Raw genomic sequence first — 72,089 nt, forward strand, 5'->3', positions numbered from 1 at the left:
TAATCTACCACCCTGTTGACCTGATGGCGAATTAAGAATATCAACGCATACTAACTTTAAAGTATCCATCCATTGACGGTATCTAAAATTAATTATAGGGTGTTTTCAAGCGGAGAAGAATTGTGCCCACGAAAGTGTGCGCCTATGAAAAGGTATGCCCTAGAGTTTTGTTTGAACACTAAGAGCCCTTCAAGTATATGATGAAGTTGTAGGAGACTTAATTGTCTCTAAGACCTCGTCAAAAGTAAGTTACTTCCAAGATATAGTACGCTTAATTTGCATAAGTACAATTCAATTAGATCTCATATCAGGTTAGTTGGGAGTTGTTGGGATTTTACAGCAATGGAATGTAAATATCAAAGTAGCATAATGCATGAAAGATTGCTTGTACTCTATAACCAACAAACTAAACAAATCCTCACAAGCAGTATGGTTGACCATTTCTCAACAGGAGTAAATTAAATTGATTTGACCTCCCATGACTAGTCAATAGTGAAATTAACCTTCACCGAATTTTCTTTTACTTGCCTTAAATTTGGTAGAAAATCTAGGGATCCAAGATTATATTTATAGAAATAGACCATTCCAGATGGTTTTTCTTTCTACTTAATGTCCACGTCCTTCTTTCTAACCTCAACACTTTTTTTTATTAAGAACGAAAAAGGATCTAGTTTAATTAGTAGATGATTCTACATCCTGGTAAGTCTTACAGCTTTACACGATTATAGAAGGGAAGAGCATACAAAAAGGCCTTGTATGGAGGTCGTGTCTAGTTGAAATGTTAGTAAAATGTTTGTAATAAGAATTTTAATAAATATCTTTTGGTCGTTTAAGCAGTTGTTACTAGTGGATCGAGAAGAACTATCGAAATAGAAGCTCTGAGTCAAGGTAAAGGTGAGTCTCTAAATCTAACTCCTGCATGTTATGAGATTGTGTGTATATGTGTTTTTTAGAGGTATCTACAAATATGTAAATGAGGTGAACAATGGGTAGCATGATATGATATTAAGTGATATAAGATGTTGCTGACGTGTGTATAGTCATTGCCTAATACTTTCCTGTTGTATGGTTCCAATGCTTGACAACTCTAAGTTATGTAAAAAGGTGAGAAAAAGATCCATTTATTTTTCCTCCGATAGGGTAGGTACACTACTAACCGAACAGGCAGATCACTGTGAAAATAGAAATTGTGTAGCCTTCAGTAGGGCAGCTATAATGCTAACCAAACTAGCAGATCACAAAATAAATCTTTGGAAATTCCATGGCCATGACATTATATGATAATACACCGAGAGGGCATGAAGGTATAAGACCATGTGAGAGAAGCCCATGGCATCCACATCAATGGTCCGCTGGGACAATAAACACGAATTCTCTAGGCGAATTCTCTGGAAAATTCATAGAGTGAATTCTGTAATGACCAAGTGGTGAGATGTTAGTCTGCCTTGCATGATATTTGGGTAAGCCTGTGAGGCATCTTCTGATGAAATTCTCGACAAAGTAACCATCTGATAAATACACCTTAGTGATCTGTTATGACAGGAAACTTGAGGCATTTGAAATATTAGTGGTGTAAGTGTCTGTCCAACCTGAAATTTCTTAGGTTCTATATTAATTTTATCTAGAATTCTATTGCATGTATTATAATGTTATGTTCTTCTAAACGAGTATGATCGTTTGGACGATTTGAAAATACAATGTAACTGGTGTTCTAACAATCGATGAGTCCTGTAAGGCAATTTGCCAAGAGTAGTATCCACTAAATATCGTTCTGATAAACGTATCTAACTACAAACAACAAATAAATTGTGTAATAGGATTCCAAATATAGTGTAAAGTCTGATATCCATCAATCAGATAAAAGGAGTATAAGACAATTCAGTGCAGAGATTGACGTATGACTATCTTCCAACCAAGAATCAAAATTGTATCTGCCAATGTCTGAAAGGGAACTCAAACCCTTGAGTCAAAAGAATCTACATCCCTGTAAAAAGGTAAAAATGAGTGATACTCACTAAATCCCTTGGAAACTTATATACGTGTTTCGGTTTACTGAGTTGAACCTATATGTCAAGAGGGACCAAGCCAGGAATGCGCCTTCACGGTAAACTGAGGGAAATATTATGCATATAGAGGGACATTATGGAAATATGTTTTTCAAATGATAAATAGTAACACTTGCTACAAATATGTTTGTCTATTTAAGCAATTTGTTGTAAGGTTTTATTTTACCTTTGAAAGTTTGTGACAAACGATTGATGTGTTACTCAAGCCTATTATCTTATAAAAGAACTTAAATAAATAAGAGGCATATTCAATATATCTTTTAGCAAATTGAAAATTTTAGCTAAATAAATAAGTATTGTGATGTCTTATACTTGGATCCGGTAAATCAGGTCGGGTATAAGGCGGCACATGTCAAAAAATGGTATCTTTACCTGATTGGTCACCATTTCCGCATCAGAACCAATCACTAGAGCTTGAAGTTCCTCTTTGAGCAGCAGATCATCACACCATTTCAGCATAAATAAGTAGCCAAAATGATAGGCTACGATTTTTAGGTGGTATATAGGAAAGGTAGTGCTAATATAGTGGTCGATGCACTCTCCACCATAGTCTAGATGGTTAACTATTACAAATAGTTAGAAGTTTAGTTATTTCTAATCTACTAGATAGAGTGTATCATTTCTAGCAAGATGGTCCTAAGCTCAGGAAGCTCTTTTTTGAGCTTCAACACTAGCCTTCTTTTCACTTCAAGTACAACTGGGATAGCAGGTTTTTTAGGAGAAAAGGTAAGTTGGTGGTGAAAGCCAATAAAGAACTTCAGAAGGAACTTTTCTCCTATATCCATGAAATTCCTATAGGTGGCAACTCGGGCATTCATACTACCAAACACAGGTTGAATAGCTTGGTGTACTGGAAGGGCATGAGTTAAGAGTGTGTAGCCTGCCAAAGCTGTAAATTTAAGAATGCAGCATAATCAGGCAACCCTTGACCTATTCGATCTAGTACCCTGGTTGTAGTATTTTTGTCTAAGTACACTTGTAATTTTTTGAAAAGAATGATTAATAAAATTATTTATGAATTACACTAATACTTTTCATATTTTCCACACATGATTTTTACACGCAAAACAAAATGGAAGCAAATGTTGTTCATTGGTTGTCTAATGTTTAACTAATACTAAGCGATATTACGTGGTCGAATCATAGCATGAAAAGATAGCTTGTATTAGTAGATGAACCTAAATATGCCGTTAGTCTAATTAAAAATGAGAAAACCGATTAAAAGACTAATATGTCGTCTATCAGGCCCAATTGGAGGGATGTCTTGTCTTTGGCATCGGAGCTGATGACTCCCAGAAGACAAAGACATAAATGTAACTAACTGGACTAGCAGTACATTGGACAGGACCCAAGTAGAATAGATCCTAAATTCGTTTGTAGATTTGTTCACTTGTGACGTTTATAGTGTGGCTAGAGGTGCTCATAGGTCGGGCCGGGCCGGGCTTGATGAAACCCAACCAAAAATTTAGGCTTATTTGCTAGGCTCGGGTCCAGCCTGACCTGGCACGAAAAATAGGCCTAAAATTTTACCCAAACTCAGCCCAGATAAAAATAGTAAAACTCAATCCCAGCCTAGCCTGCCCATATTAATCTTTTCTATATGGTTTTTAAATATATAATACATCAAAAATACTAAAAATATTAAAATAAATATTTCCCAACAAATTAAAAATAAATTTAAAAAATATGTATACTTAAATAACACTAAGATAGATGTAACTTAACAAACAAATGTCACTAAAATAATAACAAGATTAACAATAAAACAAGTATTATACAATATCCAAGCAATAACAATAAAATAATAGTAACAAAATAATGAAATGGTAGCAAATAGGAAAAAAACAAGAAAATAGCATTAAAACAACAACAAAAATAGCATATTTTTTGTCCTTTTGTAAATTTGGGCCAGGCTCGGGCCAAAAATATCTTACCCAAGGCCCAGCTCATTTTTTAAACGAGCTTTTTTTATCCAAGCCCATTTTTTGGGCCTATATTTTTGCTCAAATCCTCTCACTTTTCAAACAGGCCTTTGGGACGAGCCGGGTGGTCCGGCCCATGAGCAGGTCTAAGTGTGGCATACCTAAATCCTAAGTGGATTGCGGACTATGTATGTGTGACTCGCACACTTTGATATAAGTAAAAGCCTGAGTTCAAAAAAATAAGGAATCAAAAGTTGGTGCAGTAGGTGTACGAGTTCTATAGTACATCATTCACAGCAATGAAATTCATAGCCCAAAACTTGGGTAAATGATATCCTCTCATTGTCATTACATAGTTGATGAAAAGTAAAAGGGCCACGGGTCATCCGTCTTTGTGATAGATGACTTGATCACTAATTGATAGTGATTAATTTTTCATAAAGGAAGATGTAATGGTTATCATGAGATAAAATGGGATCATATTGGGAGAATGGATATTACCCCAAATAGATCAAAGATATCCTATGATGGTAACACACTAATGACAAGGTCATTGGACGAGCTCTAAGTAGTTACTTTCATAATGGTATGTCCTTGAGGAAAGCTCAGCCACGATACTATAATGGAATGACTTCGTGACTAAATGAGCTTATAATTAATAGACGAAAAGCCAAAAATTAATTATAAATCATTTGAGCCTTAACTTCATATGTCCAATCGGTCCCTCTACTAGCCTGTTGAAACCAAAAATGAATTGCGTGTTTGAATAAAAATGAATGAAATTAATAGAAAAAAAGGAAATGGAAACATTCAAGAACGATTATAGTTTTATCCGAAATGGAGAAATGGAATCATTTGAAAATGAATGTAGGCTTTCAAAATTGAAAATGAAAATTTGCAATCTTATATAGGATTACTTAAAAAATGATGGAAAAATGAGTTTATATTTTTGGACTGTTTTGAAGCCTAAAAATGAAAATAAATCATTCAATCATAGTGAACATGTTGAGTTGTAACATATTGAACGACTTTTCTTGAAATTTTCTTGCGAGTAAAATTGTTAAAATTTTACCAGAGTAAAATCGAGATGAAAAATTATTTAATATGTAAATATTAAAATTTATTTTGGGAAACAGAAAAATTGAATCGGGTTGGATCACATTACAGAGTACTAGGTCAAAAAGGCCCAAGAGGTACTCGTATTTAGACCCAATGTGAGAGAGGCCAAAACCCATCATATAACATAAAGGAGGCAGTAACCCTAGTAAAAATACAATGGAGAGTCGTTCACCCCTCCTTCTTTAAGTAGTATATTATTTTTCTATTTAAAATGAACATCTCCAACTCAACAAGGTTCTACCTTCTCTTCTTATAAATAGATGGCACCTGTAGTGCTATTAATAGAACTTTTGAGAGATTGTTGTTTTGCCGAAAAATAGAGAGGATTTATTCTCAACTTTTAAATATATTTTTCTAAAATAAAAATTCTACCGATTTCTACTATAGAATTTTTGTTTTCACCCAAAAAAAAAGAAATTTTTTTCCAGTTCTATGTTTCAATTCAATTGGTTCGAGCCCACATTTGAATCAGTTCGTAGTACGAGAATAATGAAGAAGATCGTTTAATTAAAAGCTGAAAAACATTTAAGGATCCGCTTATCCGAAAACACGAGAACGAGTTCAATTAAGATTTGTTGCTATAAATATTACAAATCAAGTCAGTTTTTAAAATTTCAATTTTTCGCTGTGCAAAAAAACCATTTTTAAACCAGATTTTTTTCTACATAGTCATCCCTAACAGAGCTTGGTCTCACATCAACATGGATTTTATTGAAAAATTGTCTTCCTCTAGAGGAGGCAAGGACACGAACCTATCCGTTATGGAAGGACACACAAGTATGGCCACTTTATGGCCTTAAGCCATCCTTTTTTTGCTTTAACTGTGGCCCAAGCTTACCTTGACAATGTATACAAGCTTCACGGGTTGTTAGAACCTATTGTTTCTAATTGAGCTAAGATTTTCATTAGCCCTTTTTGGCAGGAACTCTTTAGGATGCTAGGCACTCACCTCCATCTCTCCACAACTTGTCACCCTGACAGTGATGGTCAAACCGAGTTTCTCAATAGGTGTTTGGAGAGCTATCTTCGATGTATAATAGGAGAAAAGCCTAAGGACTGGTGTGGTCGGCTTCCTTTGGCCGAATGGTGGTACAGTTTTACCTTTCACTCGGTCGTTCAAACAACCCCATATGAAGCCATTTATGGTCAAGCCCCCCTCAACACTTACCTTACTTAGCAGGATCCTCAACTATTGACCGTGTGAATCATAGCTTGCAACAACAAGAAGCAACTAGATACCTTCTTTAGTTTCATCTCAAACGGGCTCAAGATCGCATGAAGCATTTTGCTAGCTGTAATTGATATGGCTAAACCTTCCAAGTAGGAGATCTAGTCTACTTGAAGCTTCAACCATACAAGCAACAAACGTTGAGAAGGATGACTAACCAAAAGCTCTCCCTAAAATTCTTTGGACCCTTCCCTGTCATAGCCAAGATGGACAAGTGGCCTATACACTGTAGCTACCACCTAGCTCTTGTATCCATCCGACTTTCCACATGTCCTGACTTAAACGCCACATCGGAATCAGCTGGTGCAATCCACCTTACCCCCTATCAGCTTGGATGGCACCCTACTCAAGGAGCCAACTTGTATCTTAAATCATCGCATGGTGAAACAAGGCAACCAAGCAGTCACTGAAGTGTTGGTTGAACGGGCGAACACATTCCCTAAAGATGTCACCTGGGAAAGCTTTCCTAACTTACAAAAGCGATATCCTACCTTCGATTCTTAAGGAAGAAAATCCCTTTGACCAAGGGTGTACTCGATACAGGGCTAACTTTTTACCGTTAATTCGATTATTGAAATGTCTCGTGTTAAGCCTAAAAATTGAGTTTTAAGAGCGTTTTGGGTTGTATTAGATGCTCCATTTTGATTAAATGTAAGGGGTTCACCATTTTAAATGAAAGTGCATTTACTACCTTGCTAGTTGTGTGGCTAATAACTTAACAAAATTTCAAATTGGTTGTAATGGTTTTTAGCTTTAAAAGAGCAAAGGTAGTGTAGCAATAGATTATGCTAAAATTTGTTGAATGAATTCATTGCTTTTTTTTTTCTTTCGATTCCTCTTTCTATTTTCTTTCTTTTGATACATTCACGATGGAGTGAAATTTATTAAATTCCATTTACTGAAGCTGTCAATTTTCAAATTCGAAAAATCAATCAACTTGTGACGACTTTTTGGATGGGATTCAAGCATTTGTGGGTTGAGATATCTTCATAGCATTCGAAAATCTATCCATTAGATTCGAAACGCACTTTGAATCACTTAATTATGAGTTCGCAAGCTCAAGTTATGACCGTTTTAGTGAAGATTGCGCGAGTAAAATTTATGAATAGGATTATTATGAAAATTACGAGTTTTAAGCTTTTAGTTTGAGTTTAAATCATATTAGTTCGATTTTTAGGCTTAATTTTTATTATATATTAACTCAATATTAATTTTTATTATATATTAACTCAATATTGTATTTATTAGATTTTATTATTTATTTATTTATTCCAAAAGTATTTTAAGTGAGGAGTTTTATGTTTCTTGGTTAAACAAGAAAGTCTAGTTTAAACTACTTGTCTAAATTAATTAGAGTTTCAGAATAGTTAAAAAGTTAAGAATTTTATTTGGATGTACATAACTAGCATATATAAAGGCCTCAATATTACTCGTGAAAGATATACATTGTTTTCATTAATAAAATTTTGAACTCTAGAAATCAATTTCTTGTGTAATTTTTTTTTATTTTTAGAAATAATCTTTTTCATTTTTCTTTAAGAAATCATGAATTTTTTTCATCCTTAAATTTGTCAATAATTATTTTTTAAACAATTAATTAAAATTGTTATTTAAGAGATTTTTATTTCAAAAATTTCACTTGGACCTTTATCCAATTATCCATCGTATCTATTCGAGTTCTTTTTCAATCTATCTTCCACTTTTAATTTTTTTCTTTATTTAATTATTATTATTTTTTCTTTTTTCTAATAGTTCATTGTTTTCAAGTCAAGCCCGAATATTTGTCGAACAACTTGAATACAATCATCTTCATCCGCCCCTCCTTTATCACTCTTTCTCACGAATTCTTGAGACCCAAAGTATCAGTGTGTCGCACAATACTCAGTCAAACTTGCAGCATATTCATTCATAAGTTGGTATTGCATCTGTATTATTTCTTCGAACAGTGGCCAAAGTTTCCAAATCTAATTTCATTCTCTCCCCATTTAAACCTCTGTAAAAAATTGGCTATTAAAATAAACTATTAAAACAAACCCTAAACTCTAAAGCATAAATAACAAGCTATTAAAACAAACTTTCTGCTAAGCGTTTCTTCAAGATTGGTCAATCAGTCACATAATCTATGCCTGATTTAAGCTAACATTCAACTCATTCCAAGATGCGAACACAGAGAGATGATTCCTCCACCAAAACAATACATGAAGCCTACACGTAAAGGTATTTTCCAATATAGATATTAATTCGCGAATGTATGCTACAAAGCTATGTCATTCCAACTATTGTTCGAAAATCTACTCCTACGACAAGAATCCTTCAATCAGAAAAGGAGTATCGTACCAAGAGATCTTGTGGCAAATTTTGTTTTGTGTCAGCAATGGAATCAATCCAGAATAGAACTCCGCTAGTCTGTAACTGAAAATCACACTAAAGAGTGGCAACAAGGGAAAAATTAAGATTTATACTTTTTTTTTCTTTCCTCGAAAAGCAAACTACAATTCAACTCCATCGGATGGTATATCATCATTCCCGAACGAAAAGAGCCAACGGAACAGTTTCAATAACTTACTGGTTTCAGGCTTCTGCTTTGGTTGATCAAGATTCACTTGGCAAAGGGTATTGTAATCATGCTTCAAGTGCGGACTTAAAATGCTCTCCTGAAAATGTGATGTAAAAATTAGGAGTGAAGTCATTATTTTCATAAACATAAAAGACGGAAAATTATCATACATACCTTGAAAACTTCAAATGGACAGAAATCAGTACCGCCACAACCCTATTCATGAAAAAAGGTAGCATGAGCATCAAACTGATTTGAAGGTAATGCATAAAACCTTACAAAACTGCATAAAACTGTAGCATGCATACTAAGTAACAAGAAAAATACAAGGTAAAAATTAAATTTTGAAAAAATGAGGCAGGCGAACACTGTATTTGGCAAGACTCTTGATATAAAAAAAACCTGTTCCCTTTTAATGGTATAACCATTGAATTACTGATCAGCAACTATGAAATAAAAGCATAACTTACAGGCATTGCGATGGGATGCTCGTTGTGTAGAGCTCGCACGAAGTATTTGCTTGAAGAATTAGCTGGGCAACTGTATAAGACCAGCATATTATTTCCAGCAAAAGGGGCCACAATGCTGCCTCTCCAGCTTCTGTTCTTGGGAGGTTTAGGAGGGAAATCCAAAGGCTCCTCCTTTTGTATTCGTTGGAAATCTGCAATGATTAGACGAATACCAAAATATAACAAAAAGCCTATACAGGTGCCCATGATCATGCCTATATGCAAACCAACGAGATCCTTCACAGATGCAACCATAAAAGGCAGGAAGCACTTACCAGATCCTTCAAGGAAAAGCCCAAGCAAGCATGAAAAAGGAACCACTGTTTCTGCATGTGCAAAACGCAATCTTGCCTTCTCGTAACTGCCAGGAGCTTGATTATCTAGGGGTACGAAGGAAAAGAGAAAAAAATAGAAGTCAAAAGTTGAGAAAAACCCATTATCAAACAACCTTGTACCTAGTAGTTCAGTAATCCGTAATCAAAAGAGAACTGTATTTAGTTATTTTAGGTTCAGCAAGCTCTCAAAGTATTGTTTGGTGATGAGACATATAACGCATGAACAAGAAGAAGAATGTTTTTTATTATTTTCTCCATTTTAGAATAAAAACATGTAGGAAATGTAGACAGTAGAAGTAAATTATGTAATGAATATGATGTGATGTTATAATGTAATATTTTCAAATGTGATTTGGTCCTGGCCATCCTCGGCCAGTAATTCCAAATACCAATACAGTACAGCAGCACTGCTGGATATAGTAAGAGTGCAATTGACAGACAATTCAAGGATAACTATTTATATAGATTCCTCGCTTATAGAGATAAGCAGTCTATACAATCAGAACCTCAAAGTACCATTACCTTCTTTAGCCTTGAGTGCTTGGTCCATGGATTGAATGACATCTTTAAGCAGAGGCACTCCCATTCGATAATTTAAGGATTTACCATAGCCCTTTAACATGAACACCTCTAAATCATCTGTCCACTCCAGCAAAGCCACCTAAATAATAGCATTTGCAGGTAAAAAAAATCATAAAGTAAAAACATGATTTATTAAAAAATTACAGCTGAACTAGCATGTCAGATAAAAAGGAATAAATCATGGAAAGTATGTCACCCAAATCAGGTATCTTGTTTTAATTTTCCCAACTTAAAGGTTTCTACATTTCTTAAGGAACAAAGACAAAATAAGCTAAACTAACAAGATGTTTTCAACTATGTATCTATACATGCAGAGTTCTGAAAATTGATATCATAGAGAGTAAAGAGGGAAAAAGAAAACTATCCAAAAGATTTAAGCTGCAAACTTATGTCATCTACAATTAAAGAAGGTTTATACTTCTGGCAAGCTATAGTAGAATCAATGTTTTGAGAAAAAATCTACATGCCAAAAATATCATGCCCTAAATACCAACGGTAATTTATGAAAAGTAATGAGGTATGCATAGAAACCATCCTCAATATTTCAAATGAACAATCCTAGCAGCAACAAAATGATTGTGCTGATTGTTTTCATAGAGTAAAGAAGCTTGAAAATACCTCAGTGGGACTGAAAAGACTACAAGCTTGATCAGTTATATCCAACAAGGTTGTTTCCTGCCACATCAGAAATCCAACATCCTCGACAATATAAATACAAACTTGAACTGATCAAATGTTACTGCTTTCTGATTTTAGAACGCTATGCACCATAAAATTTGCATGAAAAGAAGATAGCTACCTGTTTACAAAGAAACCAGAGAGAAGATATATCCTGTCTTGTGAAATTGAACTCATATCGCTTTGCCAATGCAGAGGTAATTTCAGCAATTATGGGTTCTTTCAGTTTAACAACAGCAGGCTCATGGCTTTTCCTAAAGTCCTGCATCCATATATCCAGTTTATATAAGCAAAGGAAATCCCATTAAATTAGAGAACATTGTCTAAAACTCGATGAAATTATAGCACAAGTGAACCATAACTCCAAACTTGCAGGTTGGACTAATATAAGAGATAAAAGGAATGGATCATGTACAAATAGAACAAATGTGTGACCAACTTAAATAGCTTAGATAATTTCCTTATTTGAGTAGCAAAAGTGAATATCATCACAGAGATGAGAAAAAATAATAATGCACAAACCATACTCTTGTGTTGGTGCTTGAATAATAAGGGAGAAACATCATTCATACCTTATAGGTTTGACAACAATCAAAAAACCTCAGGGTTATGTCACTTGCACGACTTTCACTTGTAACAGCAAAAGCTCGATGACGCGCCAGTCCTAGACTTCCATTGCCACTAAATAGCCCCATGCCAAATGCAACAGCACTGGTAGAAGCCCAAGGAACCTTCCCACAAAAATAAGAGAAAGAAAACGTATGAATCCTAACTAAATCAATAAGGAAAAAAACAAATATAAAGTCAAGCTTTCAGCTTCAAGCTATATGGATAAAGAAAAAGGGATGTTGCAGTCTCAGGCAGGAAATAAAGCAGCATCCATATAAATTCCCAAACAAAGAGGAGGAGGATTGTCTATGCATAAAGCATTTATATACGAAAGCAAGATAAAATTTCAAACACAGAACTCACTTGCGTAGTCTTTATTGGATACACATCAGGGTGGTATTCCTCATTAAATAAATCAGGAAATCTTTCCCTAACCCTGATTCCAAGTTGATATAATTCCTCTTCTCCTTTTGTATCTAATTCTCCACCCCTCAATTTCCCTTTCCAAGGGGATTCCCATTTCAGTAACCAAGCAGGAACTTTCTGTGGGGACAAATTCTTTTCTTTGGCATCTTTTAGAAGTTCCTTTATATGAGAAGCCAACTTTTCCAACTCTCTCATCCGCTTCTTAGTAGGAGAACGAGTTCCATGTCTTGCCTAAGAAATTTGAATTCACATTAGCCTGCCTTTTAGTTCTAATCTTGTACGGCATTCAAAAATTAACAGATCACATGAAGATATCAATGATCAAAAAAAAAATTTGAAAGAAAGAAAAGAAGCTGTAAAACAATGACCCTCAAACAACAATGCCATAATTATTGAGATTCTCCTATCCATCCAACAATTCCACAACTATGATTAGGAAAGAACATCAACAACATGCCTTTCAAACAGTAAGAAAATCTTAAAGATATCCAGTAAAGCTATCGATTTAAAACATTGCACAAAACTTATGCAACTTCTTCCATACATCATTGATCAAACTTGTTAGTATTATACTAATACAGTATGAATTTTAAAATGTCTTCCTAATTTCACAAATACTCGGGCACCAAATTTACAGATTTTCATTCTGGAAAAAGCATTAACATTACAGCCTTGCAAATTTTGCCTTTACACAAAGTTTCCCCTGAAGAAATGCACTATCAAATCACCTAAACTAACAAGGAAATTTTTCTTTTTCTTTCGATTCAACAGTATTTCTAGCTTTGAAAGATGATTAAAAAAATCAAATTTCATGAAAGTAAAATAAAATTACCACGAGATTTAAGTGGATAGGAGTACATCCAACAGGAATATCAGTAGGCTGAAAGGAATTGTCTACAATATCTTTCACTGCAGAATATCTGCTCTTAGGAATATAGAGGAATAGTTAAAAATGACAAAGATAAAATCGGATTCAAAATTTTTAATCATTTAAACTTTTAATAAAGATGATGAAATAAAGACTCAACGGAGAAGGCAAGAGACGGAGACCTTGTTACGGTAGAGAGGCGATGACGAACATCGAAATCTCGATCAGCTCTTGAATTAGAAACTAGCGTCAAAAGGAGCAATAAAACGGCGGCGGCCAAAGTCATCTTGTCCGGCAGCCTTGTTAGAAGCATAATAAGTTCAATGGAGGAAATGAAGTCCTTTTGGTTAATGCTTTTATAGACGTTGTTCGAGAACCGCCACAGCTGATTTCGTGCTTTGCGCAGTACGGTAAATGGATCAACTGAGCTATTTTTAGACGTTGACTTGGATTACAGTGGGGTTAAATAATTATTGACCATATTTTCAACCGCTTGATGAGGGTGTTATTAAAACTTGCAAAGCGGTTCCTTCTAATTTATTTTTGCCGCGTACCGCTGATGCTACTCAGCCCATGGAAAGTGGACACGTGGGAGAACCTTGGCTTCTTTGGTAGGTATAAATTCAAAGTCCACGTGGCAGTTTGACAATTTTTTGAAGTTAAATGCTCAATCGGAGCCTAAACTTTTGAGCGAATTTCTGAAAAGTGACGATTTTTTAAAATAATTATTAGATTAGGTTGATTTTTTAAAATTACGGAATTAGACTTAAATAACGAAAAAACTTTCAACTTCAGTTGATTTGCAAGAAAATGTTTCTAGCTAGAAATTCTTTCAGTGTATTGGCAGAAAAATATTTCCAACTGGAAGTGTTTTCCTTTTAAATTTTTTAGAGTTAGGGTTTTATTTTTTTAATAGGGTTAAGATTGTATGAATTTTAAGATTTAGGGTTTAGAGTTTAGGATTTAAGATTTAGGATTGTATAGGGTTTTGAGTCTTTTTTTATATTTTTAAGTGTTTTTTTTATAATTTTTTGAGATGTAAAGTTAATAATTATTTAATTTGATATTTCGAAGCATCTTATTTACACCAATCATATATTCGAATTATTCGAATTAAAAAATTTAATTCAATTCATAATCGAAACTCAAACTACTCGATTTGATTAAAATCTTAGTTTGTATTTTTTTTTATTTTTTTGAATGCAATTGAGTTTTGAACAATTTTTTTTCACGGGAGGTTGAGGTCGACCAGATTTTTCACAAGAGGCTGAGTTTCGAACGCTTGGATCACATGAGCTTCCTGGATGAAGTGTACAAACTAGAACACATGTATAATGTGTAGAGAAACGTAAACCTACTAGTCCCAGATGAAAGTATGTGGTCGTCGGTATCAAACGCTTCATTCAAGTTGTTACCCAATAGATCATTGTGTCGCAAACCAAAAGGTCAACCGACATCGACTCAGATACGCAACAATATGGATATTCGAAAGAAGACAAACCAACCGAGGTTATGTGGGTGGTGTAGGAACCCAGGGCATATAATGCCATCATGTCCACATCGACGGGATGATATAAGGACAACACCTCATTAACAGATTTATTAATTTTTTAACCGCAACCTATTTGTTGATTTTTTCATTCACACTAACATTTTGTTGTAATTTATAAACACACATTTTTATTATACTATAGAAAATCAATAAAATATACAACTTTGTTCTAATTTTCCCGTGCAAACTTGATTTAATAATACGAAATGGCAACAACAACCAATTTTGATGCAAAAATGATATTTATTTAAGAATATTTCATATCCAACATCGATACAATCTTATCAACTATAATTTAGCTAAATAATTAAAATTTACATGAGAAATACAATAAATAAATAAATCAATCCAATCCTCGGTGAGAATGTATGTCATATTGAGGTGGTCGATAGTTGCGAGCTGGATTTCTTCTTAGTTCAAGTTGAATACCGACCTCCTTGGGTACAGGTTGTGGTCTTAGCCTTTCATCTTTTTTGCATTCATTCGTAGTTGATTATGATCGCTTGCTCTTCGATTTCCATTGTTCTAAGAACAAGTGATTGTGAATATGTTCCACCTTGGTAAATCAATGATCCTAGAGGTGTTTATGACACCATTGACGTAGGGGTATAACTATATTGTGTCCTATACACCAATGGCAGAAGATTTAGACTTCTGGTCAATGCCCCAAACATAAGCGGCCTATACGTCATCATCGAATCCGTCGTCTTCTAAAACGTCGATGGCATCAGCGTGTAATATGCTGGGGACGGAGGTCCAAAAATAAAACCTGACATCGATGTAGAAATAGAAAAATATAGTGCTTGTAAAAATGACTAGGTTAGTATAAATACCAGAATAAGTCGAGCCATGCTAACTGGGACTGGTGTGGCCATTGGTGTTGGTTCTTGCATAAGTGTAGACGATGGACCCACCTCGGCAACTGCTCCAAACGCTGGATGCCTAGGCGCCCGCCGTGACCTTCTCATATGCGGTTGCTTATCCCCCGCCTCTTCCGCTAGCATATATGACTTCTATGGACCCTAAACCATGGCATGTATTTCGAATTGTAGGCTAACTCTAGAGCGATAATGGCCTCGCGAGTAGGTAAAAACTCATACTTATTGCCCCAAATGTTGATATATTGTGCGTGGAATGTAGGCCAATGCTCATTTGTTCTCCCCCGTAAGTTGATATGATGCAGAATTTCAATGTTTTGGGGTTCCGGCAAAATCGATTGCCTAAATCCGAACTGCCCCAACACTCTGTCTGACTTATGTATCTCCACCGTAGCGTACACTACCAATGGCATATTCACGTGCCAGATGTTGGGATTCACCAAGAATTTGGACAAGATGCATTCTTGAATTGCCGGATCGAAGTATGGCGTCCATTCAAACTATATTAAAATATTAAAAAATTTAGTTATATATATACTATTAATTTTTAAATCAACTATATTAATATTATATAATTCAAATGTAAAAAATACATACCTCCGCTTCCAATCGTTGGTCTAACAGAAGCCGTATATCATGAAGCTCATCCAGTAGTCCCACGTAACTCAACATATGGTTCCACCTATTGAAATAATACGTTAACACAATAATTTAAATTTTAAATAATTTTAGTATGGTAAATATATTATCTAATGAACTTTACCTTGTTACGGGTGAGAATGTATAAGGGTAGTCTGCTCAAGGACGTAAAAATGGCAGTCGGTACCACACCCATTATTGCAGTAGTAACATGCAACCATCGGTTTAATTTTTTTGTGGTTTTGTCACCCGACACCTCTCCCGGTACAACGTCACCAACATGGCTGACCCCAACTAAGTTCGACCGCTTCTCTAAAATCGACGAGTTTTAGCAGCCACTTTAAATGGACAAGATTTCGTGACTTATCGGGCATTAAGAAACCCCCGATGATCATATAAATGTATGCCCGAGCGTGTTGTTCTTTTTGGACTTCACCTGAATCTATATCGAACCCACCAAAATTTCTTCTTAACCAATTCATATCTATCCAGGCTCTATAAATCGTTTCCAGAACCCTCCCCAAAAGTTGCTTGCATACGTCTCTCCAATCAGCTGCGACAATTGACCCAGTCACTACCAGCCCATCCACTAGTAACCCGAGTTTTAATTACACGCCCTCAAGAGTGATAGTACACTCACCGAATGGAATATGGAATGTGTGCGTCTTGGGTCTCCACCTTTCCACCAATGCGCTTACAAGTGTGGGGTCCAATTTACATCCCCTACCCATAAGGGCCACATGCAAAAATTCCGCATCTCTCAAGTAGGGTTCAATTAAGGGTGATGGAAGAGTGGGTGGATTACGAATATACGTCTCCAAAATTCAATCTTTCGGCTATATATAAAAATAACATAAAAATATTAAATTCCAATATAACAAGAAAATATTTAAATTAAATTAGACTAAATACAATAAAAATTTTCTTACCATTTGCAATAGATCGACCGAAATGCGCTTGCCATCCAAACGAATTAGCGATTGTGCCATTGCTAATTTCGAAAAACACGAAATAAATTGTAATAGAAAAATAATTTAAGAAAATCTTAATATAATTTTAATAAAAAAAGAGAGTTGAGAGAGAAATAAAATTTGAGTGAGAAATTAAGAGAGATTTGAGAATGTGAGAGAGAGAGAGTTGAGATTGAATTGAAAAAAAATGAAATGAGAGGTTTATATAGAAAAATTATTATAACCGTTAAGGGGGTAGCCATCGGAGAAAATAGCCGTTGGGAATGGCCGTTGAGGAGTTGAAAGCGTTTTCGTTATTTCAACCTAATCTCATAATTTTACAAAAAAAAAAAACCAACCTAATCCAGTAATTATTTAAAAATAATGACCTTTCAAATAAACAACTAATCCTTTTTTTGGAGATCCAACCTTTCTTGGATCTACTCAAATTAGGATTAATGTTTATTTAATTATTTTGTGTTTATTTAATTTCATAATTTTTGAAAATAATAGTTATAAATATATAATACAGTGAATATTGATCATTATAGGTATAGTTTTGCTTAATAAGACTATGTATTTTTTGTTAATTTATAATTTAATTTTTGTATTTTTACTTTTAAGAATTTTTTTAAAAAAATTTTAGATTTTAAAATTCAAATATTATTCTTCACTTACATTGTTATGGAATGAGTTTTTTTTAATTTCAAAATTTAAGGCTAAAATACTAAAAAATCTCTCGAAAATAATTCGAAACTCAATTAAATCCTTGGTTGAAAAGTGCAATCAATTAAAATTTTAAGACAAAAATAAGAATCAATTAGACCCTCTAAATTGTAATTTTCGTTAAAACACCTGAAGAAGAATCGTTAACGTTCTGCTATGTGGATTAAAAATTCACGTGGTGAAACCCCATTAGTCCACACATTTTTTTATTTGTTTCATAAAAAATAAATGGAAAATGTAATAAATTTTATTTTATTTATATTTCTGAAATTGAAAAAAAATTAATTAATAGGTTAATATTTGGTATACTAATAATATATTTTTTTATTCCATAAATAATTTAAAAAAGATTTCATTTCTTTTTTAAAATATTTATTTTTAATATTTTATTTTATGTAATAGGACACTTATCGACTCTTTATGTTTGTAATTATGATATTAAAAGTAATCTATTCATTCTTAAAAAAAATTTGATATCAAATCTTCAACTAAAAAAAATCGTAATCTTTGTAAAAACTTTCAACATGTTTGGTTGGGGGAATAGGAATGCATTACCCCCAATTTGGTGGGCCCACCACCAAACCAACGTTTGGTTGGCTGTAAAAGGATTATAGCTTGATTCCATTCAGGCCTTATTACAGCTCATTCATTGCCCACATACCTGAATAGCTATTCCGTTCGGCTCTCTTTTTCCCATTTTCCAAATTTTGCCCTCCTTCATCTTCTCCTTCATCTGCCATCAAACTCTCTACACAATTTCTGCCCTCAAACTCTCTTGCCATATTTCAGATATTCTCATTCATCTTCTCCCACAAATTTGTAACTTTCTCTCCTTCTGTTCCCATATTTCAGGTAATGGCGTTTTTTCCTTATTTGATTTTTTCTTCTTTTAACGTTTCTCCTCTGTACTTTTTGATCATGTTCTTCTTTTTTTTTTAATTGATTGTTTGCTTAATGAACATTTCTATTCCCTCTCCTCTCCGTCGAATGCTGATTCGTTGTTTAAGAAAATCAATTTTACCCCCCTCAATTTCTCGCCTAAAAAATGCTCAGTTTCAGCCTCACCGACAACCACTCCCTTCCTTCCTTCAACTTCGGTAGAGGGAAAAACAAGCAGGTAGCCAATCAAGCATATGAATATTTGAGTGATGTTGCGTCTTCCTTCCCACAATCAACGCTTCCATCTCCTCATTCGCAATCTCTCCTCTTTTGCCTCCCAAACTACCATTTTCGTGACCTCTAAACAATTCCTCAAAAACCGTCCCCAAAAACCATTCTTTCTTCCCTCTAAACGATCCCTCTAAACGCTTCCTTCCCTCTCTTTCTTCCAAACCCATCCCCAAAAACCATTCTTTCTCGCTCAAGACTAATGAGTTTTCTTCTCTTCCTTCTCCCAGTGTTTCTTCCCCCTCTCCAAGAATTTTTTATTTTTTGCAAATACAGGAAAAAGGTTGTCGCTTGATTGTTTATTCAGTTCTTTCTCTATTTATCCTAATTTTGTTATATAAGGAGTTATTTTCTATTTTCTGGTATTATCTGATTGACTGTGTCATTGATTTTAGTATTTGGTTGGTTGTCTTATTTTATAATGTTTGATTTTGGAATTTTAATAAACTTTTGTTACCACTCGATGAGGAGGATAATAAAAATATATCTGTTTAAAAATGTATCATTGTTTTGCATTGAATTCAAGATGATCTCTTTTTGTGCAAAGGTGAAAAGAATATCTTTGATGATGATCTGATGAGACCAGACTAGGCTGAGTCATTGTTGAATGAATACGTTAATTGAGCATGGTGATTATAACTTTGTTGAAACATTCACTCTTTGGAGGTGAATGAAATTGTTGTGTAATGAACAAAGGCTAATGATGTCGTAATAGATGATTGGACCCAAATATTTAATAATTTTAGAGCATCTGTACCTCTTCCAAACATCATAGCATTCAACCTTCTCAGGTTTTGAACTTCTAATAATTTGTCTAATGAAACAATATATGAACAAGAGAGGAAACTCTAGGCAAGCTAAAAATTTCCTCTTCAACTAACTCTTTAGGGCTATTATTACATCTATCACTAAATTCAAGATCAAATTCAAACCTATGAGAGGTTCAAGATAACGTCTCAAGAACAACTACCTGTTGCAACAGATGCTTAATAACATATGGTTTATGACATATAAACTAATGAAATCATGTAACTTTTTGTTAATATATGAATATTATGTTTGGATGTCAAATATAATTTTTAAGTTATTTATTACTTATAATATTTTGTTTTTTTATTGTAGAATAATTAAATTATTTATTTTACTAATGATATTTTAGCATATTAAATATGTATTTCAGTTTAAAAATAATAAAGTAGATTATATATATTTTTTATAGTATTATATATTATGATTTTAGTAAATTCATATAATAATAATTATATTAAGAATTTTATTAAATTATATTTAATAATAATGTTAAAATATAGTTAAATTATTTATTATTTTTATTAAATCATTTTTAATAATAACTTTATTAAAATTTAATAACAATAACAATAATCATCTACCTAAAAAAATTTCTGTTAAGGGTATTCTAGTCATTTTAATTTTTTTCTTTATGCTATTACAACATCATTCTATTCAACCAAACACAAGAATACTATTACAGTGTTATTCCATTCCATTCAACCAAACAACTCTATTTCAATACAGTTCTATTCCATTACAGTGAACCAAACGTACAATTTGTTCATCAGAAAATTCTAAATCAAGTAAAACCAACCTGCAATCAAAACCATAACATCGATTCGACTGAAACATTTCAACTGTTGATTCGAAAAAAAAAACACTTTCCCAGTAAAATTCGTAAACACAACATTTCCGGTGAAATAAAAAAACCTTTCCTCAAATCTGAAATTCAATGCAAGAAGAATAAGAAAAGAATACGTTAAATCCTCAAATTGGGCCAACCTTTTAAAGGTTGTTCGTCGGATAAATTTTTTCAAAATATTTACATATGGGCCAACTTTTATAAAAATGTTTAAAGATTTTTCATTACTTCAGTCCAATTTAAGTAAAAATAAAGTGAATTAATACATGATTTATAATATTTGAATTAATTATTACTTAAAAATAAAAGAAAACAATAAAAACATAATTTGAGATTTGATATACAATATTTAAGAACTTATTTGAGTACTTTAAAAAAAAAGTTTGACTCTTATATGACCACTTTAAAAAAGTTTTGACCTTTATTTGAACTCATTAAAATGTATGACTTTCATTTTATCACTTTTTTAAAGGATAATTTGAAAGGTTTGATCTTTATTTGAACAATTCTTAAAAGTTTTAACCTCAATTTGAGTATTTAACTAAAATAGTATAGTTTGAAACTTATTCTTTAAACTCATGGTTGACGTTCAAAGGTGATGTGCCCTATCCCTTAAAATAGAAAAATTTCCATTTAAATCCCTTCATAATTTATAAAATTTTAAATTAGTAATTATAAAATTATACTTTAGCTCCCTAAAAATAATAAAAATCTGATTTAATCTTTTAAAAATTATAAAAATATAAATTATTAAAATAATAAAATTATATTTTTAATATCATAAATATATAATTTAATTTCCATACTTTAAATAAAATTTCCTCCTAATCCGGTCGACATGTCCACGAGAACTACCACAAATGTCTGCATTTTCATCTTCATAATTATTGCCGAAGTTGCATTTTCCCAGAAAACAAACTGTACCCTTGATTTCGAGTTCAAAGCACCCGCAAATTAAAGCAACGAAAATGGCGATTGGGGTGGATTTATCAACGAAAACGATTGTGGAACCACATTCAATGGCTACCTCAAAGCATTGGGGCTCGGAGCAAATCAAACCGGGTTTATATTCTTGGATTCAAGGGAGCAAACAAGATGCTTGAATTCCATGAAAAGATACGAAGAACATGTTCTGGTTTGTGGGATGGAGAAGCTAACATCAAGTGGTAGGGGATGCTCCGATTATTCGACGGCCGATGTTGAACAAAAACTGGGGAATGAGCTGCGGAGTTTGGGTGAAAATTGCAGGTTTCCTTCATGTGGTTTGTGTGTTAGAAACTGGGAATCCATTAAAGGAGGGTCACATTTAGAAGAGTCAAGGATTTGTAGGTTTTCTTTAGGTTCTCAGGAAGATGAAGAAAGAAGACAATAAGGTGGAGGATTTAATTGGTTTCTTTTTTCAATTTCAGAAATATAAATAAAATAACATTTAAAGAAAATATTTAGTTGAAAAGTTCATAGTTAAAAAATTATTTGTGGAACAAAAAAATATATATTTTAAGTGTACTAAATACTACCCTACATTTGTTATATTTTTGGATTAATGGCGTATCACCATGTAGATTTTTTAAATCCACTAAAAAAATTTTAACGACATACTTTAATAGAAATGACAATTCGAAGAGTTTAATTGATTGTTATTTTCTATTAATGATCTAATTGATTATACTTTTCAATTAGGGGCTAAGTTGATTTTCAAAATATTTATGAGGGGATCTTTCTGTACTTAACTAAATTTTATCTATGTTAACAATTAGATTTAAATTTTAAAATCTAAAAGGTAAAGAGACTAAAACCCTAAAAATAAAAATACAATAACTAAATTTTAATAAGAATATAAAGACTTATAAGAAATTTTAACTCGAGCATATTAAGAAAATTTGATGTTTTAAAATGCATAGTCATATATAACATTTTTTGAAATTGTTGGGTCTATATTGATAAGAGTTGGGTCAGAATAGGTTGTTAGTTTGGATATGAGCCGACCCAGATTAGCATATCAGCTTCACTAGCAACCATATGTATGGCGATTTTATACATCCAAATGATCCTAAGAATGAACAACAAGACATAAAATTAGGAAATATAATAGGAGAAAAAAAAAGACTTTTCTAATGAAATGATAGAAAAAATTAATAAAAATCATATTTCTAAAGAAGAAATTTATAAAATATCTAAATATAAGATATGGAGTTAAAGACATAGAAAAAATAAGTAGAAATACAGTAACAAAAAAAAATACTACAATATTATTTTTCTAAATATCGTTACACTGACGCTCTGATACCAATTACAAGGATACGAGAGACAATAGATAATGTTATAAATTTTTACAACATATAAAGTAAAAAAGGATAAAAGTTTTTACAAAGAAAGAAAGGAAAATAAAAAGGATGGTGGAAGTGGATAAAAGTAGAGAGGATGGTGGATGAGAAGTGGGTGGAGAGAGGTTTTCTAAACTTTTTTCGATGCCCCCTTAGGCTTTCTTCATCCCCCTTTTATAGAAGAGTTCTTGAATTCTATTTAATTTTTTTTGAGTCCCACACAGTTTTTTTGATAAAAATAATGTCTCATTATTGATTTGACATGGTTGTTTCCACGTTGCTTCTTTTTTTGTCTACATCTGGATGTCTTTTTCCAAGTTGCTTTCTTAAATGTCATTTTCCCACGTGGCTTCTCTTTTTTGTCTTCACTTGGATGTCGTTTGCCCAAGTTGCATCCTTGATATTTTAATTGGTTTTTTCCTATTGGCTTTTATCCTTCCTGAATATTAATTAGATTCATTTCCTCTATTTCATCTAGCTATAAATGAATCTATTGATAATCTTGATGAGTTCCAATTTTCCCACGTATTCTTGATTTCTTCTATTATATATAATGGAAAATCATCAATCTCCATGTTAGCTATCTTTTTTAATAGTTGCATGAATTCTTCATCTCTATCATCCTAAGTGTTTCCAGTATTATATGTCAATATTCTTTTTCCGTCAGTCCATAAGCTATAAGTTTTTTGTTGAAGTAAATATTGGGCATTGGTCATTAAATTTATTCCTATTTGAATCTGATAATAACTGAGATTATCATAACACTTGTCAATATTTTTTGTCAAGTATCTTTTTTCTTCTTTAGCTGTTGAAAGGTTGGGGACTCCTATCATTTTTTTAATGATCCAAAATTGATATGGCTAATAAATTTTTTCTTTTTCAGCTATACCAATAAGACTACTGATTTCAATATGAAAATAATAATAATCATCTTCATATATCATTCGTAGTAATATAGATTTAATAAATGCAGAAAAATCTTTTAATAAATGAAAAGAAAATTTTTGAACTGTTATTTCTTTAACAAAACCCCATTCAATACTGCTTATATCAAATGATTCATGATCAAGTGTAAATTTTATAGTAGGAAATTTTTCATTTAAATCGTTTGTAAAAACATAGGCTTGTAAAAGGTATTCTGAAAAAGTTTTTTGAAATTGTACTTGCTGTTTGCAAATAGCTCTATTTATTTTTGTAAATATTTCCACCAGTAAAATTTTTCTAGCATTATTATATAAACATAACCTAAACATTTTATTCATAATAGGCTATTTGTTCCTTTATTAATAAAATACTGAAATATATCAAGAAGATTGTTTATCTCCTTAATATCTAAATAACCTATTTCTAGTTCTTCCCAATCTCGATATAAAATAGATTTTAATAATAAATCATGAACTTCCTATTCTTTAGTTATTTTTTCAACTAAAAATTGTGTAAGCTTAGTAAGAGCTCTCTTGAAATTAGCTCTTTATTCAGTAATATGAGTTTTCTATATATCATTAATAAAATTATATAATTCTGATGGTAAGTTTGGATTATAAAAATCTTTATTTCTTGAATTTGTTGTGGTTTCAACAAATTTTCAGATGCACAAAATTTTTCTGCTCCTTTTATAATTTCAGCATAACCGGCTTGGTATGCTGAATTTGGATCTTGAGACCAAGTAAATTGACTTACCGGTTGTGGTGTAAATGATAAATGAGTTCCAACTGGTTGTCTTACCATTGGATATGGAATATAATATCATTGGTTAGGATAAAAAGGTACTTGAAAAGATATTGTCATAAATCCTTGATTAGGATTTGTCGATTTGAATGTTTTCCCTTTGTTGGGCCTTTTATGGACAATAGTCCATTCACCTACTTTCTCTAGAGGTTTTTTACCTCTACCCATATGGCCTGCTAAGATAATTAGCAATAATATTGTTAGTTCCTTTTACATATAAAACTTTAAAATTAAAAGTACATAATTCATTGTATCATTTAATTTTTCTAGGTACTGTTTCCAAACTTTTATTAGCAAGGAAATGTTTAACTGCCTGATTATCAGTTTTTATAATAAATTTTTTAGGTGCTAAATATATAAGAAAATTTTTTATTCATTTCTTTATTGCTAATAATTCTTTTTCATATATAACATAATTAATTTCATTTGGTTTAAATTTTTCGAACTATATCCACATATTAATTATTCAATATTTATTCTTCTAGCTTTTACAATACAACCCCAATAATTTTGTGAATCGTCTGTTTTTAAAACTAATTTATCACATTGTTTAGGTAAATAAACTTTTGGAATTTGATTAATTTCAAATTTTAAATTTTTTATGATTTCTGAGTCTGTTTTAGACCAGATAAAAGGTTTATCCTTTTTTAAATTTTCATATAACTTACCTATATTTTCAGATAAGTTGGGAAAGAAATTTCTTCCATAATTAATAATTCCTAAAAATTGTTGAAGTTGCTTTTTATCTTCAATTTTTTCAGAAAATTCTTTTATTTTTACTATAATATGATCTTGTAGTTTAAGACCATCTGCAGATAATTTTAATCCTAAGAATTCTATTTCTATTTTTTCTAGCTCTATTTTTTTAGGACTTAGTATAATTCCATGTTTTATAAATTCTTGAGAAATGATATTTAAATGTTTTCTATGTAATTCTAATGTATCTGAAAATATTAAAATATCATCTATATAAACTACACAAAAAATTTTATATTTATTAAATATAGAACCCATTCATCTTTGAAAGATTTGTGGTGCATTACATAATCCAAATCGCGTTACTTTCCATTGATAATGTCCATTAGGTGCACTAAAAGCTGTCAAAGGCTTGGACTCTTCTGTTAGCATAATTTGTCAGAATCCTGATTTACAGTCAAATTTACTAAAATATTTTGCTCGTTTAGCTTGATTAATTAAAACATCCTTTCTTGGAATAGAATAACCATCAAAAATAATATTTTGATTTAATATTTTATAATTAATAATCATTCTAACTTTTCCTCTTTTTATTTCTTACATGATTTCTAACCATAAAAGCTGAACTAGAATGTTAACTATTAATTGTTTCTATTAATTTCATAGAAGAGAAACACCTCAAACAAGCTCATGAATTTGAGAAGTAGACCCTCCCTAGGTTTGTTTTCCATTCAATTTAAACACAAATTTGAAGCTACCACCACTTTGTTCCTGCCCATATGATTTATCTTCCTCTCATTATCACAACGTTACTCGACTACAAATAAAATTTTCCATAACATAAAATGCTTTTCTAATACGCAATTACAACTATATATGGCAAGGCTAAGTACGCTCAAAAAGTGAGAGGATTTGAATAAAAATATAGGCTTAAAAATAGGTTTGGACCAAAAAATAAAGCTCATTTAGAAACAGGTCGAGCATTGAGTAATGCTTTTTTGGCCTGAGTCTGCTTCGGTTCGAATTTGTAAAAAAATAACCTATTGATTTTTTTTTTGTTATTTTTTTAATGTTTTGTTGTTATTTTCTTGTTGTTTTCTCACTATTTTGTTACCATTTCACTATTATATTGGTACTATTTTGTTGTTATTTTTTTTTGGATATTGTATAACTCTTGATTTATTGTTAATTTTGTTACTTTTTTAGAGGTATTTGCTTGATAAGTTGTACTTATCTTAGTGTTATTTAAGTATACTTATTTTTTCAATTTATTTTCAATTTGTTAGGAAATATTTATTTTAACATTTTTAGTATTTTTAATGTATTATATTTTTAAAAAATTATATAAAAAATAATATAAAAAATTAATATGGGCAGACCGGACCCAAGTTTTAACATTTTTATTTGGGTCAAGTTTAAGCAAAATTTTAGACCCATTTTTTGGACCGGGCCTAACAAATGGGCCTAAGATTTTGCTAGAACCTGACCTGACCAATGGATACCTTTATACGCAATATATAATATTACTCCATTATTAACATATTAAAATATTAATATTTTGTAGATCAATATTAAAAAATTAAAATCATAATTAAAACATTTGTATTATGTTCAACCTACAATATAATTTTACGGCATCTAATCATTATTTAAAATAATAACTGATAAGTATTATTAAAATATATTAATTATTTTGATAATTTAGTACTAATAAAAAATTCTTATTATTAAAGCATTTGTAGATATAATAAAAATCTGATACATTGTAAAATAAAATCTTCATTATTTAAATTTTTTATTTTCTTAATAATCAATAAATTGACCGTAATAATTTACTCGGGAGCTTCCGTAAACTTTGTTGATAGTGGTAAAAAGTTATATAACATTAACATTATTATAAAAACTAAAAATAAAATGAAGTAAAAATATATAAAATTAAAATTAAAAAATCTTAACGTATAAAGTAAAAAGATTAATTTCTTATCATTAACAATAATAATTTCTCTTTTCACCCATTCTATTCTTGTTTTTTTTTTAAAGTTAGTTTGTGATTAATAACCAAACCAATAATATCCTACAAAAAAAAAACCCCAAAGTAAATAATAAAATATTGTAGATTATATAAAGTAAAAAAATATATTTAATACTAATTAAAAAATAAAATTTTACCGATTTACTTACTCATGTGCTTTTTGAATTATCAAAAGAAACCAAATCATAAAAAAACACGCTATTGTGAATAGAAAAAGTTACTTCTTTATCAACGGTATAAAAAATCAACGACCATTCATATTTATTATTAACACTATTATTTTCATCATAAGGATTTTTTACTACACCATTGGTAACCGTATACAAATTTCTTTTCCTTTGTGTTACATCTTTGAACTTTGTAACAGCTCCGTTGAACATTACTATTTGAATTTTAATTCCGTAAAATAATTTAAATCAATAAAAAACTAAAATAAAAATGAAAATCATATAGATTAAATGGAAGGTCTAAAAAAAAAATAAAAAAAATAGGCATACATTTATATTACTTCATCATTAATTAATATAACTTTTCATCTTTCCTATCATTGTTATTCGAATATAAAATGTTACTTTCTTGATGGAACTATTACTTTACTCTGCTCATCATTTTTGAAATATTTTTAGTGTAATAATGCTAACAATCTCCTTTACTTTTACCAACAATTTTTTAGATGAACTTAATTAAATATAATTAACTATAAACTTAAATTTTAATTAATATAAAAATATAAATTTTTTTATATTTCAATTTTACATCAGTTATTATTATTAAAAAATAAAAGTTGCCGTGTGAATTGAATTAGGAAAAAAATTGTGACATGACTCAATTATTTGACTTCCGCATTAAATTAATCACCCAATAAAAAAAATAGTAAAATGATAGAACTATAACTCACCTCAACTCATTATACAAATTCGTTTGCCCCACAGTTACAGGATTTATCATCAGTATTATCATTAATTTTACTTTATATATATTACATTAATGAAATATAACTCAAGTTCTATTTCTACTAAATTATAATTTAAATAAGAAACCAGCCCACAAATTCAACTAAAGACGTCTTATATTTGTAGAAAAAGGAGGGAGTAATAAGAATAAAAGTATAGATTATTATTAATAAAAAAATATGTCAAATATTTAAAATTTAACTAATTAATTTTTAATTATATTTAGATGTTAATTGAGCAATATGATTGAAAAAAAATACTCTGGAGGCAAAAAAAAAAAATCATTTCACTCCCAAAATCAATCACCATTTTATTAATAATCAATAACCATTCTATTAGATTTATCACCTACTTTTATAACCATTCTTTCATACCCTCCTTTGAGAGAAGTATAAAAAAGGGTTTCATTTGAAATTACTCCGACTCCATTTTATTAGATTGCAAGCATATAATGTGTCGTCACCTTAATAAAAAGAAGCCTCTGCGTACCTATATTCTAAAGGTGCAGGAATTAAACAGCCATGACTAAAATGAATATTCGTGGGGGTATGAAATCTCTTTATTAACATAACAGGGCTTAAAATGATCCCTCGTCGGAAAAAGTTTCTGCACATTTGGTTTCATGCAATACCTCCCTCGCGGAGAAGCATCTGATTGAAGTGCCAGACCCCTGAATATCCACCCACAAATGTAATACATTAGTTAAGGCATAAAAAAGATATAGATGAAATCATGGGTAGCATACGCTTTTCGAGAACACAAATTTAAATTCATACCATGTCCAGCGCCCACTCTTCTCAACTGAGACACATGTTCAGCTATTTTCTTGATGGCCTCCACCTAAACAAAGCAAGCAAGGAACAGTACTATGAGAAATTGGTTTCAGATGTAACTTAGGGGCATATCCGTGGAATGCAAACAATATTGTATTTTACCTGCATAGATAAGAACTCGCTTTCAACGAAATCTGCCAGCTGCGCATCATGGTTCCGCAAAGCTATCTGTTCGCCAAAGCTTGGAAGGTTAGTTTTAAAAACAGCTGTTTGCTAGATTGTAAATAGTAAAATGGCTGTTTAACATGATTATTTTATCATGGTGATTTCATAAAAACGAGAGGCAGGAAAGTCTTACTCTGTGCAGGTGCAAGAGCCTCGCATTTGCTATTTTCTCCATTGACAAGGCAAACTCCATAGCTAAACCAAGGAATTCAATGCAATCCACATAAAATACCATCATCTAACGCTTATACTCGGCATTATCATGAATTTAACAAAATGCTGCATGACTAATTCAAAATTTTAAAAGTTCCATCGGACTTGGAAACTTCAAAATAGATTAATCTTGGAAGCAACATTGCAGCCATACAAATTCACAAAATATTTCCCTTACTGCAACATGTATCAAGTCTCATTGCTTTGTTCATGTAGATTTCTAAGCTCTAATAATTTCTACTCACCATGCAATGCATGTCCCTTCACGCCATGATCAAACTCCGAGAGGGGCAACGAGATTTCCAGCAGCTGCACTCTTCCACCTCTTTTGTTCTGATAACAGTAAACAAATGCAAACAAGGCAAACAATCACAGAGATGGCCGAAATTATATTAAACTGAAAACATAACGAAAAGGCAAAAGACAGCATAAATCAGAACCTGGTATCTCATCAATTTCTCAGCCTGCCCTCTGTCTCTTAAACTCAATTCATTGAAGAACCTGTTCAATAAAAAGCCTGAAATTAGCTCAACACACACACACACACAAATGGTATCAGAAATGTTCAGTGAAATCGAAAAAAAGAAATACTTGGCAAAACCCTCGAGCGCAACGTTGTCCCTGTCGAAGTAGGCAAACATAGCATGGTACCCATAGCAGATACTGTATTCAACACTGTCATCCCACCAAAATATTGTGAAAGGAATATAGAAAACCATCAGAACATAGGCATAAACAAGTAATTAACAAAGTAAAACGCAGCCAAACCAGCAACTCATCAATAAATCCATAGCCATCAGACATATGCCTAGATTCATGTTTACATTAAGCACAAATCTAAGAGATCCATTAATAATTTATTCTTTAAAACAACTAAAAAAGAATCTTGAGGATAATTCCTGTTTCCAAAAGAAATAAGGAAAAACATGAATAATCTATTTTTTTTCTCACACAAAAAGAACCGTCTTTTTGGAGAATCTTAGAGCTGACGCGATAAAAAAATGAAAATAAAACCCATTTTTTAATATAGATTTGACTTAAAGATCTACCAAAAAAAAGAAAAATAGAAAAATAGAAACTCACTTGATTTGTTGGTTGATAGCAGCTTCACACTCCTCACTAAACTTTTGACGAGCCAAAGAGACTTGAGGCAGAGTGGGGACAAGATTAAGCTCTTTCTTCACTTCCTCAAAGGGCTCAAAAACAACACCGGTTAGCGGCTTGTTCTCGGATCCCTTGCTTGCAAAAACTACAGCAGACCCAACTCCACTGCTTGGAGAAGAAAGCCGAAGAAATGAAGAAGAAGATTGAGCTGAAGGAACGGAGGAAAACAAGGGAAGACCCTGATGTTCCACCTGAGGATTTACCAAAGAAAAAGCTGGAGCAGCTGTCAACAACATAGCTGCAATGAAACAATATGAAACTTCTCTTGAAGAGGGTAACGAGAAAACAGAATTTATTAAACAGAGGAAGAAAAGATGGAAGAACTGAAGGGGTTTTGGGGTGTAGAGAAAGGGGTTTTTTACACAAATAGTATAGAAAAAAATAAATACTCAAATTGTATTTCAGAAAAAAAATTTATCAAAATAGGATACTTTTTCATTGGAGCCTATTAGATAGGCGTCAATGAATAAAAAATAATAAATTTTTTTTGAATAAAATATAATTTTATGCTTTTCTGGGTTAGTATATAATTCGTATAATACATAGTATTGGCGCCTATCTGGGAGGCGCCAATGGTAGTGCCTATCTGGGAGGCGCCAATGGTGGTGTCATACTGAGAGGCGCCAATGCTGTGATTTTTCCCTATAAATACCCCAACACAGACATAAATTTTACTATAGAAACGGAAGAAATAAGAAGGAAGGAAGCAGAAGAAAAGAAGGAAGGAAAAGAAGAAAAAAATTAGGTATTTTGGTTTTTCTTTTTCAATAGAATGTAGAGTCTTGTTAGTAATTTTATTATTTAAAAGTTATTTTGTCATGTTATTAATTTTGTTAGCTTCTAAATGAAAAATTTTGCATTAAAATTTTTATGTAATTTGTTTACATTTTGAAACTGTTTTAAGAAATTTGAAATTCTTTTTTACAGATCTAGTATTGAAAATGGAGAATCAGTTTTTTGTATGCGTTTATTTCGATGGAGAAATTTTGACAGCAACTGTGAGATGTATATTGAATGTCGCAAACAAGTAGCAATGAGATTTGATAGAAATATCTCGTTTGATGATATGAAGGAAAAAATTAGTGAAAAAATTTATAGACGTTGTGGGAGAAGGATATCAAAAGTTTTCTACAAGTTTCCAGTTTCAAGAGATCCAATAAAATTTACCGAAATGGAACTTGTAGATGATGAAGACGTGGAGACAATGGTCGCTTTTTATTGTGGGACTGAGAGTAACAAAAATGCACCGATTCAGTTATTTGCGGAGTTAGCCAATGTGGAGGCAACTGAAGATCCCACTCCATTAGGTGAAGAAGATGGAGTTGAAGCGCCGTGTATGGTGGTTCCGGTATCGTATGTTGATAGTCAATCACCTATACATGAAATAAATATTGATCTTAATGCTGCAGCCGAGACTGATGTGGTTGGTGATGATGTATACTATAGTAGTGATCCTGTTGATTACGAAGTGGATAGTGAGAGTGATCCTGACGCAGACGAGGTCCCGGATGATATTGATGACGAAGGCGTGAATGAGGATGGAAACGTTAATGCGTCTTCAGTCGGAAACCAGATTCGTCGTATTGTGATACACAATAATCCTGGGGCACACATGTCTCGGATAGACCCCGATCTGGCATGGGCAGCTGAGTTTCTGGAGTACCCTGAAATACCACATGCTTACCGAATGGACGTATATTCTGATCCAGATGAGTTACGCGTGGGCTAGAGATTTGAAAGTAAGGAAGAATGCATGTTTGCGATTAAGCGGTATAGCATGAATATATCAGTAGATTACAAAGTCATCGACTCTAAACCAACATTATATATTGGAGAGTGTTGGAGGTCGGCAGAAGGCTGCAATTGTCGGATACGAGCTGCATTTATGCAGAAGTCGCAGATGTGGGAGATACGAAAATTTGTTGGGCCCCACACATGTACTTCAACACGTATGACAGAAGATCATCGAAAACTTGACTCCAAAACTATCTGTACATGTATCATGCCAATGGTGAAAGACATGCCGACCATTAAAGTTTCGGTACTGATTGCTAAAATATAAGCACGATTCCAGTATCGAGTATCATACCGGAAGGCATGGATAGCTAAACAGATGGCAATGGAGCAATTGTACGGAGATTTCGATGCATCATACAATGAATTACAGGGATGGATAGTCGCCATGAGGGAACACGTACCGGGGACTGTAATTGAGTTGCAGACACGATCTTATTATGGGCCAAATGACCAACTACAATCGAGAAAAAGAATTTTCCATCGGATTTTCTGGACTTTTGATCAATGTGTGCGCGCAATTCCGCACTGCAAACCATTTGTGCAAGTAGATGGAACCTGGCTATATGGAAAATACACACAGATCTTACTTCTTGCGGTTGCTCAAGACGGCAACAGGAACGTACTCCTGATAGCATTTGCCATTGTCGATAAGGAGAACATGGAATCGTGGGAGTTCTTTCTTACCAACTTACGGAGGTATGTGATTAGCAATGATAATATTTGCATCATTTTCGATAGAGGGAAAGGATTAATTGCAGCCATTAGGCGTTCTGGTGTACCGTGGAGATCTGTTTACTGCATCCAGCACATCGCGGCTAACTTCCAGCGAGATTATAAGAATGCAGACTGGAAGAGACAAGTTGTGAGAATGAGTAAAGAATTACCTTATCTTTTAAATATAAGTTTTAATGTTTTAGAGCAATACTGTAATTTAAAATTTTTTTAATACATATGCAGCGTACGAGCTAGAGCCACACATTTTTCGCCAAAGAATGGCCCGGCTTGAGAGTGACATGGAGGGTCAAACCAACACATCTTTCCGGCAGTGGCTGGGTACCATGGAGCCGTGACAATGGGCTCAATTTTTTGACGAGGGCTTTCGTTATGGTCAAATGACTACAAACTTAATGGAGGGGATCAACGCTGTGTTATTAAAAACACGACATCTTCCAATTTCATCTGTCTTCTCGGCAACGTTCTACAGGTTGGCTACCTTGATGCCAAGAATGGGTCAGCAACAAGTGAACTAGATGGAGGCGGGACATGTCTTTGTCGAATGCATTAGGGATGCAATGTTTGTAAACCGTCGAATGGCGAGGTCGATAACAGTAGAAGTATATTCACGACATAATGAAACGTTTCGAGTTACAGAGACCATCGGTTGTCGACCTAGTATACCACCTAGGTCCTACAGAGTTGATCTCCAAAATAGACGGTGCGATTGCAGGAGGTTTCAAACACTTCATTTTCCATGTGCACACGTCGTGGCAGCTTGTGCTAAAGTTGAGCTCAATGTAGAACTATTTATCGATGAAGTGTACACCATCGAACGCACGTTGCGTGTATGGGAAAATGAGTTCCCCGTGCTTCCTGACCTATCTACTTTGGAGGTACCTCCGATGACCTTCGAGCTAGTCCCAGACATAAGGTTGCGTAGAAACCTGAAAGGTCGTCCGCAATCATCCAGAATCCATAACGAAATGGACATTAGGGAGAAATCTGACGGGAATTTGTGTGGCGTATGCAGATTACCCGGTCATAATCGGAGTAAATGCCCTCTCCGAAACTACCATGTTGGACAATCGTCTCAATCGGGTAGAAATTGATATGTACTTCATTACATAAATATGGTTTGAATCACAAAATTGTCTACAATTTGTTGCAGTTATGGAGACATTTTTAAACCATTATAATTTTATTTAGATAAGAACTATCATTACATAAATATAAGGTTGTTTATTACAAAAACCCCTAAAATTGATGGTTTGATGGTGTGGTTCTAGGGGTATATTTTTGTGGAGCTCGACGCTCACGTTGTGGGCGATTACGGTTATCAACATTCTCCTCAACAGTATGTTGGGGTGTGTGAAACATAGATGAATAATCATATGTCTCAAATGCCATCGATGAACTTGATCCGGGAGGAGAGAAGTACGACGGGGGATATTGGCCGGAAGGAGCGGAGTACTGAGGTGGATATGAGGCCACGAAATAGTCATCGCCCCCTAATTCTGGATGATAAGAACTATCCCTAGAATGTAGTTCTGGCTCTGCCTCTGGCTCTGGTGCATGATGCAGATCTCGAAGGGGTTGCGTAATTCGTGTCATATGCGGAGGGACTACAATCGACTGCCCACCAAACAGAAATGGTTTCCCTGTCTCACAGTACCACTGTATATACTCTAACGAGGGCTGCAAATCCAGAGCACGATCCATCTGAGGTACCCTCCCGAACCGGTTGTTCCATATCGTAATATATTCTTCGTGCACTTATTCCCAATTATCTCCATACCTCCCATTCTTGCTTATCCCATGGATCTCCCCCAATTGTACTGGCAGTGTCGGGATATACTGTATGCAACCGAACTGTCGGAGTACTCGATTGCCATGATACCACTCCACTACGTTAAAATTGATAATGGGTGCGCTAATGCACCATAGGTTTGAGTGGACGTGGGCAGATGATGGCATAACTGCCATAATTTCCGGAGCAGAATACGACATCCAAATGAACTGCACAGTTAATAACATTGTTATATTAACGTGGGTCGAGTGAGATAAAATAATAAAATTAAGTTTATATTCGAAAAACTTACCCCCTCTCCAGCATGATTCTCAATCATTAGACGATATATCGGAACCGTCGGTGACCTCCCGATACCCGGATTTGTACTCCACCTACGAAAACAAATTGTTAGAATAATATAATATAAAAAAGTCAACTAATTATTATAATGAGTAAAAATTCATCACCTATTAACGAGTGGAAATACATATGATTGATGACTAATGGATGCCAAGAATGGCATCCGGTAAAGTGCCCACGATTGCAGCAGTATGAGGCATCTGCCTATGTCAACCGCAGAAGGATTTGTTGTCCGAAAAAGTTTGCAATACAGCATGGCTAAAACTGCGGACCCCCAACTGTATGAACGAGTGTTATGCAAATTGGATAATAAGGGTAAGTACATAGCGGAAATCAAGTCGTATCGCAGATCAAAAGTCCGAATCAATGCCGCTGATCCGAACCCGACTAACTCTAAGTATGGTATTAGGCGTTCATCTGGCTGAAACCCTACACTATTAACACGGCCCCTCAATGCGCGGTACGGACCCTGACATTATTAAATTAGCAAAATAGTTAATACAATATAATTTAATTCAACAAATAACATGAATATCAAAAATAAATTTTATTACCATCTCATTAATAGTACTTAATATGTGATTATTATTATTAATTAGAGAACCAATTTCCTGCAAATCTGCAATAAAAAAAATGAATTCAGTTAATTTGTTTCAAAAAATCAATAATTACTGTTAAATAAATACAAAATCAAATAAAATTTAATTATATAAAAGTTACATTATATAAAAATTAAATGAGTTAACAACAACTATATGATTAAAAAAGTCAGTTATAATTAAACTTTTAATAAAATGATTTTTAATTTTTTTATAATTAAACTTTTAATGAAATGATTTTTAATTTTTTTTATAAACTTTATATGTTAAACTCACCAAATACTAAACTAAACACAACAACTTATAGCTTAATCCTAAATTACTAATAAATTAAATTTTAAATAATTACAAACACAAAAATTTATAACATAATCCCAAATTACTAACAAATTAATTATAAAATAATTACAATATTCATACAAAAAATTACAATATTACAATATATCCCCACATTACAATATTCATACAAAATTACAATATTACAATATTCATACAAAAAAATTGCAATATTCATACAAAATTATAATATTACAATATTCATACAAAACAAATATAATATTCATACAAAATTATAAAATTACAATATTCATACAAAAAAATTGCAATATTCATACAAAACTATAATATTACAATATTCATACAAAAAAATTATAATATTCATACAAATTTACAATATTCATACAAAAAATTACTAATCCAAAACTATAAATACAAATTTAATTATAAAATAATTACAATATTCATACAACATTACAAGATTCATAAAAAAATTATAATATTCATACAAAAAAGTTAAAATATTCATACAAAATTCTAATCTAAACTATAAACACTAAATATAGATAATTTATAATTAATAATTAATAACAAAAAATTCACAATATCTTCTAAAATATATCCTAAAAAATTCACAAACTATAAACTTTTTAAATTATAAACAAAATTATTTATTAAAAAAATACATTACCTTTTTTTTTTCTTTTTTCTTTCTTCTTCTTCTTCTCTTCTTCTTCTTGTCCTTCTCTTCTTCTCTTTTCTCTCTCTTTTTTTTTTCTCTACCGTGTGGCGTTGGGACCATTTACATTTACTTATAGGCAAAAGAAAAAATGCATGAAGGGACAACACATGCAGCAGCATGCAGGGGCTGCAACGGTGGGCAGAGGGCCACCATTGGCGCCTCTCTATGAGGCTCCTTCATTGGCGCCTGTCAAGTAGGCGCCACCCGACCCGACCCGGCCGTATTTTGACCCGTATTTTTTTAAAAAAATATTAAAAAAATATAAAATTATATTTTATTCAAAAAAAATTATTATTTTTTATTCATTGGCGCCTATCTAATAGGCTCAAATGAAAAAGTAACCTATTTTGGTAAATTTTTTTCTGACATCCTATTTCAGTATTTTTTTTTCTATACTATTTGTGTAAAAAACCCTAGAGATGGAGATCAAGATCTGGAGAGCAGAGTTATATAATCAATCAATCAATACTATATTACATTATATTATTGAAATAAATCTCAAAATTGTGTCAATTTTGATTGAATATGTAATTTGTTGTAATTATATACTTAAAAGTTTTGATTGTGATTCAAATGGGTACATAAAGCTTTAGTTTTGATTCAATTATAGGTGTTTAAAGAAATATTTGGATACATAATATTTGGATATGAAACATATAAATATAAAATGATGTTATATCAATAATTATGTTACTAATTTATAAGAATTGATTCAAATAAAAAAGTTAATGTATAAAAGTACACAAAATCAAAATTAATATATAAAATTGAATATTAAAGTAAAATTCTAGTATAGTTTTAAGATTTATCCCTATTATTATATAAAAGTGTAAACCAAATATTTCTAAAATTAACTATTATTTCTTTGAATATTTTTAAAATTAAATATTTTAATCATAATTAATTTTATTTTTATTAAATTAAAATATTTTTATTGGACGTAAGATATGTGTTTTTTAAAGTTTTAATTAATACTAATATAATCTTCCCTTATTTTTAATATAATGTTTTAAATTTTAAAATTTAAAAAATATAGTGATTTAGAATAATTCAATTAAAGAATAAGGGCCAAATCAACAATTGCAAATATCATACATGATGAGTACTTGAATTTAACCCAACGGATTTAATTATAATTGTTAGGGTCATGATTAAAATTTTAAATTTTAAAAGTACAAGAACTAAAATTAATTAATTTAAATAGTACAAAAATTAAAATTAATTAAATTAAAGTATATGAATTAAAATTTAACTTTTTTTTCTTTGTTTATTTGGTCGCCAATAGTTTTATTGGTTTTAATGCGGATTGATGATGGGTATGGATTTGTTTGAGTTTTGCAGGGCTTTGGATTTTGAAATGGGCTATGAGTTTAAAAGAATTCAATATGATTAGAAATCATTTCAAGTCATTTAATATTTATGAGGCACATCTAAATCGTAAAATAATTGTTTGAAGCTCATTAACTTTAAACAAAGTCAAAGGTAATAGAAGTTTTATTAAAGTTTAAAACTTTAAACAATTTAAAACCATTTAGAAATATTTTTCAAGTTATCAAATATGCTTAGGGTTAAGTATGAGCCTCGAAGGGCTCACAACGGCCAAAACAATGCATGGACCTTGTCTAGGTGACAAGGTATTGGTACCTAGCCCCTGTAATGTACCATTTTAGCTACTGAGTTGCTCCAATTCGATACCTATGGCAAGGGTATCGGACCTTAGGTCTCTGAAGCTGAAAAGTAGTCCCCAAAATACTCTAAAACATGTCTAATAATCATTGTATCATTTCAATCATGAAACAAAACATTTAAACAAAATTTAAACTCATCTAAGCCCAAACACATAGCATAAACACATTCAAAAAATGGAAAGGCACAAACATTGGTTTAAGAAAATTAAAAATCATTTAAACTTGCCATTCAACATTACATTTTCCACTTCAATCTAAGTCTTTATATACATGCCAATAAACAATTAAAAATGACATTTAAACACTTGAGATACAACCTTAAAAGCTTGATGGGTGATGCGATGCTCATAAGTTTACATCATTGTTTCTCGGTAAGTCATACCTACGCGTTTAAACAACTAACGCCTAAGCTCGATGAGCTCAGTAAGTAACTATGGATAAGCCTATTTATCCTATTCTTTACTTGTGTTGAGCCATGTCATAAAATTTTGTTTAAGTCATAATTTTGGTGCCATTAATAGATTTGTTAAATTAATCTACTTATTGGGCTTAACTTACATTTTGATGGTCTATTAGCCAATTCACATTATGACTTTCTTATTTAATATTCTTATAAAAAGTTCATATTTGCTTAACATGTTCATACATAATCCCCTTTATGGCATTTAAGGAGAGTTCACTAGACCACACATTTTTAGAACTCATTTTCATAGTAAATTCTTATTAGCTTACTTTCTCTTTTACTTTCTTTTTATCTCATTTAGATCAAGACTTTTAGTGCATACAATTTCTTTTATATATAATAATTAACATTCATGAGCAAGTAACATTATCAACATTTTATTTCTTTTATGCCTTTAGTAAACTCTACAAAAACGACTCGGATACATGAGACTCCTCCACTACACCAAAAGGCATCAAAGTGTAAAATCATATAGTATCACAACACAACCCTCAACCATATCGATGAGTTAAAAAAAGCATAAATTACACCATACTAAAGAGAGTACCGAAGTGCTAAGCCTGAAGGCTTCAAAATATGAATGTAACTACATACCCTGAAGGCAACATATAGTGCACGTAATATGTGCAAAGCCCGAAGGCAACAAAAATTTAAATACAGAACTCCAAATGCGCTATAAACCCTAAATAGAATGTCAACCGTATCCTAACATTTCATTAAGTCTAATAGGACAAATTATGATCATTACACATATCATATATCCATATAAGCCATCAATGCATCTATTTATAAAATAAATAAATAAAACTTTTTCCAAGTTCATATAGTTCGGAGTATAATTAGGCGATTCTATGCCTAACTCTACGCATAAGCACCCAAGTGCTCTCATATATACATTCAAATTATTATATTTATATAAGCCTTATAATCATGTTCAAATCTTTTATACTATGGTTTCCATAAACCAAAGGAACAACTTCATTTATTCATTAATTTTTTATAATCATTTCCACGAAGGGTCATTATGACCTCATATATTTATATTTAGCAAAATTTAGTCTTTCAAAACAGAATTGTCTACTTGAGTAGAAGTCATTAAACAATTTATTTCTCAATCCACAAAAATCAAAATCAAGATCCGTTTGATGTTTTAGAAACTAAACTCTTAATCCTTTCAACCATAAATGTTTTAGAATTTATTCTCTTGTACACACATGCCAACAAATTTTTAAATTCAGTACAAAGTGTTGGGAAATGTGCCCATATTATAGTAAACATGTAACTATTTTCTGTTTATTTAAATAATGAATAAATAAAGTTAATTTCACATTTCACTATTATGCCTTTTGTATTTATGTCTTTTATATTTTGCATGCATAGTAAAATTGTGACAAGCAAATATTAGCTCATTGATTGTCTAAAGTTCAAACTGAAGATAAGTGACATTGAAAAGAATGTGTACATTGCGAGAAAGACAACTTACTCCAGTAGATAATCTAAATGAGTCTGTAATCCCGTGAAAGAATCAGAGTAAGTATTTGATTCAAATACTGAGAAGGATTATTATGTTATCTATAATTCCAATTGGGGAGATGGCTAGTCTTGGCTATCAGAGTAGTTGACTCCATGAGTAGAGACATAGATGTATTCATTGGTCGAATGATACATTGGACTGAACCCAAGATAAATTAATTCTGAACCTGTTTGTGAATTAATTCATTTGTTACGTTCATGATGTGATTTACCTAAATCCTGAGTTAGTCACTGACCATGCGTATGCAACTCATGTGCTTTGATATAAGTGGAGGCTTATGCTCTAAAGATGATCAAGCCCATAGTCGGTATGTTGGGTACATGACTTGTGTATGGCATGGCTTTACTAGCAATAGTGGAATTCATAGTTCAATTAAATAGTTAATGATATCCTCTTATTGGCATTGTGTAGATTGATAAATATGTAACATGACCATGGGTTGTTTGTTCTCGAACGAGCAATTTATCACAATCATTTGTTGATAGTGATCATATTAATAATTAAGAAGACACAATAGTGACAATGAGATAAAATAGGATTGTATTGAGTGAACGGATTTAACTCAAAGGAATCAAAGATACATATGAGGGTAACACACAAATGATAAGTTCATTGGACAAAGCAGTTGGATGAATTACTTTCGTAAAGAGTATAAAATAAGGAGTTTTTAATCATGATACTTCTTGTGGACTGACTCTATGATTAAGTAATTGTGAATTATCAGAACGATACTTCTTGACATAATTGCAATCACTAGAGCCTAATTGTATATGTCCGATTGGTCCTTCTACTAGCTCAACAAAAGTTCAATCGGACTGCATTTGAATCAAAAGAAAATTCTGCGACTTTGGAAATAATTTAATCGAGTCAATTTATTCGGTGTGGAATTAAATTAGATGGTCATGAGAATTGTTCAACTAGAGACTTTGATTAAATAATTTTCTTGAAAAATTAATTTGGAAAATCTAAGTGATTTTTGGAAAAAATAATTTTGATCAAGTAAAATTAAATTAATCAAATAAATTAAAATTAATATGATATTTTTGGAAGTTAATTTTCAAGTCAAACAATTGGCTCGATGAGTAATTGAACTTGAATATTGGACCTAAGATCATAAATTGGGCCTATGAGACCAAAATCGAGACTAAGACCCAAAAACTGGTCAAACTGGGCCCAATATGTGAAACCGGGTCAACAGTCCAACCGGTGGCTAGACCGAACTGGACCGGTCGGGTTGTCACTGACCTGGATCGAACTGGCAATAGTCGAACTGGCTCAGGGTGCCATAAGGGTTTCGCACCTGCATTATTGGACACGACAGTGCCGGTGGTTGCGACGGCAGCGTCCCGGTGGCTGACGGCAGTTGGTCGTCGATGGTTGAGTAGTGGAAAAGTTACATTCTTACTGGAATTCCATTAGAGAATTTGATTTCAGATTAATTATTCCAAAAGTAATATTATTTTAATAGTTTAATATTAAATTAAATTTAATACTTATCTAAATAGTATTTGATTAATTTAATATTAAAGTGATTATCTTAATATTAAGTTAAATTTAATATTTATCTTGTAGATAAACATTCTATTATTTTAATAAGATTTAAATATTAGATTAAATTTAATATTAAAGTGATTAAGTTTAATCATAGTTGAACTCTCTAAACTCTCTTTATATAAAAAGAGTCTTGGGTCATTATTTACACACATTTGAATTCAAGAGAAAGTTGTAGAGAGAAAATTCTCTGAAGAGATTATTCCAGAAAATTTCTAGGGATATTTTTTATTTACAATTTGACCCAAAAGTTTAGAGAAATTACAAAATTACCCTACTGGTAATTTTTGTGAAAATTTTTCTAATTCGAAGCAAGCCCACACTCGGCAGACATGAGCTTGAGGATAACGGAGAAGACTACTCGGTCTAAGCACTCATCCTAGACAAATAAAAAATGTACAATCTTGATTAAGTGTTTATTACTTTAGATATCATAACCAAGATCTTGTTTTAGAAAAAATTTAAAACTTTGGTTTTTCCCTAAATTTATTTTCTGCTGCGTTTTCCAAACCCGTTTTTCCAACACAAAGCTGCTACTAAACAACTCTGACCTCTCTTCACTCAAATATATTTTAAGCTCAAAATATAATTCGGATGAATTCACCGTTTATTTAGTTAAAAACTAAACTTAATAAGTTGTTTATACGTATAAAGATTATCCTCTAATTCATTTTATACAATTCTTAATAATCTTTTCAAAGTTGAAATAAGGGACGTTGCCAACAATTTCAACCTCTCATCACTTAAATAGATTTATCTCTTATGTATAATTCAGATGCAACTTCCATTTTTCCCAATAGAAACTAGACTCCGTAAGATTTCAAACCATATATGAGTCAAATTCTAATTCAATTTCTTTAATTTTTGGTGAATTTTCAAAGTCACATTACTATTGTTGTCCAAAATTGTTTTAGGGCAAATGTTGATAACCAAGTTATTCAAGTGACATATTAAATACATTCACCTCAAATTAATAACACAAATTCATTATTTTTCTAAATAATTTAATATAGGAAAAGCAATAGTATTCAAGGTTACTTACCTATGGATGCTTTAAAACACATAATCAACCTTCCTAAACTTGAATCCATGCTCAACTAAGCTTGAATGCACCATTCTTAGCATTCAACATTTTCATTACACCAAAAAAGTATATCAAAATATTAATACATAATATTTCTAAACTTTCTCATAACATCTAAGCTCAAATGTCATGTTAAGGAAGGTGGAAAATATCATTTCTTACCTTTATGAAGGTTTCTCTCACTAAAACCTTCATAAAACCTTGTTGAGAATGACATATTTGAAGAAGGATTCAAGCTCATGAAGTTTTTTTGTTAAATTTTAGCAAAATTTCAAGGTGGGTGTTAAGATTTTTGAAGACATTTCAAAATAATAAAGCATGGTAGAGAGCCTCCATTGGGAGAGAGACCCATGGCTAGGAGGCCATAAATATTAATTAATCATAAATAGTGGTTTTGGGACGGAAAATTCGACGAGTGAGACCATAAATATTAATTAATCATAAATATTATTAATTAATATTTACGAGTCAAATATAATATTATATTGAATTGTGATTTGATAGTTTTTTGCCAATTGAACGAATATTTAAGTACAAGTGGTTTGTCCTTAAAGTCAAATAGTTTTAGAAAATGACATATCGGGACCTCATTTCAATAAATCGAGCTCATTACAATTTTTAATATTAACGGAGTTACTATATTGATGTATTGAAGTTTGATTCGAAAATTTTAATGTTTAACTAGTTAATTAAGGAAAAAAGACTAAATTGTAAAAGTAAAAAAATTTAATCACTATTGAATTTTATTAGTTAAATGACTCAATTAATAAATCTGCAAGGTTTTATGATATAATTTGACCATAATTGATTATAGTGGCAGTGTAATGCTTAATTAAGTGAATTTTACAATTAAAATGTTATTATTTTAATTGTTTAAGTAATTATAATAATAAAACAAAAAAAATTATCTTCTTTTCATCATTTTCATGATCAAAACCATGGAAGGAAAAGCTTGAAGCATTTGGTTCATTTTTCCCCTTGCATGTAAGTGTTTAATTAGTCAATTTTTCATAAATTTTATGTTTTTGAGATCGTTGTAGCTTACTTTATCTAGCCCAGGGACTAATTTGTGAAACTAAAAAATGTTGTGCGTCTTTCCATTGATGAATTGATGATGTTTTGAAGTTTGATGATATATTTATAAGCTTGATAGTTAAATAAGACTATTTTGTGTAAAGTGATTTTGGTTAATCTTAAAGTTTAAGGACTAAATTGCTAAATAGTAAAGTTACAAGAAATATTTGTAAAAAAATGATTAATATGGGTTTTAAGGGAATTATAGAGAATTCAGCTGGCCTTGTTTAGGTTAAATTGTGATTGAATTGGAAGTTTCGGGTCTAGGGACAAAATTGAATAAAAGGTAAAACTTTAAGGTAAAAGTGTAAAATGATGATTAAGGATCAAAAATTTGAATTTAAATGTTTTATGATATTTGAATTGGTTAATTGAATAAAAAATTATATTTAGCTCAAGAAACGAATTAGTTGGTTGATAATCGCGAGAAAAGAAAAGTTGTCTCGTAGTCTTCGTTGAATGTTGATAGCTATCGTACCTTGGTAAGTTTGTATTAGATTTTGTTATGTCTATTTATGTTTTGAATTAAAGTTGAATATATGTGAATAGCTATATAAATATGCATATGTATACATGATTTACCCGGTTAAGTAAGGTAAGTTTTGAAAATGGAAACAAAGAATCGATTTGTAAAATATGGCAAAGGTATATGTATGAATTGAATTGTAACATTACATTGAATGCAAATGTTCTTGCTGGATATGGTATAGTATTATGGAAATGCAAAGGATTATGTGATCTGTTGAATAGTTATGAAATGGAATAGTAGTGAATCGTAATGTAAAGTTTGAGCATGTGATGATCTTAGAAAGACAATATAAGCCCGTGTGAACTTAATGGTATTTTGGTTGGTTTGGTATTTGATGGCATAGGCGTGCTTGAAACTTAATGCATTATTGGTTTTTTAAATTGGTACATACGTGGTAGGTTTGGTGAAATTTAATTGGTGATAAATTCGCTTTAGAAGAATTGGTATAAATGGTTGATTATTACATATGTTAGTTGGAAATGATTGGATGACTGAATAAGGTTAATATGTTGATTATGTATTGTTTTGGATGGTTGTTGTTTATTTTGAAATGTGGTGTCAATATGGGCATATTGGTTAGGCACATAGGTTGAATGTGAATTGGCATATTTTGGCATGTTTGGGTACACTTTGAATAGGTTAATGTGATGGTAAATGTATGGCTTGATGTCTAAGAAATTATAGGTGAATTGGCTTGTGTTTGAAGGTATTTTGGGCATACACGGTCTGTGACATGATCTACCACACGTCCGTGTGTCCCACACGGTTTCATGACACGACTATGTAGCCTCTTAGATTTTTGGTGCAGGGTTGTCCACATGGTCACAGAAAGTTACACGACTTGGTTACACGGCCGTGTGACCCTAAATTACACAGGCATAGAGAGTTACATGGTTTGGCCACAAGTCCATGTTCTTGAGCCACACGGGCTGAGCTTTGTCACATGGCCGGGTGACCCCTATTTTCACTGTTTACTTGGATTTTTGTAAAAGTTTCATTTTAGTCCTGAATTGTTCCCGATTTGTTTTAAAGGCTTCATATGCTCAATTTAAGCTCAAATATGATTGAATAGCATGTAAATAAATGTAATATAATTATGAAATGAATGATTTAGTTATTTTTGACTAAATAATGAATAATGTTAAAGTTTTACAGTTGTAATACCTTATAGCTCGGGTCAGATGATTGGACCGGGTATAGGTTGTTACATTTAGTGGTATCAAAGGTAGGTTTAGTCGATTCTAGGACTGAATGTAGCATGTATTGAGTCTAGAAATACATGCCACTTTATAACCTGTGATAGTGTGGTGACTCTAATGGTCACTAAACTAAGTATAAATACGACTAAGGCAAGCGCACCTATCGAATAATAGTATAGTTATGGTAAGTAGGGAATATCGTATCCACGAAGACTAAAAGTACTACTAATTACCAATTTTCTATTATTTGGCCGTCAAATTAGAGTGATTATCTTTAATATAAAATTACTAAACTAATTTAACTAAGAACGCAACAGAGAATAAAATAGGAAAATAATCAAAGATACCAATGAGATAGACAATACCCAGGAAAGAATCCACCTAGACTTCACTTATTATTATGAATCTGAATTTAAACGATTTATTCACTTGTGTCTTGATCTGTATAAATCCCTAAATTATGTTAATATCTCTTTCAAAAGTAAGAACAACTGACTCTAGGTTGATTAATTAAAATTTCTTTCTAATTAAAACTCCTATTGTCGCATTAACTCGATCTATGGATTCTCTTATTAGATTTGACTCTAATCCGATAGATTTATGCCGTCCTATTTCTAGGATTGCATGCAACTCCACTCAATTATGTTAGATCTACTCTTAAACAGGGACTTTTGCTTCACTGAAATAAGCACATCAAACATGAATTAATATCCTGAAAATATTAAAACACGAAATAAGCATACATAATTGAGAACAAGAATCAAGTATTTGTCATGTAAATAAAAAATCAAATAATAAGATTCATCATAGGTTTCATCTTCCCTAGGTATCTAGAGAATTTAGTTCTGAATAGAAACATCTCAAAGTTAAGATACAACATGACATAAAGAAACTCAATAAAACTTCTAAAGAAATTAAATGGAGATCTTCAATCTTGAAGGAGATCCGCTTCGAGTTGATTCTGATGGCACTCTTCGAGTCTGTTCTTCAATCTTCTCTATGTGTTCCCCTAGACCTTCTTCTAATTGATACTTATAGACTTTAGAATGCTTAGAAAGCCTAAAAATTGGGTTTTTCCGCGTGCTTGGGAAACAAGGTGCGATATCGACACGAACTGGGCGTGTGGCCAGATCGTGTGGATCCTGAAAACAGCTCTATTCGTCCGATTTTGGCTAATTTTTTGCTCCTTTCACTCTCGAGTTCTCTCCTAAGTATAGAAACATGAAATTAAAGGATTAGAAGCATCAAATTCACTAATTTACATAATTAATCATCCAAAAATGCATTAAGAATGTGATTAAAATATGTTACTTTTATAGCTTATCAGACTCCTAATTAGTTTGACCTGTTTCCTTATAGGTCAAAGATGTTAAATGAATCCAATTGAAAAGATTTCGACGAAGCACGAAGTAATATTCCAGCCACCGATCAAGGGGATACTTATGATGTGCCCGAGTTTCAAGGGCCTAGAAAGGAGGCTCACAGAACCTTTTTCAGTATGATGAATGACATGTTTAACGTGTATGTGAGAGATAATTCCACGGCTCAACAACCTTTACCCCTCATCCTTAAAGCCCTATAAAACTGAATACTCATAGTATTTCTATTGATAAAATCTGAAAGTGTGGAGTTGAAGAGTTATGCAGTAAGGTGGGTGACGATATGACCATAGTTGAATACTGGTTAGAGCATACACAGAATTCTGGATGAAATGTTGTGTCCTTCAAAGGATTGTCTGAGATGTGCTGTGTCATTATTAAAAGAGGAAGCTTTTTTCTGGTGGTCAACTTTTATTGTTGTTGTACCTAAAGAACGGGTTAACTAAGAATTCGTCAAAATTGAGTTTCAAAAGAAATACGTCATGAGACGATATCTTGATAAGAAGAAAAAGGAATTCCTCAAGTTGAATCAGGGAAATAGATCATTTGCGGAGTACGAGTGTGGGGTTGTTCAGCTTAGTAAATATGCCCGTGAAATTATATCTACTGAGGAAGAAATGTGTATCCGTTTTGAAGATGGCTTAAACAATGAGATCAAGCTATTGATTGGTGCGATGAAAATTAGAGAGTTTGTAGTTGTTTCTGACCGAGCTTAGAAAATAGAGGAAGTTTACAAACATAAGAAACAGAATGAAAAGAAAGCTCGTGACTACAATAAACGTAACTCGACTAGAACATTTTCTACTCCTCCATAGAAGAAGATGAAAGATCGAATAGTTACTTTCCAATGGCATCAAGGTTTTTGGGTAGAAATCGATCAAAACAGAACAACATGAGATCACTGACACCTTTAGTAGCCAGCACAGGTAGCATCCGAAATATAAATAAACCTAGATGCATCCATTTTGGTCAGAATCACTTTGGTGAGTGTAGGATGAAAGACAGATCCTACTTCTTTTGTGGATCTCCTGATCATTTCAAGAAAGATTGATCGAATCAAACTAAGTTAAATAAAGATCAGAAATCACAACTTGTTATTACTTCTACTAGAGGCAGACAACTAGGAAATAGTGGTATCGTTGGAGTAAGTAGAAACAGAACAAAAGATACAACAGTTAGATCTGAAGCTCGAGCTCCTGCTAGATCTTACACAATACATGCGAGTGGGGAGGCCTCAGCCCCTGATGTTATTGTTGGTATCTTTTCTATCTTTGATGTTACAATATATGCATTAATTGACTCTGGTTGACACATTTTGTAACAACCCTAGCCCGTATCTGTTGCTGGATTAAGACTACAAAGCATTACCGAAGCATAACGTCATACATCAAACAATTTAATTCATTGTTAAATTACAAGATAAAACATAACATCAATCAAAAACATAGATACGGTCCCTTATTCGATCCCTTCAGGACCAAAATAGACATTGGAAACTATTTGAGACTAAATCGAAAACATATGAAATTTTTCAGAAAGAGTTAAAAATTTTCAAACTGTAGGGGTCACACGGCTGTGTGGCCAGGCCGTGTGACTCACACGGCCAAGAGACATGCCCTTGTCTTAGGTTGTGTGGGCATTCGAAATAGAGACACACGGATATGTCTCAACTTGTGTCCGCACCCGTGTAACTCTCTAACTTGGGCCACACGGCCAAGCCACACGCTTGTGTGCCAGGCCGTGTACCCTTCAAAATAACTCCACACACCCGTGTATCAGGCCGTGTGCTAGAACATGTAATAGTCTGACTTGCAACCATTTGAAAGCTACAGGAGACACATGCCCATGTCTCTACCCGTGTGGACAAAAAATAGGTCATTTCCAAGCCATTTTTCTCACCCAAACTCACAACTTATACATAAGCCAATCGCACTTAAAATCAAGCATTCAAAAATCACTTTTCATATGCATATCCAAGCTTAATTAACCTAGGATCTAACCATTAAACCAATATGCCAAAATGACACCTCAATTTCAACAATCAAACTTATCTATCACTTAACCATTTCATTCACTAAAATCACCAATTGACCAATTTGCAAGCCACATTTAATCATATGTTCCTGTACCAAAAATGCATACACACCCAATACCAATTGACCATTTTCACAACTAAAATGTACCATACCAAATTGACTAAAAGATTAGCGCTTCCAAATGATCAAAACTAAACATTTTCAACATTATGCCACATTCATTCCACACCAACCATTAATTTCTACTATATCATTTCCATTAACATTTCCTAGCCATCATCTTAACCAACACAACATTAAATTAACAACCATACAATATACCATAAAATCTTAATATCATACAAACTAATTCATCAACCAAAATAACATATATACAAGCCACACATAATGACTAAATTCATTAAGCAAAACACCTATATATGCTAGTATAACCATGACTCAAAATCTTCAAAATATACCGTTATAACCGATGGATAGTGTAATGAATCTCCGACAAGCTTTCAAACAGCACGAACCTCCGATTAACTAGAATCATAAGAGGAAATCACACAAGTAAGCATAAAATGCTTAGTAAGTTCGTAAATCATTAACATTACTTACCATTTCATTATAAAAGTCTAAACATACCTAGTGAACATATCTAACATTGCTTGGCATAAGCCTAAGCACCAATAAAAATTCTCAAGTATAATTAGCATATCAATCAACCAAACTCATTATACAACAAAGAGCTTCATTAAGCTTTCTATGTAAACATTCATTCTATTATAAACATACTAAAAATCTTTAATCAATATCTTATCTTACCTTTCCCATTCTTTCATGACATTATAAGTCGATGCATATACTAATCCTTCACTTGTTGTATACCCGTTGAACCACTAGAATAATATTAGATACGCATGAATCTCACACATTAAATGTCCACATGTGGTCGAACCACTACTAACTCATATCTCATATCAATGCTCTCTCTAGAGCCATAAATGGGTCTGCTCACAAAAGTTGTCAGTCAAGAGGTAGCTACACGGTGCTGCTCACACAAGCTGACAAGTAACCGCAACACATGCCGGAAACTCAGCCACCGGTAGAACGTGTGAGACCAACACCCAAAACACGATAACCCCTAATGACATGTCATTTATATCCTATATATTCTTAAGGTTCCAACGGGATCTGAAAGTTGTCAAAACTTCGTTGGATACTTCTGTAGAGTCAAAATATTAAGAATATAACATAAAAGCATTTAAATCAAACATAATTTAATGCTAATTAAATATACGAACTTACCTCAAACATGTACATAGAAAAACAATCGATTAATCCAATACTTTTTCTTTTCCCCAATCTAAATCCGTACATTGCTTTCCTTGATCTATATAATCAAAATTAACTCATTCAAAATCCATTCTATTCAATTTAATCCAAAAATCATGTTTTGTCAAAATTATACTTTTGCCCCTTAAATTTTGAATTCAATATGATTTAGTCCCTAGTTCATAAAAATACAAATTCATGCAATTTAATACAATCCCAATATAGCCGAATATCACTAATTTCCTTAGCAATCCCTACATTTCTTCTATTTTTCAATTTAACCCCTAATTGAAAAATTCATCAAAATTTCCTTTATTAAAGTTGTTCAACTATCATGAAGCATTCATTTTCATCCATCAAACATAAAAAACAACTAATTTATGTTCATCGTAACACCCTATACTCTTAACAATTTTGGAAATTAGTCCCCGGGCTAGCTAGATTAAGCTACAACAACTCCAAAAACATAGAAATCATTAAAAACGGGATGAAAAATACTCACATGCTTGGGAACTAAGGATGGCCAAATGCTTGGATGGTCTTTAATGGCTTTCCAGGCTAATTTTTGGTTGAAAAAATGAAGGAGAAAGATGATGTCTTTCTTTTTTCTTAATTTAATTTTAGTTTGTTTCACTAATTACAAAAATAACCTAACTTATAATCCTTTATAATGCTTAATTAATGTCCATCTTTGTCCACTAAAAGTAATTATGGTCTAATTACCATTTAAGGCCATTCATATTTTAATTTCATAACAAATTGACACCTTTTTCTAATAGAACCTAAGTTTTGCACCTTTGTGATTTAGTCCTTTTTATCAAATTAAGCATACAAACGATAAAGTTTCTTCACAAAATTTTTAGATGATGCTACTATCATGTTGTAGACCATAAAATAATAATAAAATAAATTTTAAGACATCGAATTTGTGGTCCCAAAACCACTGTTCTGATTTCATTGAAAACGGGTTGTTACACATTTATATATATCCACTACGTTAGTAACAGAAAAAAGTTTACTGATCGAGTTGATTGATTATGTTATCAAAGTAATGGATCTTTAAGCCAAAGTGTCATAGTTGAGTTAGTTTGCAAATAGTGTCCACTGAGAATTTAGGGTTACGACTTTCCTATTGAATTGATGTTACTGTTATATACTAAAAGCTAAAGATTCTAACAAATATATACATAAAGGATGCGAAATAGAGAGGAGGAGAAGGAAAAATATATGAATATATATATATAGTAGATGAATTTGAAATGTTTCGAAATAGTTGTAGGTGATGGAATGATTAATACATATGAGTATTTTTTATATGAATTGATAAAATAATAAGTAAATAATTGTTAATTGATGTGATATTGAATTCTTTTTTAAATTTTTATGAGGAATTAAATTGATTGGCACAATTTAGAAATAAATATTAAATATACATAAAGTGGGTAAACTAATTTTGCAAGTGCAAGTCCTCCAATGGTCTTATTTGTAAAACATTAATATTTGTGTTAATTTTATAAACTTTGTTATCTTTGATTGAATATCATTTTTTTATCAGGACTTAAGATTAGAAATAGATGTATGTGGATGATATGTAAAATGAAGTGGTGGTTATGACATCTAAATACGGTTCAGGTAATGATATAAAATAAATAAATAAAAATAAAGCGTGGAACTAGTAGGAAAATGGAGATGATGTCACGATGACAAGTTTTCCATGTCATGACGTGGAAACCCCAATGTCGCGACGATAGTTCTATCATAATTGTGGATGTTTTAATGAACTCCTTTGATCAATTGTAGATGTTTTAATGAACTCCTTTAACTCATAATTAGTTCTATCGTAAGTTCAATTATTACTAAAATTAGTTAATGATCTACATTAATTAAAAAATTTGATAAATTGATCTAAAATTTTCAGTAGTTGCTTTGACAACGAATGTGACATCTTGATACCTTGACTCGGCGATCGGGTCAGGTATGGGGGTTTTACAGATTCAACCCCAATCCAGGAAGGAATTCATTGTTTACAATAATGTTTCACTCAGTTGACCCTGAATTATGTTGGTTCAATTATCACAAAGTCAAGAGTTAAACCGCTAATTCCTCATAGAATTTGTGAGTTGTAAAAGAAAGGTTCAAATTTGTTAGTTAAACGGGAATAAATTTAGAATGATCAGACCACTAATTTCAGTATTGATTGTGATAATAGTCTTTATTTTTTAAATCGAATATGTGTGCTAAAAAATTCTAAGATTATACGAGACATCTTAAACGAGGTTCATAGCAACGTCTATTTGATTTAAACCAGGTGGTAACAAAATGAGTAATGATTTGAGACAGAGCTATTGGTGGTCAAGAATAAAATGTGAAATTTAAGAGTTTGTACCGAGATGTATGGTATGGTAACAGGTTAAAGTTGATTATCAAGTTCTATCTAGGTTATTACGGCTTGTTTTGATTTTCGATTGGATATAAAAATGAATTACGACAGATTTTGTATCTAGACTACCTTTAACGCTAAGAAAGAAAGACTCGATCTGGGTTATTATTGTCAAATTAATGAAATCAACTCATTTTATTTCGGCCAGAACAAATTACTCACTTGAAAGGCTAGTGGAGTTGTATGTATCTAAGATTCACCTCTAGATTTCCGAAGTAAATTTTACGAAGTTATGGCGCAAACAGACGGACATTTGGAACGGGTAATTCAGATTCTAGAGAACATATTACGAGTTCAACTGCGTGAGAACAAGCTAGTTGGGACAAATTTGGCTTAGAAAACTGAAAAGTCTATGATAATACAATAACCAAAACTATTATCAGGTGAGAAATTTCGAGGATGAAATTTTCTAAGAGGGGAGAGTTGCAACAACCCGTTTTCAGTGGTGTCAAAAATAGTGATTTCGGGACGACAAATTCAACGAGTGAGTCTGTAAATATTATTAATTAATATTTACGAGCCAAATATAGTATTATATGGAATTCTGATTTGATAGTTTTTGCCAATTGAACGAATATTTAAGTACAAGTGGTTTGTCCTTTAAGTTAAGTGATTTTGGAAAATGAGGTATCGACACCTCCTTCTAGTAAATCGAACTCGTAAGTATTTGTTACTATATTTTTTTATTGAATTTTGGTTCGAAAATTTTAATGTTTGACTAGTTAATTAAGGAAAAAAGACTAAATCGTAAAAGTCAAATTTTAATTACTATTGAATTTTATTAGTTAAATGACTCAATTAATAAATGTGTAATGTTTTATGATATAATTTGATCATAATTTATTATAGTGGAAGTTTAATTGTTATTTAAGTGAATTTTATAATTAAAATGTTATTATTTTAATTATTTAAGTAATTATAATAATAAAACAAAAACAAAAAAATATATCTTCTTCTTTTCATCATTTTCATGACTGAAACCATGGAAGGAAAAGCTTGAAGCATTCGGTTCATTTTTTCCTTGCATGTAAGTATTTTATTAGTCGATTTTTCGTAAATTTTATTTTTTGAGATCGTTGTAACTTACTCTATCTAGCCCAGGAAATAATTTGTGAAACTGTCAAATGTTGTGAATCTTGCCATTGATGAATTAGTGATATTTTGAAGTTTGATTATAGATTTATAAGCTTGATAGGTAAATGAGACTATTTTGTAAAGTGATTATGGTTAATTTTAAAGTTTAAGGACTAAATTGCTAAAATAGTAAAGTTACATGAAATATTTGTAAAAAAAGTGATTAATATGGGCTGTAAGGCAATTATTGAAAATTTGGTTGGCCTTGTTAGAGTTAAATTGTAATTGAATTGAAAGTTTTGGGTTCAAAGACTAAATTGAATAAAAGGTCAAAGTTTAGGATAAAAGTGTTAAATGATGATTAAGGATCAAATATGTGAACTTAAATGTTTTATAATATTTGAATTGGTTAATTGAATAAAAATTATTTTATTTAGATCAAGAAATGAATTAGTCGGTTGATAATCGCAGGAAAAGAAAAGTTATCGAGTAGTCATCGTCGAGTGTTGATAACTATCGTACCTTGGTAAGTTCATATTAGATTTTGTTATGTCTATTGATATTTTGACTTAAAGTTGTATATATGTGAATCAGTATATAAATATGCATATGTATATTTGATTTACACGACTAAATGGAAACAAAGAACCGATTTGTAAAATATGGAAAAGGTATATGTATGAATTGAATTGTAAAAATTATATGGAATGCAAATTTTCATGTTGGATATTGTATAGTATTATGGAAATGTAAATGATTGTGTTATTTATTGAATAGTTATGAAATGGAATAGTAATGGATCAAAATGTAAAGTTTGAGCATGTGATTATCTTAGAAAGACAGGATAAACCCATGTGAACTTAGTAAATACCTAGGATACAAATAAAATGTAATTAGAGCATATCAAGCACTAGATTTCGGTGATTACAGTATCAAAAACTCTGTACCGGTGTTATATTTATCAGGTACTTTGTACCAGTATTATATTTATCAGGTACTTTGTACCGGTGTTATAGTATCAGACATTCTATATCGGTGTTATATTTATCAGGTGCTATGTACCGGTGATGGATACCATACTGATGGCTTGAGATCCTACATGTGTTGCGGGTTCTCTGAATCTTGTGTGAGTAGCATCGTGTATCGGTTAATGTCTTATTGTCAGCTTGTGTGAGCATTACCCTTCCGCATATCCAAAGTCAATTTACTATTGTTCTCTGGGCAAAACAATTAACTAATGAAATGGAAATGAGATGATATGAGATGATATGATATGATATGATATGATGAATTATAATTGGTTGATTATATCTTGGCATGTGATTCTTAACATGTTATGTATTAATGATATGAACTATTCAAGTTTAACCATTTTGTATAGTTGAAATGACGAAACAAGAAAAATGGTTGCTAATTCTATGTTATTATGATTTGTAAATTAAATTGTCAGGTATGTGCTGTTTTGTTTTACAAACTTACTAAGTTTTATGTAAACTTACTCTATTTGGTTTTTATTATTTGTAGATCATCTGATACGTGCTGTCGATTGGTTTGTTTTTGGAGATCACACTATTCGTCAACTCTTTCAGTAGCTATACATTTATTTCTGCCGGTTATAAGTGGCATGTAAATATGGCTTTGGTATATGCATGTTGGTGATCATTTGGTCATGTTTTGTACCATTTGAATTATGAGATTTGTGTATTGATTTGATTGGTTTGGTATTTGATGGCATAGGTGTGCTTAAAACTTAATGCATTGTTGGTTTGTTGAATTGGTACATACATAATAGGTTAATTGGTGAATTCAATTGGTGATAAATTGACATTAGAAGGCTCGGTATAAATGGTTGATTATAGCATATGTTAGTTGGAAATTATTGGATGATTGAATAAGGTTAAAATGTTGATTATGTCTTGTTTTAGATGGTTGATGTTTATGTTGAAATGTGGTGCCAATGAGGGCATATTGGTTAGGCACATAGGTTGAATGTGAATTGGCATGTTTTGGTACACTTTGAATAGGTTAATGTAATGGTAAATGTATGGCTTGATGTCTAAGAAATTATAGGTGAATTGACTTGTTTTTGAAGGTATTTTAGGCATACAAGGTTTGTGACATAGTTTTCCATACGGCAGTGTGTCCCACACGGTTGCATGACACGACCATGTAGCCTTTTAGATTTTTGGTGCAAGGTTGTCGACACGGTCACAGAGAGTTACACGGCCTAGCAACACGACCTTGTGACTCGAAATTACACGGACACAGAGAGTTACACAGTTTGGCCACACGACCATGTTCTTGAGCCACACGGCCTGAGCTCTGTCACATGACCGAGTGACCCCTATTTTCACTATTTACTTGAATTTTTGCAAAAGTTTCAGTTTAGTCCTGAATTGTTCCCGATTTGTTTTAAAGGCTTCACATGCTCGATTTAGGCTCAGATATGATTGAATAGCATGGAAATGAATGATTTAGTTATTTTTGACTGAATAGTGAATAATGTTAAAGTTTTACAGGTGTAAAAGCTTATAGCTCGAGTCAGATGACCGGACCGGGTATAGGGTGTTACAATTTTCAAGTGCAAGCACTTGCTCATTGAGCCATATACATTTCATATCAGATCTGTGCACAAAACCAACTAATCATAAGGCATATTCAGACATGTACTCATCACATATAATCACATAACACTTAAGCATATCACATCACAAATAGGCTTTATTTGCAAAGTATCAAATCTCAAGTAAGAACACTTACTCTTGGGGCATCTGATAGGTGATTAGGTCACCTAAGCCCCCTTTTAACTCACTGATTTGTGCATTAATTATAGCACACTAAATCACTCACCTTTGCAACCTTGACTTCAATGATAAAGCTCAAGTAAACTTGTGTTTTCCTTTGTCTTTGCTTGTAGACGCTCCCACTTGATTTGACACTTTGCATACACATAAAACATAATTCAAATACATTACAAACAACAACAAATACAACTAAATCACTCTAGAATCACAGATCTAAGCTTCTCATTCACAATACTAGAAAACTAACTAGTTTTGCCGAAATAGATGTTTCAACACTTAAACCTCATTTTTAATGCTCAACTTAGTTTCTAAACATCCTAAATATCATTGAATTATATATCTAAACCATCAATTTCACATAATTACTTGGATTTAACTTTTCTGAAAAAATAAAGCTTATATGAACATTTGAAAACGGAAAACGTTCAATTTGTTTAAATTCTTTAAGGATTTGTTAAATAAAGATCAAATAACTTTTAATTAGATAAAAATGAGTTAGAAATAACTTTAAAACAATATCTTAGCTTAGAATTATGAGATCTACCATTTTCAAGCTAAAAATCAGTTTAAAATCCATTAATCTATTGAAATCTTGATTAAATCAATCAAAACTTGAATTAAAATAACAACAAACTTAGTTTAATCATAAAAAGATAGAGTGTTACCTCAATTTGAAGAAAATGACGAGTTGTAAGTCAAGTTCAAGCTAGAACGTGTGAAGAACTATAGAGAAATTGAGGAAGAAAACTTGAATATTCTTCGAAATTGAAAAAGGAATTTGTGTTCAGAAAGCTTGAAAAAAAAAGGATGAATCAATTTTGGGAGAAAAGCCTTGATTTGGTGTTTGAGAAAATTTTGAATGAGATGTGAAAATGAGAGGGAAGGAACGGTAAGGGTTGTTAAATAGACAACCAATTTTTAAAAAATGGGTTATTGCCCCTTTAACCACCTCCTGTTTCTTCTCTTTCTCAAATAGGTCCTTATTTTCAATTAAATCTTATTTTTTAAATTATTTTCAAATCCGACCTCGTTTTAAAAATAAGGTTTAGCTAAATTATTTCCTAGACACCTAATTTTAATTTCCTAACCTCAATTTTTAATTCTAATTATTTTAATATTTTATTTTATGTATTCCTATTTATTTTAATTATTTAGCCTAATTTTGGTTTTTGATTCACTAACCCTCGGTTTACCAACCCGATTTTTGGGCTGTGACAGATAAAGTGTGATTCAGATTGTTTGTAAGGAATAAAAAATTTGGTTACTCTATTAGTTGTTCGAACAGGGTCGGATATAGTTTGCATGCCATAGGGTCAGATTATTGATTGAAAACCATCGATGTCGGGCAATTCGAGGTGATAGATTATTCTTATAGAGTTAACATTTGTCAGGCAATCTGAGGTGACAGATTTTACAGTTGAGAAAATCATTGTTGTCAAGCAATCCAGGGTGGTAGTATATACTTGTATAGCATCATCGTTGTCGGGTAACTCGGGGTTAAGGATTCGTGTATCCTTTTTGAGTCTGTGTTGGTTAATAGGGTTATTAACAAATAAAATTGCTTAAATGATATGTGAATTGGTTTATAAATTGAAATGCATTATACAAAATGAATTGAAAACGAATGCGAATAAGAGGGCCAACGGGCTCGAAAATAGCCAAAAGTCATGTATGATTTTGAATATGTATATGCAATGTTGTTGTTATGCTAACAATTGGTAAGTTGTTAAAGAAGGAAATGAAATGGTACCCTTATTGTTGAATAGTGCAAATAGTATTAATTTGGTACTTGATAATTGTAGCATGTAATGAACTTAATCAAGCTAAGTAGTAATGGTACCTATGACATTAGTAGATGTAGGTTTAGTATAAGCATGATTCTATGAAATTGAATGAGTTTGACATTAAATGGTATGATATTGAGTTAGAAATTAAAAATGTTCATTTTGCATAAGTTTGTTCTATTGTCTTGAATCATAGATTTACTATTGAGCGTATTTGCTCAGCGTACGGTTTGTTTTTCTCTGTGCGCAGGTAAAGTAGATCTCAGTAGTTTGAGTAGTTGATCCAGCATCCAACAATCAATCCCTGACTCAATGGAGTTTGTATATCTCTGTTTTGTTAATAGTGTGGCATGTACCTAGTTAAGTCACTTTTGGCAGTATACTATACCTATGTGAAATTTTGATAAGAGTTTATATATATAATTGGTCACTTGGACGCATATGTGAATGAATTAATCAAATAGTTTAAAATGTATTAAATGTTGTAAATGTAGATGGTTTTGGTGAATTTGGTATGGTTGTAATGGGCTTAGGTGAAGTATAATCGATAACCTAACTTGTAAGTGTTATTGCTTTAGTATATTGTTAAATAAGGTAATGTAATTCATGATTTTTGTTAAATAAGGTAATGTAATTCATGATTTGTGTTTTGAAGTTTGCATAGGTTAGATAGACATTAAGATGAATGCGTATAATTTTTGGATGGAAAGAAATTGCAGGTCAAGGTTCTTTAGAAATTGTAGAAACAGTATGTGACATCGTGACGCCAAATGAGTGTTGTTGCGACGAGATTAGGGCTCCAAGCCACAGTGTGGCGTCAATCTTGGTCACTATGATGAGGCTAAAATAGTATGTCACGTCACGATGAGGAACTCCCTTCGTCATGACATCAAGTTGAAGTTTTGTCAGCATTAAAATTTAGTCTTAATTTGACATTGGATTAACATTAAAGCTTTCTTTAGCTTGTATAAGACTAGGGGATGATTATATGTCATATAATGTGCTTATACTATTTTTATTTTTATGTTATTTAGTATTAATTGAATATAATTTGACTAAAGTTGCTCTGACAACGAGTGTGGAACCTCATATCTCGGATCCCATGATCGGGTCGGTATATGGTGTTAAACAACCTCAAATGTTTCGAGTAGAAGATTAAAGAGTTCTTAACAACTAATTCCATAAGGATGTTGACAAGTTGAGTGGGGGAGTGTGTACCTTATAGGGTTATGATAGTGTAGGTTGTGAAGGGGCAACCCATGTATAGGGCCATGGCAAAAGGTAGAGGAATTTTGGGAGGGTAGTCCTTTTGTATTTAGAATAGTGTCCTCATTTCAAACATCTTTATGTTTCCTTGTAGCATTTCAATAAAAATGTTTTAACTTCTTTATAGAAGGTGGACAATCGACAGTTATTGGGCTAAGCCACTGATTAAGGTATGTGCTAGGTCACCATCGAGGGCTGCCCCTATGACCCATCGATGGTTTGGATAGGAGAGTCCTTTTGCAATGTGTCGAAACCATTTTTTATTTTGAAAAACGAGGTCTACTTAGATTTTGAAAAAAATGAAAATGGGAGTCGCCACCGATCCTTTTTATTTAGGTGTGATCGGGTCACCTCAAAAAGTGGTTATTTTTAATAAGCGATTTAACTTTATTAAAACAACGATTTTAGTCCACGAAATTCAGAAAAACGGGTTCGGGAGTCGGTTACGTACGAGGAAGGATTAGCACCCTCGTAACGCCCAAAAATTGGTACCTAGTTAATTAATTAATGTCTTAATGTCGAAAATTGAAAACTTTGAAGAAATTTAAAATACGATCTTTTGTTTTTTTTTTAAAAAAAAACTTATATACAACAAGTTACTCGATAAGACCCTCTCATTTTGAAAAGAGAAAATGTCACACCCAATGAGTTAGGGCATGATATTTCACTTCCTCAAAAACGAGCTTGTCCAAAAAAACTCGTGCAATAAAATTTAAAAGGATATTCAATTGTTTAAGTCAGAGGAAGAAATCGCAGCTCAATACGTTAGGGCACAATTTCTCAAAATTCTAAACATTGAATATTACCTTTATTATATTTAGAAAAAAAATCCTCATCTCGAGAAAACAACATGTCATATCCAATGCGTTAGGACACAACGTATTGAATTCTCGATAATGAACTTTTTATTTATGTTTTGATTAAAGAGCATTCTCGATTATTCAGATTCAACGAAAGAGTTGGAACCCAATACGTTAGGGCTCAATCCTCTCGAAGATTCCAAATACCAAGTATTGCCTTTGTTTTTTAAAATTTTCTCTTTATACGAATTTGGGTAAAAATTATATAATGGAGTAACAATTGTGATAATGTAAATATAAATAGCATGATCAAGAACAATAATAATAATAATAATAATAATGAAAAGATAAATAAAAAAACAAATCAATCATGTATACACAATATCAAGTAAATAAACAAATAAAACCGAAGCATTTAAAGAATATAATAATGATAATAATGGTCATGTGAATAAATAAATAAATAAATAACCATCAAGTAAAGCAATAATAATAACAAAGAAAATAGATAAAAATTATAAAATATAAATATATTTATATGTATATATAAGAAAAATATATATGTGTGTGAATTATAAAAAAAACTAAAAATATATATAAATATACATATTTTAATATGTAAAATATATATATATATAAGTATGTATATAAAATTATGAAACATAGAAAATATATAAAAGTATGTGTATATATATATTTATAAAGATTAAAAAATGTGTAGGTATATGTATATATTATAAAACGTATGTATGTATACATGCATATATATAACAAAATTTGAAATTTAAAGGCATAAAAAAGTAAATAATAATGATACAAGATTAATGATGCCACATAATAGTGTTAATAATATTAAAATAATTAATTTAATAATAAAAACTAAAATAACAAATAGAGGATTAAATAGCATCAATAATCAAAGACCAATGAATTTAAAATAAAAAAAAATATAAGGCAAAATAAAATGTGAACAAATTTGAAAATAATGAATTTAAAAATGAATAATAAGGGAAAAAGAGATTCGAAATCAACAATATACAAATCAATAAATAAATTCTACACAAATCAACAAAATAAGAACAAGCCAAAGAAAATAAGAACGCAAGAGATAGGGAAATTTGAGTGAATACTCTTAATAATTATTATTACTCCCAACTCCAGTCTTTACAATGAAGGGAGATGCCTCTATTTATAGTTGAGCCTCCAAATCCAACGGTACTGATTAATTACATCAACGGCTAAGATTAAAGGATATCTACAAATTAAATCTCTAAGATTACAAAATCATATCTTCTAAGATTGCATATCATATCTAAGATTGCATATCCTTGAAGATTATGTTTCCATATGTGTCAAACTTGTAGATGGACCTTCAACCTTTTCAAGTAATGGGTCATTCCGATCGAGCCAAATGATATAATTTTGGACTGGACTTGGACTCTGTTTTATTATTTTTGGTTTATTATTTTTTTTGTGAGCCCAGACTAAATTGGCCTATTACAGCTGCCCTTCTTTGCTCATTGTCGAGTAACGGGAATGAAGCAAAGACCTTAAAAATGACCAATTTTGCCCAATCGTGCTGGACCTTAATGCTCTTCTTCTTCAAGTAGCCTAATTCCATCCTGCTGCATCTTCATAGGTATAGGAATTGGTGCTTCGATCCAATCCATTGCAACGCCGGGGAGATAGGATTTGTAACTCATAACTTTTCAAGAGAACAAAATTTGCTATTTTTAGTCTGCTTCATTGCAACTTCAGGGAAATAAGACTTGATGCGATCTGTTCTACTGCAACCTTAGAAATAAGATCTACCATCTTTAGTCTGCCTCACTACAATTTCAGGGGATAAGACTTGCTTTCTTCAATTTTAACGCCAGGGAGATGAGATTCGCCGCATTCAGCTTTAATCTGCTCCGCTACAACACCAGGGAAACCGAATTTGCTACTTTTAGCCTTAATCTGTTCCACTGTAACGCAAAAGAGATAGGATTTGCTGCCCTACAGCTTTAACCCGCTCCACTTCAGCTATTCCAAGTCTTAACGCTAGGGGGATAAGATTCGCTGCCCTATGCTTTATTCTGCTCCGCTGCAACGCTAGGGAAACAAGATTCGCTACCTTTAGCTTTAATCTGTTCCACTACACCACCAAGGAAGTAAGATTCGTCGTTGTGGCTTCAATCTATTTAACAACAATGTTGGGGAAACAAGATTCGCAGTCGTAGCTTCAATCTGTTCCACTACACCGCCAGGGAAGTAAGATTCGCCGTTGTGGCTTCAATCTATTTAACTACAATGTTGGAGAAACAAGATTCGCCATCGTAGCTTCAATCTGTTCCACTACACCGCCAGGGAAGTAAGATTCGCCGTTGTGGCTTCAATCTATTCCACTGTAATGCCAAAGAGATAGGACTCGCTGCCCACAGCTTTAATCCGCTCTACTGCAACTTCAGGGAGATAGGATTATTGGCTTAAATCTGCTTCCCTACTACCTTGGAAAGATAAGATTCACCGTCTTCGATCTGCTCCACTACTGCTTAAGGAGATAAGATCTATAATTTTCAACCTACTCCACTGCTATTCAGGGAGATAGGATTCACAATCTTCAACCTATTCCATTGCTGACCAGGGAGATAGGATTCACCTATTCCACTACTGACCAGGAAGATAGGACTTACAATCTTCAACCTATTCCACTGCTGACCAGGGAGATAGGACTTACAATCTTCAACCTATTCCACTACTTTCCAAGGAGACAGGACTACTATCTCCGATCTGCTTCGCCGTCAGTACAGGAAGGCAAGATCTTTTATTTTCAACCTACTCCGCTGTAACCCAGGGAGGCAAAGGTTTGTGATTTCACCGATCTATTCTTCGAGGAACATGACCTGTATAATGAACCTAATTATTCCTAAGATTAGGATGGCATGATCAAAATGCATCAAATGCTCCTGACTAGACATGTATGAATAGTGTTTGCATGAATGTAGAATGCTATTTTTTTGTGAGAATGATCCTTCTTTATCACTTAGGTTATCATTGCTCGAAGTTTATTAAGGTTTTATCATTGACGTGGTACAATGCCTTCCTGCTCAACTGGCGTTTTCAAAGAAACACTTAGTCAGATTGCCTCCACTGTAAACCTCAAAGTTCAATCCACTGGGACGCAAAATTTGTACCATTGTTCTCCCACTGTAACCCAATGGTAGAAATATATGGCTTTTCCTCAATCCTCTCCTATCACAATTCAAGGATACAGGATCTAAATCTCTTTGGTCCCTTACACCATTCCCAAGGTATCGTACCAAAGGCTCATACACAAATGAAGGCTTTCTTCTCCGAGGAAACCTCTTCCTATTGTCTGGTGATCATTGCTTGCTTGTTTATTTAAGCTTTGTCATCAACACGACATCTTGTCATTTTGTTCAATCAATGTTTTTGACAACAAAATCCAAAGAGAAAGTCCTAATTTAGACTCTTCCGTTTCAGATTTCCAACCTTTAAACATGGTGCATTCTAAACAATAGTTCTATCTCAGGTTCCTGTATTATTTAGAAACTTCTAGAGTAATATGCAAAACTTCCCTTGTGAAAGTTTTATTAGTCCATTAATCATTATTCCAATGCAACATGCTTGCAAAAAGGTCATAACAACGGATAAGAATAAAGTTAGTTCTGAGCATAGCTCAAAAGGAATAAATTATCAAAAATAGTAAAGAATGACAAAAAAGAAATTGATTGGGAATATGTATCTTAAAAACTTTGAAAAGATTTAAAATACGATCTTTTGTTTTTTTGTTTTTAAAAAAACTTATATAAAACAAGTTACTCGATAAGACCCTCTCATTTTGAAAAGATAAAATGTCACACCCAATAAGTTAGGGCATGATATTTCACTTCCTCAAAAACGAGCTTGTCCAAAAAACCTCGTGCAATAAAATTTAAAAGGATATTCAATTGTTTAAGTCAGATGAAGAAATTGCAGCCCAATACGTTAGGGCACAATTTCTCAAAATTCTAAACATTGAATATTACCTTTATTATATTTAGAAAAAAATCCTTATCTCAAGAAAACAACATGTCATATCCAATGCGTTAGGACACAACGTATTGAATTCTCGATAATGAGCTTTTTATTTATGTTTTGATTAAAGAGCATTCTCGATTATTTAGATTCAACGAAAGAGTTGAAACCCAATACGTTAGGGCTCAATCCTCTCGAAGATTCCAAATACCAAGTATTGCCTTTATTTTTCAAAATTTTCTCTTTTATATGAATTTGCGTAAAAATTATATAATAGAGTAACAATTGTGATAATGTAAATATAAATAGCATGATCAAGAACAAAATAATAATAATAATAATAATGAAAAGATAAATAAAAAAACAAATCAATCATGTATACACAATATCAAGTAAATAAACAAATAAAACCGAAGCATTTAAAGAATATAATAATGATAATAATAGTCATGTGAATAAATAAATAAATAAACATCAAGTAAAGCAATAATAATAACAAAGAAAATGGATAAAAATTATAAAATATAAATATACATATGTACATATAAGAAAAATATATATGTGTGTGAATTATAAAAAAAAACTAAAAATATATATAAATATACATATTTTAATATGTAAAATATATATATATAAGTATGTATATAAAATTATGAAACATAGAAAATATTTAAAAGTATGTGTATATATATTTATAAAAATTAAAAAATGTGTAGGTATATGTATATATTATAAAACGTATGTATGTATACATGCATATATATAACAAAATTTGAAATTTAAAGGCATAAAAAGTAAATAATAATGATACAAGATTAATGATGCCACATAATAGTGTTAATAATATTAAAATAATTAATTTAATAATAAAAAACTAAAATAACAAATAGAGGATTAAATAGCATCAATAATCAAAGACCAATGAATTTTAAAAAAAATATAAGGCAAAATAAAATGTGAACAAATTTGAAAATAATGAATTTGAAAATGAATAATAAGGGAAAAAGAGATTTGAAATCAATAATATACAAATCAATAAATAAATTATACACAAATCAACAAAGTAAGAACAAGCCAAAGAAAATAAGAACGCAAGAGATAGGGAAATTTGAGTGAATACTCTTAATAATTATTATTACTCCCAACTCCAGTCTTTACAATAAAGGGAGAGACCTCTATTTATAGTTGAGCCTCCCCAAATCCAACGGTACCGATTAATTACATCAACGGCTAAGATTAAAGGATATCTACAAATTAAATATCTAAGATTACAAAATCATATCTTCTAAGATTGCATATCCTTGAAGATTATGTTTCCATATGTGTCAAACTTGTAGATGGACCTTCAACCTTTTCAAGTAATGGGTCATTCTGATCGGGCCAAATGATATAATTTTGGACTGGACTTGGACTCTGTTTTATTATTTTGGGTTTATTATTTTTTTAAGCCCGGGCTAAATTGGCCTATTACATAATGCTTTCTATATAATAAAATATTTTTCCCTTCGGAGAAAGGTGAGGTATACTGTGGCATTCGCTATGTCCTACGGAAGCATAATGTGGCTTGAGACTAATTTGTGGCTTGCTTGGTTTTAAATAAACTATTGAGATTGTTGGCCGACTTCAGCGAAAGCATCCATCTAAATACTTTGCGGGCTTGCAACCGAGAGATCAAAGTTGGAATATGTTACTGTGACGGGAAAGATCAACAAGGAAGATAGACGGGAGTTAAGGGTAGCGGCGGTGATGGAATTGGTAGCCACGAGCTTGGCATGGAATCGGGTTCAAAATTCAGTTTTCGATTTTATGTAGGAAAAAAATTAAATAAAATTAAAACCATGAAAAATCGCATAGAAGCTGAGAAACCAACTCGAATTCTATAAAAATTCGAAAAATCGAATTCAACCAAACTTGGTTATTACAATTTGTATTGGAACGTGTAGGTAATATTATACAATACAAACAAATAATATGATACATTCAGCACACCTTAACATGTCATAATTTATTAATTCTTTAAATGGAGAATAACAATTGACTAGTGAAGGCTCGTACATTCAGAAGTGAGGTAAATACTCATGCTGAGGAACCAAAGTGATGGTGTTCATTGACCTTCAACATTAAATTGAAAAAATGGGGCATCATCAAGAACTTGGCTAGCACCACCAGAATCACATGGTTGGATAATATACTTGAGGCTTGAAATGGCAGAAGGGATGATAAAGTCAGATACATAGAAGGCTTCAACTTGTGATTCTCCAAGGTACTCCCCTGAGACTTCAGTTTTGCCATTCCGAGCATTGGGTGGTGCTAGAGCACGGGTCTCTAGCTTTCTTCCTTGGGGTCTCACTGCTTGTTTTATTAGTTTCTCAACATAGATATTGTATCTTGGGAAACGGCTACTCCATCCATCTTTCAATTTCCAGCTGATCTTAAGACTGAGGGTTTTTGAACCTTGAGAACCTCCCCATTCTACATCCTTACCCTTGACGATCCAGGAAGTTGATGGAGGAAATTCTGTGTTCTGTATCGAAGTTGATATGCTAATGTGTCCAAGCACAGCAAAGTATTCTGCTGGATCCTGGGTGGTTTTTGATCTAGCTTCTGATTTATGTTCACTGTTCTCTGGTTGTTTCCTGTAGCATATGGCGCGGATTTCTGTTAATGTGTATCCATTCATTGAAATGCTGCTCTCTTGTATAACCCATCCTGGGGCCGTGTCTGATTTTGTAGGTTGATGTAGGACAATCGTTTCATCAAATTTGCTAGAGAATTGGTTTGTTTCCTGGGATGCAAGAAGCAACTTCTTTTTTCCTTCCATTTCAGAAGAGAATTCAAGAGAAAGACCCAGTTGAGAGTTACCTTCTGATTTTACCTGCAGCAAGTTGTGGAATTCGAGTTAAACAGCTAATATTGAAAGAAACTTGGATTGAAACATCTAACATGATATCGTTATCAGGTTGCATTCTCATTGAATGTGCAAAATGTGCCAGGATTTGATTTCCAAATGCTAACCAGACTGAACAAATATTATATATTGAGAATAATTGGCTTGGAACGTTATACATAGCGCTGAATCATTTGAACAGGAAAGACTCATGCACACTTACTCAACGCGGACATCAATGGTGTTTGAGGTAGGATCATCAACATACTCGAGGAAAGGCTGAAACAAGAACATACAAACATTTATGTTTCTATTCAGACAAGAGAGAGAAATGAGATGTCCATGAGGTTGGTACCTGAAAGGATTGTGAAGAAATGTTGTTCCATTGAGTGCTTAATACTTGTGCTCCATCGATGGAAATATGATTACCACGACCCTGAGATACATATATGCCCGAGGAGTCTGGTTAGATAATGCATTAGAAATTTTGCAGTAAGTTTTACATGCCTGCTAATTTCGAAAGAGATACGAAAAGAACAAAGAATATAACATGGTTGCAACCTGATCAAAATTTGAGTAGAATGGTAATACTTTAGGATAATTTTGTACAATTCCCCATGATTTCTCAACTAGAGCCCACCAACTGCAAAAGCCAAGTATTAGTGGTGAAGCTCTTTGAAAAGACTCAAATGAGAAAAGAATTGTACAAATTATGACATAATGTGATCACACCACCATTCACAAATTAAGAATAAATACACAAGCAAATATTTAAGTGCATGTATATATATACATATAAAAACTGCATACATGCAGTAAAGAAACTAAGAATATCAAACCGTATACAAGTCGGAAACTCATACAGAGCAGACACTCTTTAAAAACCAGACTAGGGCATTGGTTTAATTCATGAAGTAGAATATCAACAAGAAATTCTCGAAACTAAAAAGTATAGGACCAGAGCATCATTGAAAGGGAAGAGTAGACATATTAACAAATCAGCACTCTATAACAAATAATAATCGACCGAAAGATGTGCAATACCGATTTTGAGCAGTCTGAAAATCAGGGGGTTGTTTTGTTTCATAAACCCATCCAGGAGCAAATACGGCAGATGAGACATCATCCTTCTTTATCACATCAAGTGCAACATTCGTCTGTTATGGAAAGAATTGTTAGGGATTCAGTCAGTCAAATTGAAAGACAATTAACGCATGAAACTAGAAATACTAACTGGTTGTACTTGAACTGCAGCATGGATTTGATAAAGTCTATGAACTCTAAGGTTGAATGCATTTCTAACAAGCAAAGAGCTCATATTACAGTTGGTCTTGTAATATAACAAAGATGATGATCAGAAAGAATTCACTTTCCTTGTAAATTATTGAAAAATGTAAAGCATACAAGTCAATCAGAAATACAAACAAAACAGGGCAATGGTTCTAGCCACCAAACTGCCATGGAAATTCAGAGAGAAAGAAGATGAAAGCATCACCAATTATGTCATTTAAGGATGCATTAGTTCAGGCACTGATCATAAAGCGGGTCAAAACTCAATACCATGTTTTGTTTTCTGTTTGTTTATTGTTACAAATGATATAATATAAAACCACTAAGATTGCCCAGAAAAGCAAAGAAAATGTAAGGTGTCAACTGTTGATGAAATCACTACCCAACCAAATTTGTGCATCAGCTCCCCACCCTAATCAAGTATGATTAATAAGTGTATAACACTACAGGCTCTCATTTTGTGTTTTTTTTTTTTTGAGAATTTCCCAATCAGCACATTAATAATTGTATCTAAGATCCATATGCAGCTGCAATGATAGTAATGAACATCTAGTTTCTGAAATATTGATATGAGATCAACATCTTTATGAATAAAACATCATCAAAATTAAAAATGCTAATCATAAATGTTAAGACTGTAAGGTTCCAAATTGACTTTTGAAACCAACCAAAAAGCCAAATTAAGGATATATATATATATATCTATATGCAAGAAACACTATTGTAAGATTTGTAAGAAACATACAGTCCATTGGCCACCACCAAATGTTCCCCTTCCAAATACATCTATCCCCATATAGACATCAAACTTTCTATCACCAGCAACTCTTGCTGAAAGCTTAGGATAGTCCTCCTGCAAGGTATACAAAAGGTTTTACATGTAACAAAAAGATAAAATTAAGGTTCATATGGATGGTAAAGTTAAAGGAAATACCTTCCATGTATAGTTAATGAAGATTCCATCACTAATATCAAAGAAAGGTTTATTCTTTTCATTCAGTTGATTTTGCCAGCTAAGTTCTCCATCAATTGTCACACTGTCATACCTGTGTCAACAACAAGTTTAATCAGACAAAATTTTAATACACTTCAAAAAATGTTGCATAATTAAATCACGGCTTCTCCTTTTCACAAACCATATAACCAAAGATCCAGGAAGGGAGGAGTGAATAGTCTGAGTTAAATGGCCAACAAATTCTTTCAGATTAGGAATTTGCCCGATGTCCACTTTAACCTCCAAATTGAGCTGCAAGGAAGCTTTCCTTGGTTAATTTGTTGAGACAGGACAGCCAATATATGAAGATCCCATACATTAGAGTGACATAAGGAAGAACTCTTATTTATATGATCTAACTGCCATGCTTCCTCCAAAATAGAATCAAACATTCTCTTAATTTCATCTTTCCTTGTCCTAAAAACTTAGCATCTTTGTATGTAACATGGTGTATGTGTGTATGTGCTGAGCTTTTTGATTGTTGTGTAGCACATACCAGCCATCCATCAAAGCCTAAAGCAACAGCGAGCTCGGCCAAGCGTTCAGCATACTTGTGAGCAGACTCTTTTGTGGAAAGCAGCTTCTTGCAAATAGCTGCGCCTTCATCCCATTCTGTGATAAATGTCCCCAATACCTTAGATTCCACAGACACAGGCAAAAAACATATATAAAGTTTCCTTTAGTCTCTAAAATCCCATAATCCAAAGAAAACGAAACAAGCTTTCAAAACACGCTGGATCACCATAACACATGAGCTACACCGGAAAAGGAGCAGAAACCATTTCTTGATTGAGCGGAAAGAAAAAGATTGTGCTTTTCTATAGATCATTAAAATTTATCGCAGTTGTTAATGCAATTTAAGCAAACTGTTCATAAGAAAGCAATTATAGTTAACTAGAGCTCTTTTTAAGGCCCAATGGAGATAAGGAACCTTTCTTTTAGCCTAAACCCATTTCTTTACTTAAGCAATATAAACATTTAGAAAGAAAAATCATAAATTCAAACATCGCCTGGCTTTATCAATTGAGTCAGCTGAACCCACCATTATTCCACTTGAAATAAGCCGAATTAAATACTTTTCAATCAGAAAAAAAAAAAGGTTCCAATGAGGGAACTGACCTTAACTCCATGCCTATGAGCAGTATTGGTCCAACAAGGAGGAGGCAGGGTGACCAAATTATGAGAAAAATAAACAAAAACATCGATCAAATACCAGTGCCAGATGGAGTAAGCGCCGGAATTATGGCCACCCTGGATCCACTTATCATCGACGTAGCCACCTTGCATGTCATGGCAAACCAAAAGCCTGGGCCTTGGAGGCAAAGCTGAATTGGGGGATGGAGAGGAACAGTGGATTTATTAAAAGGGTAGTGAAAAGAAGTAAAGTAAGAAGCGGAGTCAAGGTCTTCAAGGGAGTTGATGGGGTAAGAGATGGGAATGGAGGGCTTTGATGGGTCGAAGGGTGGTGGTGGGGGATCGGAGTTGTGGTCATCGGATTGATTGGGCATGATTTTTGCGATGAGATTGGTGATGGGTTTGAGGATTGAAGTGAAGAAATTGTGGAGATATAAGAGAGTTCTACGGGTTATAAAGAGACGGAGAAAATAGAGTAGGAGGCGAAGCATTGACTTGGGCGAACATGTGATGTGAGTTTGAAAGCTAAATTTCAAGGTGCCATCATGTTAGTTAGTTTGTTTGACCATAGGAAATAAAGCATCGGAAGTTAAAGATGGATAGCTGCTGCCTTTTATAGCACATTGATTGATTGCCTTTTTCTAAAAAATTACTTGGCATCTTCACTGTTCGATCTATCAATGACTAATGATTAAACTCACGTCAAAGAGGTACTTACTACTTAGGTAGGTAAAAGTAAAACTCTTTCTGCTTCTATTTTTTTTAATCACTAACACTCTAAAATCAAATGTATAAATCTGGTGCCCCTAACATACACATTACAATAGTTGTGACTGAATCAACAAAATAAAATGTGAAATAAACAAAATTCAGAGATTGGAACAATTAT

At 32.2% G+C, this 72,089-nt stretch overlaps 5 protein-coding genes and 1 long non-coding RNA gene across 8 annotated transcripts in view; 2 read left to right on the forward strand and 4 right to left on the reverse strand.

Moving 5' to 3' along the window:
- Positions 1 to 8,236: 8,236 nt before the first annotated feature.
- Positions 8,237 to 13,373, reverse strand: LOC107955204 (multiple inositol polyphosphate phosphatase 1). Of its 3 annotated transcripts, none has more exons than XR_005912550.1 (12): positions 13,082 to 13,311; positions 12,864 to 12,951; positions 11,969 to 12,262; positions 11,569 to 11,727; positions 11,118 to 11,258; positions 10,937 to 10,993; positions 10,259 to 10,397; positions 9,677 to 9,781; positions 9,363 to 9,553; positions 9,067 to 9,108; positions 8,673 to 8,989; positions 8,237 to 8,540 (listed from the first exon to the last, which is right to left on the reverse strand). XR_005912550.1 is itself a non-coding variant. In XM_016890931.2 (12 exons), exons 1-12 carry the CDS (start codon positions 13,210 to 13,212, stop codon positions 8,755 to 8,757), a joined length of 1,440 nt encoding a protein of 479 aa, XP_016746420.1. In that variant the 5' UTR covers positions 13,213 to 13,373; the 3' UTR covers positions 8,400 to 8,754. The 3 variants fall into 3 exon arrangements, 2 of the variants coding, with proteins under 2 accessions (XP_016746420.1, XP_016746422.2); XM_016890931.2 differs by having other exon boundaries at positions 8,400 to 8,759; positions 8,902 to 8,989; positions 13,082 to 13,373; XM_016890933.2 differs by having other exon boundaries at positions 8,400 to 8,989.
- A 4,786-nt stretch (positions 13,374 to 18,159) lies between these two features.
- Positions 18,160 to 19,691, forward strand: LOC121216366 (uncharacterized). Its single transcript, XR_005912551.1, has 2 exons — positions 18,160 to 18,496; positions 19,359 to 19,691. It is a non-coding gene; the product is annotated as an uncharacterized lncRNA (long non-coding RNA).
- An 8,909-nt stretch (positions 19,692 to 28,600) lies between these two features.
- Positions 28,601 to 31,013, reverse strand: LOC107955205 (ferritin-3, chloroplastic). Its single transcript, XM_016890935.2, has 8 exons — positions 30,493 to 31,013; positions 30,001 to 30,084; positions 29,850 to 29,910; positions 29,655 to 29,742; positions 29,330 to 29,391; positions 29,134 to 29,199; positions 28,975 to 29,038; positions 28,601 to 28,868 (listed from the first exon to the last, which is right to left on the reverse strand). The coding sequence occupies exons 1-8, from the start codon at positions 30,807 to 30,809 to the stop codon at positions 28,819 to 28,821; spliced, it is 792 nt and encodes a 263-aa protein (XP_016746424.1). The 5' UTR covers positions 30,810 to 31,013; the 3' UTR covers positions 28,601 to 28,818.
- Positions 31,014 to 33,620: 2,607 nt separating this feature from the next.
- Positions 33,621 to 34,196, forward strand: LOC107956294 (uncharacterized). Its single transcript, XM_016892000.1, has one exon. The coding sequence runs from the start codon at positions 33,621 to 33,623 to the stop codon at positions 34,194 to 34,196; it is 576 nt and encodes a 191-aa protein (XP_016747489.1).
- Positions 34,197 to 66,770: 32,574 nt separating this feature from the next.
- Positions 66,771 to 71,880, reverse strand: LOC107955207 (cytosolic endo-beta-N-acetylglucosaminidase 1). Its single transcript, XM_041092020.1, is given in 10 exon segments — positions 66,771 to 67,770; positions 68,138 to 68,218; positions 68,344 to 68,425; positions 68,827 to 68,939; positions 69,818 to 69,925; positions 70,007 to 70,118; positions 70,209 to 70,318; positions 70,563 to 70,700; positions 71,186 to 71,394; positions 71,397 to 71,880. Coding segments are annotated over 10 exon segments (2,019 nt in total). The 5' UTR covers positions 71,692 to 71,880; the 3' UTR covers positions 66,771 to 66,999.
- A 50-nt stretch (positions 71,881 to 71,930) lies between these two features.
- The window catches only part of LOC107955206 (DEAD-box ATP-dependent RNA helicase 18), a 4,151-nt gene continuing 3,992 nt past the window's right edge, over positions 71,931 to 72,089 (reverse strand). Inside the window, exon 11 of the mRNA XM_016890936.2 lies at positions 71,931 to 72,089. This exon is cut by the window's right edge and continues 470 nt beyond it. The gene's annotated coding sequence lies outside the window, so the exon portion shown is untranslated.

Source organism: Gossypium hirsutum, chromosome D04 (genome assembly GCF_007990345.1).
Source record: "Gossypium hirsutum isolate 1008001.06 chromosome D04, Gossypium_hirsutum_v2.1, whole genome shotgun sequence".
NCBI lineage: Eukaryota > Viridiplantae > Streptophyta > Magnoliopsida > Malvales > Malvaceae > Gossypium > Gossypium hirsutum.

Excerpts from the sequence above, each read along its gene's own strand:
- LOC107955204 (XM_016890933.2), bottom strand. The coding sequence starts at position 13,212 with ATGCTTCTAACAAGGCTGCCGGACAAGATGACTTTGGCCGCCGCCGTT. Across the intron at positions 9,782-10,258 it reads AGCACTCAAGGCTAAAGAAG|ATAATCAAGCTCCTGGCAGT; the intron begins GTAATGGTACTT and ends TCGTACCCCTAG. Across the intron at positions 8,990-9,066 it reads GTCCATTTGAAGTTTTCAAG|GAGAGCATTTTAAGTCCGCA; the intron begins GTATGTATGATA and ends TCACATTTTCAG.
- LOC107955205 (XM_016890935.2), bottom strand. The coding sequence starts at position 30,809 with ATGTTGTTGACAGCTGCTCCAGCTTTTTCTTTGGTAAATCCTCAGGTG. Across the intron at positions 29,743-29,849 it reads AGAAATTGATGAGATACCAG|AACAAAAGAGGTGGAAGAGT; the intron begins GTTCTGATTTAT and ends TACTGTTATCAG. Across the intron at positions 29,039-29,133 it reads GCGAGTTCTTATCTATGCAG|GTGGAGGCCATCAAGAAAAT; the intron begins GTAAAATACAAT and ends TGCTTTGTTTAG.
- LOC107956294 (XM_016892000.1), top strand. The coding sequence starts at position 33,621 with ATGGAGGCGGGACATGTCTTTGTCGAATGCATTAGGGATGCAATGTTT.